At 40.4% G+C, this 72089-nt stretch overlaps 3 protein-coding genes across 3 annotated transcripts; all 3 read left to right on the forward strand.

Moving 5' to 3' along the window:
• The first annotated feature begins 26655 nt into the window (after positions 1 to 26655).
• On the forward strand, positions 26656 to 28383 carry LOC132553363 (uncharacterized). Its single transcript, XM_060217600.1, has one exon. It carries the CDS (start codon positions 26656 to 26658, stop codon positions 28381 to 28383), a length of 1728 nt encoding a protein of 575 aa, XP_060073583.1.
• Positions 28384 to 28950: 567 nt separating this feature from the next.
• LOC132553364 (uncharacterized) lies at positions 28951 to 29859 on the forward strand. Its single transcript, XM_060217601.1, has one exon. The coding sequence runs from the start codon at positions 28951 to 28953 to the stop codon at positions 29857 to 29859; it is 909 nt and encodes a 302-aa protein (XP_060073584.1).
• A 1468-nt stretch (positions 29860 to 31327) lies between these two features.
• On the forward strand, positions 31328 to 35755 carry LOC132553365 (uncharacterized). The gene has a single exon (XM_060217602.1). The coding sequence runs from the start codon at positions 31328 to 31330 to the stop codon at positions 35753 to 35755; it is 4428 nt and encodes a 1475-aa protein (XP_060073585.1).
• Positions 35756 to 72089: the final 36334 nt, after the last annotated feature.

Consider the following 72089-nt stretch of genomic DNA (forward strand, 5'->3'; position numbering starts at 1 on the left):
TCCGGATATGCTGAGCAGAGACCGCGTTACAAATATCAAGACTTTTGTTTGCGAAGTTGTCGATTCTAACTTTGTTACCTGGTTAAACTGTCCGTTTACCATTCAAGGAAATCAACACTGAGAAGACGTGTTTATTATATAGTAGTACATGTTATGTTAATTTGTAGAATTTCAAAATTTGTCCAGTTTGGAGGTTATCACAGTACGTAAAGCGACTGACGGGTTGGTTTTGACGACGTCATTGATGTATTTAGCTATAGCAAAGTACGTAATTCGACTGACGGGTTGGTTTTGACCACGTCATGATGCCTTTAGCTATAGTAAAGTACGTAATAAGACTGAAATTTTAGTTTGTAGAATTTCAAAATTTGTCCAGTTTGGAGGTTATCACAGTACGTAAAGCGACTGACAGGTTGGTTTTGACCACGTCATTGATGTATTTAGCTATAGCAAAGTACGTAATTCGACTGACGGTTTGGTTTTGACCACGTCATTGATGCCTTTAGCTATAGTAAAGTACGTAATAAGACTGAAAGTTTAGTTTGTAAAATTTCAAAATTTGTCCAGTTTGGAGGTTATCACAGTACGTAAAGCGACTGACGGGTTGGTTTTGACCACGTCATTGATGCCTTTAGCTATAGTAAAGTACGTAATAAGACTGAAAGGCTGGTTTGACGACGTCATTGATGTTTTTAGCTATAGTAAAGTATTATTTCGACTGACGGGTTGGTTTTGACTACGTCATTGATGTTTTAGCTATAGTAAAGTATGTAATTAGACTGGTGGGTAAGACTCGTGTGGCGTAATACTACTATTTTACTGTCAGAAACACAAAAAAATATTTCTTTCAATAATCACATTTGCTGTTGTTTTGCTGTTGTTTACTGCTACTATTTACATGCTAAAAATGAGTTTTTGATGTTTCTATTGACAAATTTTTAGCTTTTTACAAAATATTACTGTTTTGCATTTAATTATGACATACAAAAATATTGCCATCTTACATTTCTTGACTTAAAAAAAACATTTTTGGCCCCAAAATGTGCAATTCGAACTCTATCAGTGATATTGTGATGATGGCTACGAGTCCCCTGGATTGTTTACAAACGTCGGGAAACTGTAAAACTATTTAACATTGTATCATCAATGACCAATCGATTCATTGTTGCTGCTTTTTGAAGTATTTCCGTCAGACATCGTGTTTTCTCTCGCGTTTTTATTCTTTTTCCTGGTGGTCCGACACTTTGCAAGACTTTGCGTTTGAGTCGATGTTTTGCTTCGGAAACTCGTTTTCTTGTCGACGTTTTAATATCTTCACCACTCAACAAATTCCGCCAAATTCATGCCAGTTCTTAACGCCTGTTAACGCCTACAACCTTAACACCAGACTTTGATATACACGACACGGCTTTCATTCCAAATTTTACTGGAGGGACGGTCGATTTGAAGACAACTTTAAAGATATCCCCAATCCGTGTCCTTGCTGAACTCCTCTGAAAACGTCAGCTCCAACTCCGGCTTGATTTAAGTAATATCTATAGAATAGAATTCGTCGCTTTTGTGAGTTATTTTCATTTCGTCGATACCAGTTTTGTTTCGTGGCCACAAAAATATTTCTTTTGCAATTGTTTAAAAAACCATTATTTATAGATTTTTTGTCGTTCAGAGTATGCCTTACGACCGTCGTCGGAAATGTAACGTGACTACAACTGTCGTTCAGAGTATGCCTAACGACCGTCGTCGGAAATGTAACGTGACTAAAACTGTCGTTCAGAGTCTGCCTAACGACCGTCTTCGGAAGTGTAACGTGACTACAACTGTCGTTCAGGGTCTGCCTAACGACCGTCTTCGGAAGTGTAACGTGACTAAAACTGTCGTTCAGAGTCTGCCTAACGACCGTCATCGGAAGTGTAACGTGACTACAACTCTCGTTCAGGGTCTGCCTAACGACCGTCTTCGGAAATATAGCGTGACTACAAATGTCGTTCAGTCTGCCTAACGACCGTCTTCGGAAATGTAACGTGACTACAACTGTCGTTCAGAGTCTGCCTAACGACCATCATCGGAAATGTAACGTGACTACAACTGTCGTTCAGGGACTGCCTAACGACCATCATCGGAAATGTAACGTGACTACAACTGTCGTTCAGGGTCTGCCTAACGACCGTCTTCGGAAATGTAACATGACTACAACTGTCGTTCAGAGTCTGCCTAACGACCGTCTTCGGAAAAGTAACGTGACTACAACTGTCGTTCAGAGTCTGCCTAACGACCGTCTTCGGAAATGTAACGTGACTACAAGTGTAACGTGACTACAACTTCCCCCCTCTCGAATGGGCTTACCCGTGTCGTCTCTCATCATTTTGTTTATTTCTTGAAAACGTCTTCGATTGAGAGCTGCGTCATGAAAGGATTGACATTCTTTACTCACGACGCGTCCTTGTTTGTCTTCTATGGAGACTATTCTTACAAGCGGGACTCTCGTGTCACCTACTATTTGCGGTTCTACTAACGGACAATATACGTAGATAGAATAGAATCCCTGTCGGTCTGGTGACTGCTATATATGTCCCTCTATGTTTTCTTTTTGAAAATTTTCTATTCTCGAAACCTAACAATTTCGCTAATATTTCGCTCATAACGATGCGTAAGCCAGCCGATATCGTTAACGTAACTCTACTGTCGATGTCGTCGACGTTAATTCTGAACATGTCGCGGTGTGTTACCATTCATTTTGCTCCCCACAAATATTCCAGTAGGCTGTTCACTGTCGGATAATAACTTGCTTCCACGTGCAGTTTCGTCGATACTCCGGGATCGAACTGCACAGAAGTGACGTTTTCACTACCGCCGACGATCATTTCTAACCACATTTCGCCTTCATTCACGTTAAACCAAGAATGAGGATATTAAATTTCGACTTAACCGATTTCCCAAGAACCGTTGAGGTCTAGAGGTTGCCATAATCGGGAAATGTAAGTGGTATCCACATAGGAATGGAACACATACGACCCCCACCCGAACTTGATTTGGTAAAATCGGACGGAAATTACCCGAACGTTGGCGTCACTGGCAGCAAACAATGAGGCTGTATATAAACATAGCGATGCATGTTCGCGAGGAAAAGGACCAGTGATTTTTTTTTCTGTATCTAATCGGTCAAGATGGACGTGAATTGTTTAACACTATGACAATATCCGTGGGTAATAAGAACAAAATCGAGGTGTTCAAAAAGTTTCAAGACTACTGCACCCCCCTCCCTCACCTCCCCCTTGAAAACACAATAGTATGGCGTCACAAATTTAATACACGAACTCAAAATCAATTCGAATCGATAGATCAATATGTGACAGAACTGACGGTAATGGCAAAACAGGGCAAATTTGGTGGAATGGAGGGTGAGATGGTGAAAGATGGAATTGTGTGTGGAGTGCACTCTGATAAAGTAAAGGAACGTTTATTAAGAGAAACTGACCTGACACTGGCCAAAACCCTCTCCACATGCAGAGCTAGCGAGGCATGTATAAAAATGATGAAAAAATGCACCCATAAAGTAAAGTAGCAGTCGTCACAAGAAAACCCACAAATAATTCAAATCGTAGCACACCTACCAAACCGTCCAATACACCGGTACGCAAAAGGCAACCACAGACACAAGGCAAATAACACAGTTTTAAGGACTTACACAAACTTTGTCAGATATGGAAACAGATGGTGTAATAAAAAATGACCATCCACCAGACTGGGTTAATTGTCAAGTTATTGTAGAGAAACAAAACAAACTTAGAGTGTGCTTGGATCCAAGAAACGTTGCAATAAAGAGAGAACATTTTCAACTGCCTACCATTGAAGATATCATTTCAAGAATGCAAAACGCAAAACTGTTTTCGAAGTTAGACGCAAATCATGGATATTGGCAAATTCCATTGCAGGAGGAAAGCTAGGAGTTGACACCATTTAATACGCCTTTTGGAAGGTACTGTTATACCAGAATGCCATTTGGCATCAAGTCAGCTCAACTTGGAGAGGGCTTAGAATTGGAGAGGGCTTAAATAGGCTATGCCTGCTGCCCAATCCATTTGTCAATTTAACAATAAAATTTGTTGAAATTGAAAGTCAGCTCAACAATTGTTTCAGAAACATATTAACCAACACTTTACTGGAGTAGAAACGGACACAGACGATAGACTCTGAACCGCGACAAATGTAAATTTCGTGCATCAGAGATCAGCTACACAGGACACAGACTAACTCAATCCGCAATAAAGCCAGACTTTGAAAAAGTACAGGCAATCACAGAAATGCCCCCGCCAGAGGATAAAAATGGTGTTAAGAGGCTTTGGGGACTGTGAACTATTTGGCCAAGTTTATTCAAAACATGGCGACAATAACTCATCCCATAAGAAATATAGTGAGAAGGGACACAGAATTTGAATGGAAAAACAGCAGGAAGGAACCGGTATTGAAATACTTTGATGTGAACAAATCCATCCTCGCCAGTTCAGTTGTGATTCATCGAAATCTGGACAAGGTGCTGTACTCATACAAACAATCTACCTGTTGCATTTGCGTCACGTGCACTAACAGATGCGGAAACTAGGTACGCGCAAATTGAGAAAGAGCTACTAACTGTGGTGTTTGCGCCTAAACGTTTCAATCAATATACTTATGGACGTGTCACTCATGTAGAATCGGACCATAAACCACTGGAAAAAATAATCATGAAACCTTTGAACCAAGCACCCCAAAGTTGCAAGAGATGTTGCTTCGACTGCAACGATACGACATCAATCTGAGGTATAGGCCTGGCAAAGACCTTGTCGTGACAGTCAGTGAGCCAAATGAATGAAATTCACACAGCCGCTCAACATGAACTGTATGACCTCAAAACAGTCATTGAATCAGGCTGGCCTACACACAGAATGAAAACTCCTTCCAGTGTACAAGAATACTGGAACTAAGGATGAACTAACGGTGGTAAATGGAATCATATTCAAAGGGACCAGGATAGTAATACCAAATCCCATGCAAAATGAAATGCTCGACAACATACACGTTAGTCCAAAGGGAATCGAAAAGTCCAAAAGAAGAGCACTAGTACTACTGTTTTGGCCTGGAATGAATGGACAAATCTCTGACATGGTCACAAAATGCAGTACAAGTTTGGATTATCAACACGCAAATCGAAAGGAACAACTGATATCTACTGAGATACCAGAAAGACCGTGGCAAATGGTTGGAACAGATTTTTTCATGTGGGACAACTCTGACTTCGTTATAGTCACAGACTACTATTCAAGGTTGTTCGAGATTGTGAAACTTTAAAAAATATGCTCAGCACAACAGTGATAATTCACATAAAATCAATCTTTGCAAGACATAGCATTCCAGAAGTTGTCAGGAGTGACAATGCACCTCAGTACGTCTCACGAGAATTTCAGCCCAGAATTATGGTTTTACTCATGTCACTTCAAGCCCGCAATACCCACAAGGAAATGGACTTGCTGAAAAATCTGTGCAAACACTTAAGCGTATCCTAAAAAAATCCAAGAAAGACGAAGGAGATCCTTATCTAAGCTTACTGGAGTACCGAAACACACCTACGGACACCGAAGCACCCACAAAACTCCTCATGAGTTGTGAATTAGGATCCTTCCTTCTTGTAACAAAAGAACAACTCACACCAAAAGAAGTTAAACAGGAAACAGTAAAGAAACAAAGGGAGATAACTCAGACTGATCAACAAAAACACTGTGACAAGTCAGCAAAGCCCCCTCTGACACCACAAAAGGAGGACAAAGTACGTTTCGCTCACAACCACCAATGGAAACCAGGAATCATTGAGAGAGAATATTCCTCAAGATCTTACATCATTAGCACCCAAAGTGGCAGAACGTTTCGTCGCAATCGCAAACAAATAATAAAGGCAGACAAACCAGTACAGCACAACAACGAGGAACCAGATCTTGATGACGTCATGTGCACTGTATTAAATATGCATGATGGTGAAACACATGTAACAAAGTGCAAATAATGATGTTTTATAATTTGTCTTGATTTTAAATTAAATTTAATGTTGCGCCGCGTTTATTGTGCTGTTTGCGTGTGTATGTGCGCTGCGTATGGTCGCTAGGCTGTGTACCTGTATAAGTGTATACCTGTCACTTGTCTAACCTGATTAATTATTCTATGGTTCTATATATATGTGTTACCTCGTTTTGGTATAGTGGTCAGTGTCTTTGTTAGCTTTTGGCGCGGTTTTAGAGAGACATTTGTAGAGGAACTGCGCGGACGTGTTACACACAGTCCGGTTCTTCCTAATTTTTACTATTCTGTGAAGTCTTCCTGAAGATCATATATATGGTATGTACAACATTTAGTTGTCATATAATCTAATGATATATTTGGTTATTTTGAATTATTATTTATTATTGTGAATTTTGGAAAAAGTATGTCTTAATTGGAATTAGCGATAAGGATTGAAATTATTGGTAAAGATTATAAAGTTATTAGAATCATATTAGTATTGGCGAAAACGTTCATATTGTCTGCAAATGTTGTTCATACATGATCTGTATGTGTTGGTATGTATCTTTTACAGATAATCCATATACGTAAATTAAGAAGTTTTTATACAGAAGTTCTTCTGTGAAACCCCCGACCCATAGTTGGGGTAGGTACATGTGTATTTTACTGATTGTAGTCAATTATGAATATGATATATATATATTATAGTAACAATGTATAAGCATTTTCTATTCTAAGATAAATATTTATGATGATAAAAGTATTCATTATAAAGATAGATTATTATTCTTGTTTTTGTTGAATAGTTTTAGCGTGATAACATATGAAATATGTATTCACTGAGCACTTCATGTACATCATGTAAGGATTAGTAATATCTGTGATATCTGCTTAATTCTTTGTGTATTGTCTTTGTAGGTTTTTTTTTTATTAAATGGAATAAAAATATGAAGCGTCGATCTGCGTCCTTCTTCTTCTACACTCTATTTTACATTGGCGCCCATGTGATGTCTCCGCTAGAGCCAAGGGATGTAACTCCTCCTTGCAAATTCCCACATTCCGGATTTGCGTGACCGATCTCAGCGCAGAGATTAGAAGAACCCTATACATCGAAGGTGAAAGTCGCTCTACAGGGTAGACGACGCACATGTCTCGGTTTATGGATGTGTTTTATTCTATTTCCAAGGAAGGCTGTGATGTTTTACGGAAATGACCGTCTGGATACAGTGCAGGAACATTCCAAGGAACCAGGTATAATGATGTTATTGTTTGACTTTTGCCGATAGCCTTGTATCGCTATGTTTGACTGTTGATTGTGGTTATCGTAATCGTGACAGTGAACATGCGGTTCAGCGAGCTGTGTCACAACGACACGTTTTTCGATGCTGTGATCTGGTGAACTTTCCACTTTATTCTTCTGTTCTGCAGTAGCTGTGATGATTTAATAGACTTACTTTTTTTTGTTCTTGTATTTATTTAATTTATTTGCTTCATACAAGTTGAATGATATTTGAATTTATTTTGCTAGTTTATATATTTGCTATGTGTTGTGATTGAAACATGATTTTGTAAGTGTCGTATTTTCTATACTTTTGTCTGACGTCACTTCCGGGTTATATTGTATACATCCGGTACACATGTGTTTGACATATGTAAACAAAGGTAACTTGCTGTGTATCATTTTGTTAGATTTATTTATTGCTGGTGTTTTTTTTCCCAAGGTATTGTAACATTTATTTGAGAATATCTTTGTGATTATTTGTGTCACTCAGGAGACTTCATTATTATTTTTATTTTTCTAATATTTGAAATTTAGATTTTTTTTCTTTTTCCCCCCTTTTTTTTTCTCTCTCTCTCTCTGTAATTTTCTTGTCTGTGTCATATGTTAGACTAACTTAATTTGTCTTGTGTATTTTTGTGGTAGCTTGTGGCATTTTGCGAAGTATTTGCTAGCGGCTTCATTAATTTACGCAATTATTTTCTGCGCGAAGCTTACTTTTCAGCTGCAGGTTCCTGATGTAAGTAAAACTTACCCTGGTGTTGTGTTGTTATTTTTTCTTCATTTCAGATTTCATTTTCTATATATGTTTTAATTAGTTATTCAACTTGTGTGTTTTTGTACAATTTCTCGTGCATTATTCACCATGGATGGAGATAAATTGGTCCAAGCATTCCAGGATCTAGGTGTTACTCCCAAGTGTGATAGTGCTGAGGACTTCAAGCAGTGGATGGCTGGATATGTGAAGCAGCTAGGTGAGGTTAAGGATGAGAAGAAGGATGTTGAGCGCCTAGTCGTTACCCAGAATGCCAGATTACCACCATTCAGCGGAGATCCTACAGTGAAGGGGGAGACAACCTACGATCTTTGGCGTTATGAAGTGGAATGTTTGAGGAAGGACAAGACTATCACACCTGAGGCATTAGGACAGCTAGTTAGAAGATCCCTTAGAGGTAATGCTGGTAAGGTGGCCATGCGACTCGGCACAGATGCTTCTATTGCTGATTTACTAAGACAGTTGGAGTGTAATTATGGTGTCGTTGAGGATCAGGAGGCTCTGATGGGCAAGTTTTACAATGCCAGACAAGAAGAGACTGAGGATGTTGCAACATGGGGATGTCGTCTCGAGGACTTGCTGACGAAGGCTACTAGGATGGAGCCACTTCCTACAGTTAGACGTAACCAGATGTTACACAGCAGGATCTGGAAAGGTCTTAGACCTACTTTGAAGGATCGTTCCGCAGCAAAGTATGACCTGTGTGCTGGCTACGAAGACTTCAAAGTGGAATTGAGGAAGATAGAGTCAGAGGTGAATGCAGATAAGAGGAAGATGGCTACTGTCAAGGTGGCTTGTGGTGATATGCCTTCTCCCGATGACCAACGATATGAGAAGTTGGAGGGAATGCTAAAACAACTTACCTCAGAAGTCCGGTCGTTGAAGTCCAGCAACAGTAAGCCACCGAAACCCAAGCCTCAACAGCATCAGCATCAACAGCAGCAACACAAGCAGCAACAGAGACATAATTTCCCGCAACAAGACTTCCAGGGAGATGCTGCAGAAGGATATACAGATGAACCTGAGTGCTACCGCTGTGGACAATTTGGTCACTTACAGTATGGCTGTAGAGTGCGACTGGATCATATCAGGAGACCTAACTTTAGGAGGTCAGGACCTCGTGGACATCAGCAGCAGCATTTAAATGGACAGGGACCAATGGGGAGGGGACACCATTAGGTCAAACAGTACAGAGTCCCAACAAAGATATTTGTCAGTGGTGGATTGATTGGATCAGCCAATGAAGTCCAGCTTTATGTTGATGGAAACGAGACTCGTGCACTGTTAGACACAGGCTCCACAGTATCGACGGTTGCCAAGTGTTACTATGACTCGAAGCTGTCCCATATTCCTATACAGCCGTTAACTTGTGTACTCAACATTGAGTGTGCGGATGGACAATCTCTTCCATATGTAGGATTTGTAGAGACAACTATAGCTGCTACAGGACTGGCAGGAAGGACATTACAGGACTGTGTTTTACTGGTTGTTCCGGATAGTCCGTACAATTCCAGAGTGCCTTTACTTATAGGAACCAACATCCTCTCAGTTCTTTTGGAGGTTTGTCATCAACAGCATGGTATTCGATTCCTACAGGAAGCTGATCTACATACGCCATGGTTCCTAGCGTTTAGATGTCTAAGTTCGATGGAAAAGGACCTAGCGAGGAACAATTTCAGACTTGGGATTGTGAGAAGTTCGGAAGAGAAGAACATCAGTGTACCACCCAACAGTTCTGTGATTGTCAAGTCGTATGTTGATAAGGAGATGCCATATCATCCTACCTGTGCCCTATTACAGCCAGCAAAGGACTGCATCACATCTCAGCCGGACTTGGACTTGAACCCTGCTATGATCAACTATCACTACAAAGGTAATAGGAGTCTACGGGTTCAGCTATTTAACATGTCCACTCACACCATGGTCATCGCACCTCGAGCTGTTCTCTGTGAGATTACTCCAGTCAACATGGAGGATAAAGAAGATGTCGAGAGAGAAGAACTACGTCAACAGTTTGATGATATCTTGGAGAAGTTGGAGATTGGCTCCGATACCCTGTCAGAAGATAAGGTGGCAGAAGTACGGAACATCTTGGCAGGATTTGAAGATGTGTTCTCCCATAATGATGAGGACATAGGATTTTCATCGGCTGTCAAACATCACATCGTTTTGAGTAATCCTACACCATTTAAGCAGAGGCATCGACATATCCCTCCATCTATGTATGAAGAAGTTAGAAATCATCTTCATCAGCTGTCTAACACTGGAATCATTCGACCATCCCACAGTCCTTGGGCTTCGCCTATCGTTTTAGTACGTAAGAAGGATGGACAACTGAGGGTGTGTATAGATTTCAGGGAATTAAACAATCGGACTATTAAAGATTCTTATGCACTTCCAAGAATCGAGGAGATACTTGATGCTCTCACTGGTTCCAAATTCTTTACCGTTTTGGACATGAAATCAGGTTATCACCAGGTGGAAATTGCTGAAGCTGACAAGGAACGGACAGCGTTTACTGTTGGCCCGTTAGGCTTCTTTGAGTACAATAGGATGCCGTTCGGACTTAGCAACGCCCCGACTACTTACCAAAGGCTGATGGAAGAGTGCCTAGGTGACCTGCATCTTCAGATTTGCCTGATCTATCTGGATGATTTGATCATCTTCTCTGACACCTATGAAGAACACCTAAGAAGAATAGAGAGGGTCTTGCAGAGATTGAGGGAATGTGGCCTCAAGCTTTCCCCGAAGAAGTGTAAGTTTCTACAGGACAAGGTAATATACTTAGGACACATGGTATCAGCAGAGGGAGTGTCACCAGACCCTGCTAAGCTAGAGAAGGTCATGAATTGGACTACACCCACCAGTCCAGAGGAAGTTCGTTCATTCTTGGGATTCGCTGGTTACTATCGCAAATTCATTAAGGATTTTGCCAAGATAGCCAAGCCGCTCACTGACTTACTTCCAGGTTGTGCCAAATCTAGGACAAAGACTGGGCGAAAGAAGAAACCGAAAACTACAGACCATCCATCATGGCATTGGGGTTTAGAGGAGGACACGGCATTCCAGGAGCTCAAGAAACGACTAACGTCGCCACCCATACTTGGATATGCCCAGTATAAGCTACCCTTTGAGCTTCACACAGACGCTTGCAGTAAAGGACTAGGTGCGGTATTATACCAGCGACAGGACGATCAACTCCGAGTCATCCGTTACGCCAGTCGTGCACTCAACAAATCGGAAAAGAACTATCCTGCGCATAAGCTGGAGTTTCTGGCTCTAAAATGGGCCATAACCGAGAAATTCCATGATTACCTGTACATGAGTAAATTCACAGTGCTGACGGATAACAACCCACTTACCTATGTCCTCACCTCAGCCAAATTAGATGCTACCAGTCATCGATGGTTGTCGGCATTAGCAGCGTTTGACTTTGATATCAGGTACAGACCAGGAAAATCCAACACCGACGCAGACGCATTATCTAGATTGCCAGACTCTGTTGAGGATTCCCAGGAAAAAATCTCAAGGGATAGTGTCAAAGCTGTATCTCAGTCATCAGTTACCTCAGCATATGTCAACTGTCTGTCGATGTCAGCTACAGCCGTGGATGTACTATTGGACGCCGAAGGTGGAATCATGGATGGAATGACTAACCGACAGTGGAGGCGAGCACAAACCCAGGATCCAGTATTGAAACCATGGATGGATGCTGTCATGAAGCATGTTCGTCTGAGACGTCAAAGTTTACCCATGACCCATGATCATACCACGATGTATCGGAACTTCGACAAATTGCGACTAAAGCGTGGAGTGTTATACCGTGAGATTAACACTGATGGAGACAGAGGCAGACAAGAACAGCTGGTGCTGCCATCATCATCATTCATTGACCCTGGAAAGGGAGCTCTCAAGGGACTTCATGATGACATCGGCCAACATAAGAGCCCCACTGGTAAGTATCCATACATCTCAACCCATGGAGATGTTATGCCTCGATTACCTTTCACTCGAACCATCAAAAGGAGGAATTGGAAACATTCTTGTCATAACGGACCACTTTACACGATACGCGCAAGCCATCCCAACAAGGAATCAAACAGCCAAAACAACTGCTGAAGCAATATTCAACAACTTTATTGTACATTATGGCATACCACAGAAGGTCCATACAGATCAGGGAACCAACTTTGAGAGCGATATGATGAAGGAGCTATGTTCCATTCTGGGAATGGAAAGATCACGGACAACACCCTATCATCCCATGGGAAATGGAACGACAGAAAGGTTCAACCGGACATGGTTAAACATGCTACGGACACTAGAGGAGAGCGAAAAGTGTGATTGGGCTCGTCACATTTCTTCCCTAGTACATGCGTATAACTGCACTCGCCACGATTCTACTGGACTTTCACCATTCCAACTCATGTTCGGTAGAGAACCCCGATTACCAGTAGACATTGCCTATGGCGTGGACAGAAATAACGATTCAACAACATCGCTTTCGGATTATGTGGACAACCTCAAGACAAGGTTAGAGGAGTCTTACAAGCTAGCCTCATCATTTGCATACAAGGCGAAAGACAGACAGAAAGCACAGTACGACAAGAAAAAAAGAGGAGCTACTATACAGGTGAACGACAGAGTCCTTGTGAAGATCCTAGCGTTTGACGGAAAACATAAACTTTCGGATATCTGGGAGGAGGAAGTGTACAAGGTCTTGGAACAATCGAATAAGGACATCCCTGTATATGTAGTTGAACCGGAGTCTGGAAATGGAAGGAAACGGACTCTGCACCGCAACAATCTCCTTCCGATAGGTTCATTACCTGAACAACCAGAGGTTCCAGGGGATCGGCCCATACCGGCGAAACGCAAAACGAAGACTGTTGCCAGATAGTGCTCCAGAGGAAGTTGAGACGCAAGACGAGAACAACGATGATGATGATGATGACTACTTTGCTTGCCACTATAAGGATATCAAGGATATTGATTCCCGGATCTCAGGAGGACCAGTACCTACTGATGAAACCCAGGAAGTGATCCCACCTCAGAACCCGGATGACGATCATGGTGTTGCTGAGGCGGTTGATGTTGTACGTCCATCTGGTGACGACCAGCTCTCCGGAGAGGATGGATCTTTAGGAGGGGGAGGACGAAAGGATGTGCAGGCTGATAGAGGTCTTCGACGAAGCACCAGACAACGAGCAACGCCTGCTTGGAAGAGATCTGGTGACTACGTATTTAGGCAACAGGCATCATCATCACAACAGGACACAACTTTGAGCTCTCGGATGGCATTGTTAGAGACGCTGGCACAGCAGAGTGTTTTAAGTAGAGTGTCACCGGATGTTGCTCAAGTTCTTGTCAACAGTATATTAGGACTTGTGTAATTTTTCACTTTTGACATTATTCCTGCAGATTTAATTATTGTATCTGTCACATTATTGTACCAGATGGAGATATTTTCATGTTTTTATATTTTGTACATTTTCTACTTTATATTTTGGAATTTTGATAATTCTGAAATTTATGTATGATACCCCCTTAAGTGAATTTGTGCAATATTATTGATGATAGTATTGTCATAGTCTAGGTTGATAGATATTGTTCATGACGAGGACGTCATATTTCAAGTAAGGGGAGGATGTAACAAAGTGCAAATAATGATGTTTTATAATTTGTCTTGATTTTAAATTAAATTTAATGTTGTGCCGCGTTTATTGTGCTGTTTGCGTGTGTATGTGCACTGCGTATGGTCGCTAGGCTGTGTACCTGTATACGTGTATGTTCGTACCTGTCACTTGTCTAACCTGTTTACTTATTCTATGGTTCTATATATAGGTGTTACCTCGTTTTGGTATAGTGGTCAGTGTCTTTGTTAGCTTTTGGCGCGGTTTTAGAGAGACATTTGTAGAGGAACTGCGCGGACGTGTTACACACAGTCCGGTTCTTCCTAATTTTTACTATTCTGTGAAGCCTTCCTGAAGATCATATATATGGTATGTACAACATTTAGTTGTCATATAATCTAATGATATATTTGGTTATTTTGAATTATTATTTATTATTGTGAATTTTGGAAAAAGTATGTCTTAATTGGAATTAGCGATAAGGATTGAAATTATTGGTAAAGATTATAAAGTTATTAGAATCATATTAGTATTGGCGAAAACGTTCATATTGTCTGCAAATGTTGTTCATACATGATCTGTATGTGTTGGTATGTATCTTTTACAGATAATCCATACACGTAGATTAAGAAGTTTTTATACAGAAGTTCTTCTGTGAAACCCCCGACCCATAGTTGGGGTAGGTACATGTGTATTTTACTGATTGTAGTCAATTATGAATATGATATATAGATATCATAGTAAGAATGTATAAGCATTTTCTATTCTAAGATAAATATTTATGATGATAAAAGTATTCATTATAAAGATAGATTATTATTCTTGTTTTTGTTGAATAGTTTTAGCGTGATAACATATGAAATATGTATTCACTGAGCACTTCATGTACGTCATGTAAGGATTAGTAATATCTGTGATATCTGCTTAATTCTTTGTGTATTGTCTTTGTAGGTTTTTTTTATTAAATGGAATAAAAATATGAAGCGTCGATCTGCGTCCTTCTTCTTCTACACTCTATTTTACATTGGCGCCCATGTGATGTCTCCGCTAGAGCCAAGGGATGTAACTCCTCCTTGCAAATTCCCACATTCCGGATTTGCGTGACCGATCTCAGCGCAGAGATTAGAAGAACCCTATACATCGAAGGTGAAAGTCGCTCTACAGGGTAGACGACGCACATGTCTCGGTTTATGGATGTGTTTTATTCTATTTCCAAGGAAGGCTGTGATGTTTTACGGAAATGACCGTCTGGATACAGTGCAGGTACATTCCAAGGAACCAGGTATAATGATGTTATTGTTTGACTTTTGCCGATAGCCTTGTATCGCTATGTTTGACTGTTGATTGTGGTTATCGTAATCGTGACAGTGAACCATGCGGTTCAGCGAGTTGTGTCACAACGACACGTTTGTCGATGCTGTGATCTGGTGAACTTTCCACTTTATTCTTCTGTTCTGCAGTAGCTGTGATGATTTAATAGACTAACGTTTTTTTTTTGTTCTTGTATTTATTTAATTTATTTGCTTCATACAACTTGAATGATATTTGAATTTATTTTGCTAGTTTATATATTTGCTATGTGTTGTGATTGAAACATGATTTTGTAAGTGTCGTATTTTCTATACTTTTGTCTGACGTCACTTCCGGGTTATATTGTATACATCCGGTACACATGTGTTTGACATATGTAAACAAAGGTAACTTGCTGTGTATCATTTTGTTAGATTTATTTATTGCTGGTGTTTTTTTCCCCAAGGTATTGTAACATTTATTTGAGAATATCTTTGTGATTATTTGTGTCACACAGGAGACTTCATTATTATTTTTATTTTTCTAATATTTGAAATTTAGATTTTTTTTTCTTTCCCCCCCTTTTTTTTCTCTCTCTCTCTGTAATTTTCTTGTCTGTGTCATATGTTAGACTAACTTAATTTGTCTTGTGTATTTTTGTGGTAGCTTGTGGCATTTTGCGAAGTATTTGCTAGAGGCTTCATTAATTTACGCAATTATTTTCTGCGCGAAGCTTACTTTTCAGCTGCAGGTTCCTGATGTAAGTAAAACTTACCCTGGTGTTGTGTTGTTATTTTTTCTTCATTTCAGATTTCATTTTCTATCTATGTTTTAATTAGTTATTCAACTTGTGTGTTTTTGTACAATTTCTCGTGCATTATTCACCATGGATGGAGATAAATTGGTCCAAGCATTCCAGGATCTAGGTGTTACTCCCAAGTGTGATAGTGCTGAGGACTTCAAGCAGTGGATGGCTGGATATGTGAAGCAGCTAGGTGAGGTTAAGGATGAGAAGAAGGATGTTGAGCGCCTAGTCGTTACCCAGAATGCCAGATTACCACCATTCAGCGGAGATCCTACAGTGAAGGGGGAGACAACCTACGATCTTTGGCGTTATGAAGTGGAATGTTTGAGGAAGGACAAGACTATCACACCTGAGGCATTAGGACAGCTAGTTAGAAGATCCCTTAGAGGTAATGCTGGTAAGGTGGCCATGCGACTCGGCACAGATGCTTCTATTGCTGATTTACTAAGACAGTTGGAGTGTAATTATGGTGTCGTTGAGGATCAGGAGGCTCTGATGGGCAAGTTTTACAATGCCAGACAAGAAGAGACTGAGGATGTTGCAACATGGGGATGTCGTCTCGAGGACTTGCTGATGAAGGCTACTAGGATGGAGCCACTTCCTACAGTTAGACGTAACCAGATGTTACACAGCAGGATCTGGAAAGGTCTTAGACCTACTTTGAAGGATCGTTCCGCAGCAAAGTATGACCTGTGTGCTGGCTACGAAGACTTCAAAGTGGAATTGAGGAAGATAGAGTCAGAGGTGAATGCAGATAAGAGGAAGATGGCTACTGTCAAGGTGGCTTGTGGTGATATGCCTTCTCCCGATGACCAACGATATGAGAAGTTGGAGGGAATGCTAAAACAACTTACCTCAGAAGTCCGGTCGTTGAAGTCCAGCAACAGTAAGCCACCGAAACCCAAGCCTCAACAGCATCAGCATCAACAGCAGCAACACAAGCAGCAACAGAGACATAATTTCCCGCAACAAGACTTCCAGGGAGATGCTGCAGAAGGATATACAGATGAACCTGAGTGCTACCGCTGTGGACAATTTGGTCACTTACAGTATGGCTGTAGAGTGCGACTGGATCATATCAGGAGACCTAACTTTAGGAGGTCAGGACCTCGTGGACATCAGCAGCAGCATTTAAATGGACAGGGACCAATGGGGAGGGGACACCATTAGGTCAAACAGTACAGAGTCCCAACAAAGATATTTGTCAGTGGTGGATTGATTGGATCAGCCAATGAAGTCCAGCTTTATGTTGATGGAAACGAGACTCGTGCACTGTTAGACACAGGCTCCACAGTATCGACGGTTGCCAAGTGTTACTATGACTCGAAGCTGTCCCATATTCCTATACAGCCGTTAACTTGTGTACTCAACATTGAGTGTGCGGATGGACAATCTCTTCCATATGTAGGATTTGTAGAGACAACTATAGCTGCTACAGGACTGGCAGGAAGGACATTACAGGACTGTGTTTTACTGGTTGTTCCGGATAGTCCGTACAATTCCAGAGTGCCTTTACTTATAGGAACCAACATCCTCTCAGTTCTTTTGGAGGTTTGTCATCAACAGCATGGTATTCGATTCCTACAGGAAGCTGATCTACATACGCCATGGTTCCTAGCGTTTAGATGTCTAAGTTCGATGGAAAAGGACCTAGCGAGGAACAATTTCAGACTTGGGATTGTGAGAAGTTCGGAAGAGAAGAACATCAGTGTACCACCCAACAGTTCTGTGATTGTCAAGTCGTATGTTGATAAGGAGATGCCATATCATCCTACCTGTGCCCTATTACAGCCAGCAAAGGACTGCATCACATCTCAGCCGGACTTGGACTTGAACCCTGCTATGATCAACTATCACTACAAAGGTAATAGGAGTCTACGGGTTCAGCTATTTAACATGTCCACTCACACCATGGTCATCGCACCTCGAGCTGTTCTCTGTGAGATTACTCCAGTCAACATGGAGGATAAAGAAGATGTCGAGAGAGAAGAACTACGTCAACAGTTTGATGATATCTTGGAGAAGTTGGAGATTGGCTCCGATACCCTGTCAGAAGATAAGGTGGCAGAAGTACGGAACATCTTGGCAGGATTTGAAGATGTGTTCTCCCATAATGATGAGGACATAGGATTTTCATCGGCTGTCAAACATCACATCGTTTTGAGTAATCCTACACCATTTAAGCAGAGGCATCGACATATCCCTCCATCTATGTATGAAGAAGTTAGAAATCATCTTCATCAGCTGTCTAACACTGGAATCATTCGACCATCCCACAGTCCTTGGGCTTCGCCTATCGTTTTAGTACGTAAGAAGGATGGACAACTGAGGGTGTGTATAGATTTCAGGGAATTAAACAATCGGACTATTAAAGATTCTTATGCACTTCCAAGAATCGAGGAGATACTTGATGCTCTCACTGGTTCCAAATTCTTTACCGTTTTGGACATGAAATCAGGTTATCACCAGGTGGAAATTGCTGAAGCTGACAAGGAACGGACAGCGTTTACTGTTGGCCCGTTAGGCTTCTTTGAGTACAATAGGATGCCGTTCGGACTTAGCAACGCCCCGACTACTTACCAAAGGCTGATGGAAGAGTGCCTAGGTGACCTGCATCTTCAGATTTGCCTGATCTATCTGGATGATTTGATCATCTTCTCTGACACCTATGAAGAACACCTAAGAAGAATAGAGAGGGTCTTGCAGAGATTGAGGGAATGTGGCCTCAAGCTTTCCCCGAAGAAGTGTAAGTTTCTACAGGACAAGGTAATATACTTAGGACACATGGTATCAGCAGAGGGAGTGTCACCAGACCCTGCTAAGCTAGAGAAGGTCATGAATTGGACTACACCCACCAGTCCAGAGGAAGTTCGTTCATTCTTGGGATTCGCTGGTTACTATCGCAAATTCATTAAGGATTTTGCCAAGATAGCCAAGCCGCTCACTGACTTACTTCCAGGTTGTGCCAAATCTAGGACAAAGACTGGGCGAAAGAAGAAACCGAAAACTACAGACCATCCATCATGGCATTGGGGTTTAGAGGAGGACACGGCATTCCAGGAGCTCAAGAAACGACTAACGTCGCCACCCATACTTGGATATGCCCAGTATAAGCTACCCTTTGAGCTTCACACAGACGCTTGCAGTAAAGGACTAGGTGCGGTATTATACCAGCGACAGGACGATCAACTCCGAGTCATCCGTTACGCCAGTCGTGCACTCAACAAATCGGAAAAGAACTATCCTGCGCATAAGCTGGAGTTTCTGGCTCTAAAATGGGCCATAACCGAGAAATTCCATGATTACCTGTACATGAGTAAATTCACAGTGCTGACGGATAACAACCCACTTACCTATGTCCTCACCTCAGCCAAATTAGATGCTACCAGTCATCGATGGTTGTCGGCATTAGCAGCGTTTGACTTTGATATCAGGTACAGACCAGGAAAATCCAACACCGACGCAGACGCATTATCTAGATTGCCAGACTCTGTTGAGGATTCCCAGGAAAAAATCTCAAGGGATAGTGTCAAAGCTGTATCTCAGTCATCAGTTACCTCAGCATATGTCAACTGTCTGTCGATGTCAGCTACAGCCGTGGATGTACTATTGGACGCCGAAGGTGGAATCATGGATGGAATGACTAACCGACAGTGGAGGCGAGCACAAACCCAGGATCCAGTATTGAAACCATGGATGGATGCTGTCATGAAGCATGTTCGTCTGAGACGTCAAAGTTTACCCATGACCCGTGATCATACCACGATGTATCGGAACTTCGACAAATTGCGACTAAAGCGTGGAGTGTTATACCGTGAGATTAACACTGATGGAGACAGAGGCAGACAAGAACAGCTGGTGCTGCCATCATCATTCATTGAGGGAGCTCTCAAGGGACTTCATGATGACATCGGCCACCCTGGAAAGGACAGAGTGTTATCCCTCCTCAAGGACAGATTTTACTGGCCTAGAATGACTCGAGATGCGGAGGAGTGGATAAGGAAGTGCCCTAGATGTCTGCGAGCAAAGTCACCAGCCAACATAAGAGCCCCACTGGTCAGTATCCATACATCTCAACCCATGGAGATGTTATGCCTCGATTACCTTTCACTCGAACCATCAAAAGGAGGAATTGGAAACATTCTTGTCATAACGGACCACTTTACACGATACGCGCAAGCCATCCCAACAAGGAATCAAACAGCCAAAACAACTGCTGAAGCAATATTCAACAACTTTATTGTACATTATGGCATACCACAGAAGGTCCATACAGATCAGGGAACCAACTTTGAGAGCGATATGATGAAGGAGCTATGTTCCATTCTGGGAATGGAAAGATCACGGACAACACCCTATCATCCCATGGGAAATGGAACGACAGAAAGGTTCAACCGGACATGGTTAAACATGCTACGGACACTAGAGGAGAGCGAAAAGTGTGATTGGGCTCGTCACATTTCTTCCCTAGTACATGCGTATAACTGCACTCGCCACGATTCTACTGGACTTTCACCATTCCAACTCATGTTCGGTAGAGAACCCCGATTACCAGTAGACATTGCCTATGGCGTGGACAGAAATAACGATTCAACAACATCGCTTTCGGATTATGTGGACAACCTCAAGACAAGGTTAGAGGAGTCTTACAAGCTAGCCTCATCATTTGCATACAAGGCGAAAGACAGACAGAAAGCACAGTACGACAAGAAAAAAAGAGGAGCTACTATACAGGTGAACGACAGAGTCCTTGTGAAGATCCTAGCGTTTGACGGAAAACATAAACTTTCGGATATCTGGGAGGAGGAAGTGTACAAGGTCTTGGAACAATCGAATAAGGACATCCCTGTATATGTAGTTGAACCGGAGTCTGGAAATGGAAGGAAACGGACTCTGCACCGCAACAATCTCCTTCCGATAGGTTCATTACCTGAACAACCAGAGGTTCCAGGGGATCGGCCCATACCGGCGAAACGCAAAACGAAGACTGTTGCCAGATAGTGCTCCAGAGGAAGTTGAGACGCAAGACGAGAACAACGATGATGATGATGATGATGATGATGATGACTACTTTGCTTGCCACTATAAGGATATCAAGGATATTGATTCCCGGATCTCAGGAGGACCAGTACCTACTGATGAAACCCAGGAAGTGATCCCACCTCAGAACCCGGATGACGATCATGGTGTTGCTGAGGCGGTTGATGTTGTACGTCCATCTGGTGACGACCAGCTCTCCGGAGAGGATGGATCTTTAGGAGGGGGAGGACGAAAGGATGTGCAGGCTGATAGAGGTCTTCGACGAAGCACCAGACAACGAGCAACGCCTGCTTGGAAGAGATCTGGTGACTACGTATTTAGGCAACAGGCATCATCATCACAACAGGACACAACTTTGAGCTCTCGGATGGCATTGTTAGAGACGCTGGCACAGCAGAGTGTTTTAAGTAGAGTGTCACCGGATGTTGCTCAAGTTCTTGTCAACAGTATATTAGGACTTGTGTAATTTTTCACTTTTGACATTATTCCTGCAGATTTAATTATTGTATCTGTCACATTATTGTACCAGATGGAGATATTTTCATGTTTTTATATTTTGTACATTTTCTACTTTATATTTTGGAATTTTGATAATTCTGAAATTTATGTATGATACCCCCTTAAGTGAATTTGTGCAATATTATTGATGATAGTATTGTCATAGTCTAGGTTGATAGATATTGTTCATGACGAGGACGTCATATTTCAAGTAAGGGGAGGATGTAACAAAGTGCAAATAATGATGTTTTATAATTTGTCTTGATTTTAAATTAAATTTAATGTTGCGCCGCGTTTATTGTGCTGTTTGCGTGTGTATGTGCACTGCGTATGGTCGCTAGGCTGTGTACCTGTATACGTGTATGTTCGTACCTGTCACTTGTCTAACCTGTTTACTTATTCTATGGTTCTATATATAGGTGTTACCTCGTTTTGGTATAGTGGTCAGTGTCTTTGTTAGCTTTTGGCGCGGTTTTAGAGAGACATTTGTAGAGGAACTGCGCGGACGTGTTACACACAGTCCGGTTCTTCCTAATTTTTACTATTCTGTGAAGTCTTCCTGAAGATCATATATATGGTATGTACAACATTTAGTTGTCATATAATCTAATGATATATTTGGTTATTTTGAATTATTATTTATTATTGTGAATTTTGGAAAAAGTATGTCTTAATTGGAATTAGCGATAAGGATTGAAATTATTGGTAAAGATTATAAAGTTATTAGAATCATATTAGTATTGGCGAAAACGTTCATATTGTCTGCAAATGTTGTTCATACATGATCTGTATGTGTTGGTATGTATCTTTTACAGATAATCCATATACGTAAATTAAGAAGTTTTTATACAGAAGTTCTTCTGTGAAACCCCCGACCCATAGTTGGGGTAGGTACATGTGTATTTTACTGATTGTAGTCAATTATGAATATGATATATAGATATTATAGTAACAATGTATAAGCATTTTCTATTCTAAGATAAATATTTATGATGATAAAAGTATTCATTATAAAGATAGATTATTATTCTTGTTTTTGTTGAATAGTTTTAGCGTGATAACATATGAAATATGTATTCACTGAGCACTTCATGTACGTCATGTAAGGATTAGTAATATCTGTGATATCTGCTTAATTCTTTGTGTATTGTCTTTGTAGGTTTTTTTTATTAAATGGAATAAAAATATGAAGCGTCGATCTGCGTCCTTCTTCTTCTACACTCTATTTTACACACATACTAACGCGAAAAACACTGGTGTATCCAACTCGAAGGAATCACAAGGACCTCCGAAAATCATTCCAAGTTCTCCATTCAAGTCAAGAAGTGGTCGTGTTATCTCCAAGCCGAAACGCTACGACGTTTATGTGCTTTATGTGAAAAGAATATTCCCCTCTAATGTGTAAATGTGTAGGGATGGCAGTCTACATACCCTAGTCATCATTCATGTGCTTAATTCTGTGTTGAAATCACAATTTCGGTCTTTTATATAATCCAAAATCATTCGCATGGAATTCAGTCATGTGGGAAGATGAAGCTTTACATTTTATTTCCCGAAGGATCAAAGCATTCCAGATTGACATTTTTTAAAGTTAAAATACTTATTTGTGTAGTAAAATATCAGAGCTACAAATTCAATGTTTTACAGCGCAAAATACTTCTAAGACAATGGACACATAAGAACTGGTAATAATAATAGCGAGCGCTTTATGGTATTGTGTGTGTGTGTGATAATTCAACGCCACCAACCTGCCCATACGATCAACTTTAAACGAAAGTGTGGCTGGAACTTCATTACCGAAAATACACTTGCGGCAGAACGCATCGAAAATTGCCGACACGTTGAATGGATTAAAATTATTTGACAAATTATCTTTTTAAGCCTCCGTGAAAAAGAAATAGTCTTACATAATTCAAATGAATTTAACAAACTGTACTTTAAAGCCCCAATATACGTAAAAATCACTATAAACAAACAAACTTTATCTTATTTTCCCCGTAATATATGTAACAAAACAAACACTTTCCTTTAATTAAAGAAAATAAAACTGACTGTTTTCAATTTAAATAAAAATTGAAAAAATCGGAAAATAATGTGGGACCCACAATAATTCATACATTACCGCTCGTAGCGATGACATTGCGCATGCGCATATACCGCGTGTGTAAACATGGCAGACACAGTACAGACATTCACCAGTCGCTTCCTTTTTTTCCAATCGTACATCAGGCCAGTTCTGAATTCTAACGTTATAATTGTGCGTCGTATCGTTTCTAAACTAATTATTCCTTCTAATAATTTCCCAACAACTGAATATTTATCACAGGAATACCTCAAGTCTACGACAAGACTTCGCAAACAATGTTTGTAAACAAAAACTTACCGTAGACATATCTGCATGTGCTTCCTCTATAAGTAGAAACCTCAACTCTCGCGAGATCAGGTCATGAACTTTCCGACGTGGTTCGGCAACAATCGTAATTTCGATGGCGGCGTGTTTAAAATGGAGATGTGTTTACAAATAGCGAGTTACAGCTTTGTAAAGGAAAGATGATAGATAGTCCTCTCTGCAATATCTGTAACTCTAAAAGGGAAAGTCTTGTGCATTTATTTTGAAGATCTTTTTTATCAATTCTTATAGTCTACATATGTAGTCAAAGATGATGATATATTGGTACATTTGTGTGTGCCGATGTTGTAGTGAAACGCTAGTTTTATATTGTCCGTCTGCTCTGGTAGTCAGGTCAGGGTTCAGAGTTCATTCTTTGTACATCGTGGAAAAATGCATCATGGGATATGTTTACGTGAAAGTCCAAAGGAAACAGACTTACGGATTTAGCAAGGCTTAGGTGACCCATGAGGTAACTTTAATACGGTTTAAACGTTTGAAGTTTGATTAATTTTGTTGAAATATGTACTAAGGACAGGTTAATTTCTGTATTTTTCAGTTTTTTACCGCAGGTTGGGGCGCAAGCTAGGTGCAACCAAGAACCCCTACACTGTGTTTGTGATGATTGTGAACTATGGCTATAGGAACTGGGAACTTTGTATATGTAATAAAGGAACTCATTAAAGGCGTTTAGTTTGTATTTCTTTGGACTCACTCGACATCACAGTAAAAAACTCATGGCTGAAAACCCGGGAAAAAGAACCATCAAAATGACGGAAAAGGCACGTCAGGCATTTGAGGACACAGTCGGCAAGTATAAACATAGACTGTTAAATTTATACAGAAATTTAGATTGTCTCATAACTGATATTGAGTATGAAAATATGAACTTGGATGAATTAAAATCCTTGGCATCAGACATTACCCAATCATATGAATCCTATGAACAAGTTTCAACCAAATTCAGTAAATATTTGGAAGAAAGTAGAACGGAACAAGGCCAGGAAGAATTATTATCTCATATGACAGCTGTGGAAACATTAAAATCACAGTGTGACACGGTTTTGGACCAAATTCAATCATTTATTAACAAAATAAAACCAGTTCAAACTGTATCTGTGGTCGATAACATTTCACAGGGGTTTGTAGTCGAGGAAAAACCTCGGCATAGTGTAAGTGAATATAAAAACGGCGTTTCGGATATTATGTCAATAAAGTCGAAAACAAGTAAAACCTCAGTGCGTTCTAGCATAACTAACATCTCCAGGGTCAGTTCAGTATATATGAAACAACGAGCGAAATTGGAAGCGGCCAAAGTGAGGCTAAAATTTGCTGAGAAAGAGGCCGAATTGCAAAAATCCCTTCAGCTGTTAAAATCACAAAGAGAACTGGACGAGGCAGCAGCCGAGCTCAAGGCTATGGATGACGTTATTGACACTGGTAGCCCTATCAGACATTGTTCACAAGCACCGTCGGATGATGAGGAGTTACACAGGAAGTCTAGGACAGTTGAATTTGTGCAAAGTCAAGCCGAAAATTTGAACACCGGTTATGAAACATCCGACCCCTATTCACATAAAGTGCCGTTAAACGTTGAGGCTCGAGAATTCACCCCAGGTCAGTGTGTAACTGGACTGAATGATTTGACCAAATTTATGCTAAAGAAAGACTTGCTTATGGGTAGACTCACTCAGTTTACTGATAAACCCGAGGAGTATCGTGTCTGGAAAATGTCATTCCTAAATGTTGTAAAGGAACTTGATGTAAGCCCTCAAGAACAATTAGACTTATTATCGAAATGGTTGGGGCCAGAATCTCGAAAAAGGCTGTAAGTCTACGTGCTGCAAACATACACGACCCACCCCAAGCCTTGTGTAAAATCTGGACTAGGCTCAGTGAGAAGTACGGCGCGCCATAGCAAATTGAGTTATCTTTGAGGGAAAGGCTAAACAAATTCCCGAACTTAACGAACCGAGATGGTCAGAAATTATTTGATCTTTCGAACATATTGGCGGAAATTCAGGCAGTAAAGGAAAACACGGCGTTCAGCTCGATAATGGCGTACTACGATTCGTCCAGCGGTATAAACCCAATTGTTTGCAAGTTACTCGTGTTCATACAGAACAAATGGACTGACTATGCGTGCAGATATCAAACCGAGCACAATGTTACATATCCGAAATTCAGTGTTTTCGAGAGGTTCATACAGGAAATGAGCTCGCGAATGAACAACCCGAGTTTCAATTACACCGATGGTACTGCGGTTCCTAGCGTCAGCAAAGAACAACGTCGTACTGCGTCTACTGGAAGTAGGAATGCATACGTCTTTTCAAAGAAAACGGAAGTTAATAATGTGCCTACAGCATTTTTGTGCCCACTTCATGACAGTGCGAGAGAAGTGAAGCATTTGTTATCAGGTTGCCACCTGTTTCTATCGAAATCCAAGGACGAAAAGAGGGAAATTCTCTTAAAACACGGCGTGTGCTTTAAGTGTTGTAAGGACAAACATTTGGCCAAGGACTGTACAGAAAAAGTAATCTGTACTGTGTGTAAAGGTTCATCGCATTGCACCATGTTTCATGATGACAAATATCAGCCCCGTCAGTCTCACGGCGAGGAAAGGACAAGTATCAGGGGAGACAATCGTAAGATAAATTCCAAGTGTACACAGTTGTGCGGTGAAACCGGTCCCTTCGTGGGGAAATCGTGTGCAAAAACGGTGTTAGTAAATATCTACAAGGACGGACAACTTAATAATGTGTTGCGTGCTTATGCCATTATAGATGAGCAGAGCAATCGGACATTGGCCAAAAGTGAGTTCTTCGATTATTTTGGAGATCATTCTACGGAAACCGGATACGTACATCATCATGTGCCGGTGAAATTCAGGTAACCGGGAGGCAAGGCAGCGGATACGTAATGGAATCATTGGACAAGGAATACTCATTAAAATTACCGTTGATTACAGAATGCAATCATATTCCGAATGTGAAACAAGAAATACCTACACCGGAAGTTGCACGACACTATAGTCACATGCAGGACATTGCTCATCTTATCCCAGAGTATGAAAACGATACGCCCATATTGCTTCTCGTTGGCAGAGATCTCATTTCGGCGCATCATGTGTTGGAACAGCGAACTGGACATGAACGTGAACCATATGCACAGAAATTAAAATTCGGTTGGGTAGTTGTAGGAGAATCGTGCCTAGGTCTCGTTCAAAAACCTACGGTCATAAATGTGAGCAAAACGGTCGTTTTACCGAATGGCAGACCTACTCTCATGGATCCGTGTCCGAATTACTTCAAGGCTCAGTTTGAAAAATCCGATAAGTTGCCAATTGGAATGGACATATTTCAAAGAACAAAATTCGATGATATACCTGGTTACTCGCAACAGGATAAGGAATTCATGCGTGTCATGGAAGGGGAGTTTATTAAGGACGAGTACGGTAATTGGAGTGCACCGTTACCGCTAAAAAAGGAACGACCCACTTTGTCAAACAATATGGATCAGGCAAGGCATCGCGCAGAAAATCTACGAAAGTCGTTACTGAAAAATCCTACTAAGCGCGAACAGTTTTGTGCGTTTATGCAAAACATTTTTGACAAGGAGCATGCAGAGGTAGCTCCCGAGTTACAAGACGGCGAGGAAGCATGGTATCTACCGATATTCGGGGTTTATCATCCCCAAAAACCCAACAAAATCCGAGTCGTGTTCGATTTGGCGGCAAAGTTTAATGGACATTCGCTTAATGACATTCTCATGACAGGTCCGGATCTCATAAACAATTTGGTTGGTGTGTTAATGAAATTCAGGAAGGAACGAATTGCGATTATGGCCGATGTTGAACAGATGTTTTTCAACTTCTATGTGCACAAGCGTGACAGAAACTTTCTACGTTTCTTATGGTTTCAAGATAATGATCCCACACAACCGCTAAGGGAATTTCGTATGTGCGTGCATGTGTTTGGCAACTCGTCTTCTCCGTGTATTGCCACACTTGGATTAAGGAAATCTGCTTGCGACCATATCGATTCTTCCGCGTGCGACGAGGTGTGTTGTTTCGTCAAAGAGAGCTTTTACGTTGACGATGGGTTGACCTCTGTATCTGACGAAGGTCACGCAGTGCAGTTGTTGAGAGACACTCAAGCTCGATTACGGCAAAACGGAAACATTCACTTGCACAAGTTCTCGTCGAACAGTGTTGATGTTTTAAAGCAGTTTCCAAAAGAGGATACCAGCGAAATTTGCGATATGGACTTCGATGATGTCGTTCATAGGAGTCTCGGACTACGTTGGAAAGTCGGTTGTGATACGTTCACGTTTAGTGTTTCTGATGAGGTGAAACCGTTCACCAAACGAGGCGTACTTTCTACAATACATAGTGTATTCGACCCCCTCGGCTTTGTGGCACCAGTTATTCTTGGAGGCAGACTATTAATGCGAAATGTGTTATCGTCAAAGGATCTTGACTGGGATGACCCTTTACCTCCGGACTTGAACTCTGATTGGAAAAAATGGAGGTCTTCGCTTAAAGATCTGGAACAGTTAGAAATTTCGAGATGTTACTCCAATTCGTCATTGGAAAAGGCAATTCGTCGTGAACTACACGTATTCTCAGACGCGTCAAGGATGCCATAGGCGCAGTAGCATACATGAAAATTTATGACGTACAGGAAAATGCTTCTGTTGGATACGTTCTTGGCAAATCGAAAGTAGCGCCTTCCCACGGACATACCATTCCAAGACTAGAACTATGCGCGGCTGTTCTTGCTACTGAACTCGGTTTATTTATATCCGAATACGTCGATGTTGTGTTTGACGCCACCTACTACTATACCGACAGTCCGGTAGTACTAGGGTATATATTTAACGACACGCGCCGTTTCTTCGTTTATGTTGCTAATCGGATTGACAAGATTCTGAAGTTATCTTCCAAACAGCAGTGGAGTTTCGTTTCTAGTGAATGTAACCCTGCCGATAGTGCGACTAGGCCAATGCGTGCGAAAGACGTTGGAAAGTCAGTGTGGTTGAACGGACCCGTTGACGTCATGAGTGATTTGCAAAGTTCGTATAGAGACCAAGTATTTCCGTTGATCGGTAACGACGCATCGTCATCACAACGGAACAGACAATCCAGACGTGTTGCGTTTTGCTAACGATTCAAAGAACCTCATACTGAAGGTTGTTCAACAAGAGTTTTATTCGATGGAAATCGACTGTTTGCAGAAAGGACTGCCGTTAAACAGGAACAATTCTTTGTTGAAATTGTCGCCGTTTCTAGACGACGAGGGGCTCCTGAGGATTAGTGGTAGGATTCAGAATAGTGACATTGACTTACCTGGAAAGGATCCGATCATTGTCCCAGCAAAACATCACGTGGCTACTCTAATCGTGAGACATTATCACGAGAAATCGGAACACCAAGGCCGACATATTACGGAGGGTAAAATACGTTCTTCTGGTTATTGGCTAGTGGGAGGAAAGCGATTAATTTCCTCTATCTTACATCACTGTGTCGTGTGCAGGAAACTCCGAGGAAAGTTTGTGGAACAAAAAATGTGTACTTTACCGCAGGATCGTTTGACACCATGTCCGCCTTTCACTTATATTGGATTGGATACGTTTGGACCATGGAATGTGCGCGCGAGAAAAACTAGGGGAGGACAAGCTAACGCAAAACGTTGGGCTATAATATTCTGTTGCATGGTATCGAGAGGGATACATATTGAGGTCGTAGAGGAGATGAGCACATCTTCCTTCATTAACGCACTGCGGAGATTCATCGCGATCAGAGGACCGGTAAAGCACATTAGGTCGGACAAAGGATCTAACTTCGTAGGAGCCGTTAAGGAACTTAACTTGAATGTTATTGATGTCGAGGACAAAGCCGTAAAAGACTTTCTTTCAGAGGAAAGCATCACATGGACTTTTAATCCTCCATATGCCTCCCATATGGGCGGATCTTGGGAACGGCTTATTGGTACCGTTAGAAGGATTCTGGACAACATGTTGCGTAATACTGACACTAAACACCTCACGCATGAAGTGCTTACGACTTTTCTAGTCGAAGCTTGTGCTATAAGTGAACCAGCGACCACTGGTGCCCGTATCTGACGACCCTGAAAACCCAGTGTTATTGTCGCCAAGTACTCTCAGTACGCAAAAGAAACATTTCTTGTGCCTTTATATTGCAATTATATGCCCGAAATCTGTTGTGTTTGATATTTGAGGCGAATATTTATCGATAAATGTATATGCTTATAACGCTATATGAGTACAGTTCAATATATCTCTATTATAGCTATAAGATATCAACTGTTATATGAATTTAGTTTGTATTTAATAAATATAAGCGAAACTTGTCAATATGTCAATGAATTACATGGAATTCAGGCTAGAATTAGTGAATAGATTCATATCAATTACTGTATGTAGGCAGATGAATGTATATACACAAATAATAGTTGAAATAGAAGAAATACTGTGTATAAATATTTATGAATCATTATAGACTATATAGTCAGCATAGTCAGACGTAGTCTTGTGTTATTGCAGTTCTACCCATGTTGATGGCGGGAACGAATGTGACACAGTCAGAATACATACATATATAGAATACAGAGTTATTGGGCCAGGACAGCCGCCAACTGTGTCAGATGCTATGTGTCCTGTGTGGACAGATGCTATGATGTCCTGTGTGGACAGATGCTATGATGTCCTGTGTGGACAGATGCTATGATGTCCTGTGTGAGCAGATGCTATGATGTCCTATATGGTCGTGCAGATGTTCTAATATCCTGTGTGGACAGATGCTATGATGTCCTGTGTGGACAGATGCTATGATGTCCTGTGTGAGCAGATGCTATGATGTCCTATATGGTCGTGCAGATGTTCTAATATCCTGTGTGGTCAGATGCTATGATGTCCTGTGTGGACAGATGTTCTGATATCCTGTGTGGGCAGGTGCTATGCTGTGTGGACAGTTGTGCTCTAATTATGAATTCCGTTGGACATTTGTCATCAGACGTTCCTATGGGCAACTGTTCGATGCTGTGAACATTGCTGGTTGTTAGTCGGTCCAGAGACGTTTCCAGACCTCTTTCCAGATTCGTTGAGGACAGACTATACTGTTTCATATGTAATTATTAAAGTGTGTGTGTTTTGAATGAGTGAGTGAGTTGTACATATTTACATTTGTGTGTACAATTTATAATGTGTATATAGTGTATTAAACTTGTATATATTGTATATTATGTGTTTGTGCCATTCTATGCGAGTCGCGCTCGTCCAGGTTACACTTTTTGGTGGCAGCGGTGGGATGAGGCGACTTTGCATGGTAAGTAGAATGGCTCATTTTGCACTATATTAGTAATTTGAATTTAACTAGGATTCGTTTAGAACACAACAGATTTCAGCCTCTCACTGTTGATTTGGCGTTATAGCAACCTGTATTTGTGCTGGTTCATCCGAGGTGAGTTCAGTAGTAATATTTGTAGCATTACTTTGCTGTACGACACAAATTGTTGCTGATGTTGCTTTGTTGTACATGTATCTTGTTGTTTCCATTGTACCCACTTGCATGATGTCGTCACTTCAAGAATTACTTAAAACTGGGAGTGCTCTTGGACTACAGGGGTCAGAGCTCCGTGATTTTATTCTTGATGAACAAAACAGAGAGAGAGAAGAGAGGAAGCTTGATAGAGAGGAAAAGCGAACCGAAGCTGAGAGACAGCACCAGCTAGTTCTATTGAAGGGGAAGAGGGATGAAATGGCGTTACAGTTGTCACTGGAGAAGGAGCGTGAGGAACGTGCTGTGAAGATAGAGTTATTGGAATATCAGAAAACCCAAGGTGCTAATCCTACAGGAAGTGCTGACCAGAAGATGTCCCATGGTTTAGTGAAGGGTCCTAAACTGCCTCCTTACGAAGAAGGGAAGGACAACATTGACAGTTATTTGCAGCGGTTTGAGCGGTATGCTATAGCTCAACACTGGGATCGAGATAGTCAGTGGGCGACTAACCTCAGTGCTCTTCTCAAGGGTAATGCCTTAGACGTCTTCAGTCGACTACCCGTGGAAAAGTCACTCAACTACGATACTCTGAAAGAGGCTTTACTTAAGCGGTTTGAGATGACCGAGGAAGGGTTTCGACAACGTTTCCGGACTGGTAGGCCTGACTCAGGTGAAACGCTTACTCAGTTTTCTGTAAGGTTGGACAACTACTTTGTCAGATGGTTGGAGTTGGCGAAAGCTGAGAAGACCTACGACGGGTTAAAGGACTTAATGCTTCGGGACCAATTTTTGCAGATTTGTGGAAGTGAGCTTAGGCTGTTTCTGAAGGAACGCATTCCAAAGTCCATGGCAGAAATGGCGAAGCTAGCAGATCAATTTGCTGACGCCAGAGGCAACCCTTCGAACCTTGTTAAGGCAAAACATACTGGACATAAGCAGTATCAGGGAAACCGTTCGCCAGGGGACTTCACAAAGTCAGTTGGTAAAAGGGATGAGCCTAAAGGTAAGGTCATTAGTGGTAGTAATTTAGGAGGAAAGACGTGTTATATCTGCAAGAAGACGGATCATCTTTCCTACAATTGTCCAGCCAGTACCAAGAAGAAGCAATCACGTGTCGGATTAGTGGCAGACTCTGATGCACAAGAGGCAGCACAAATAGAAGGGATCCGCAAGCATCGTTCATCCGGCAAGAAGACGGGTAACCCGCCTTCATGTGGAGCTCTTAGTTCAAGTGAAGATGACAACGATGAACGAGATCCAGATCAGCTCAGCATTTCATGTAGTGCGCCTGTGTTGGATTCTGGTATGCCTGTGGTGAGAGGTCTTATCGGCAAGCATGTTGTCACAGTGTTGCGTGACACAGGTTGTAGTGGAGTCGTTATCAGAAGGAGTCTTGTGGACGCAGAAGATTTCACTGGTGATACCAAGATGTGTACCTTGGCAGATGGTAGTAAGTTGAAAGTTGATACAGCGAATGTTGTCGTTGATACGCCATACTATCAAGGAACTGTTATGGCTTGGTGCATGGACACTCCAATTTATGACCTCATTTTGGGAAACATACATGGTATTAGATCTCCTGGAGATCCGAATCCGAAGTGGAACCTTGAGGAACAGGTTAGTGCAGTACAGACCAGGGCACAGAAGGCGGCGGAAGAGACGCCATACAGACCACTAAAGGTTCCCAAGGTGTTTCAAGAAATAAATCCCATAGATTTCAAGGATGCCCAGATATCAGATGGAACGTTGGCTAAGATTCGTGAGATGGCGGTATCGGGAGAAGTTAAGGAGAGACGTGATGGTGGGAAACCACATTTCTTCACACGGAATGGTCTGGTATACAGGGAGTATAAGAGTCCATCTACGCAGCAGGGACGGATTTTCAAGCAACTCGTCGTTCCCTCGACGTACCGGCAGAAGGTTATGGGACTTGCTCATGATTCTATGATGGCAGGCCATTTGGGAGCCAAACGAACTAGTGACAGGATCATGGCAGAATTCTATTGGCCGGGAGCACAGTCTGACGTGACGAGGTATTGTCGCTCTTGTGACGTGTGCCAGAGGACTTTCCCGAAAGGCAGAGTGACGAAGGTGCCACTTGGAATGATGCCACTTATTGATGCGCCGTTTCAGCGAGTCGCCATCGATATAGTCGGACCATTGCAACCTGCTACTGATCGGGGAAATAGGTTCATACTCACGATTGTCGACTACGCCACACGATATCCAGAGGCTGTAGCTTTGAAGGGAATTGAGACGGAACGGGTAGCAGAAGCGCTAGTGGACGTATACAGTCGGGTTGGAGTACCGAAGGAAGTACTAACAGACCAAGGGAGTCAGTTCACATCATCTGTCATGCGAGAAGTTAGCAGGCTACTGTCGATACGTCAGCTTACGACAACCCCTTATCATCCCATGTGTAATGGGCTGGTTGAGCGCTATAACGGAACTCTAAAACAGATGTTAAGAAGGATGTGCTCTGAGCGACCAAAGGATTGGGATAAATATTTGAATGCTTTATTGTTCTCGTACAGGGAGGTACCACAGGAAAGCTTGGGTTTTTCCCCGTTTGAGTTGCTATACGGACGGGTTGTACGTGGACCAATGATGATCTTACGTGAATTGTGCGAGAAGGAGGTTGCAGACCCCGAAGTAAAGAGTACTTACCAATATGTTCTTGATCTGCGAGAACGTCTTGAGGAGACCTGCAAGTTGGCACAAGAACAGCTCCGAAAGGCGAAAGTCACACAGGCAAAGTTTTACAACCGGAAAGCGAAGAACAGAGTTATGGAGCCAGGTGAGAAAGTGTTGGTGTTGCTACCTACGAAACGAAACAAGATCCAAATGCAGTGGCGTGGGCCTTATGGCATCGTTGAACGTAAAGGGCCTATGGATTATGTTGTGTCTGTCGACGGCAGGGAGAAAGTTTTACACGCAAATTTGTTGCGTCGATACGTTCAACGAGAAGGGACAGGATTGAGTGAAGCTGGCGTTCTTAACGCGGTTTGTTCATCAGTTATAGAGGGGGATTCTGGTGGTATTGAAGAGGAATTACCGAGTACTGATTGTTTCAACATACCAACACCTGTGAGGACAGAGACAGTAGAAGACGTGCAAGTATCAGAGCTACTGACATCCAAACAGAAGGTAGAGATGAAGACTTTGTTGGAAGAATTCTCAGATGTATTGTCAGATGTTCCTGGGAGAACTAATTTGGTAGTTCATGATATCCGAACAACTACCAACGAACCAGTTAGGGCAAAGAACTATCCGATTCCCTATAATTTGAAGGAAACCATCCGAGAAGAAGTAGAAAAGATGCTGAAGATGAGAGTCATTGAAAAGTCCGATGCACCATATGCAGCACCGGTGGTAATCGTCAGGAAAAAAGACGGCACAAACCGCTTTTGTATTGATTACAGGCAACTGAACCGGGTAACCATCTTCGACGCTGAACCGATGCCGAATGCGGACGATATTTTTTCTCGACTGTCAGGAAACAGATATTTCTCCCGCTTAGATCTCAGTAAAGGATACTGGCAGGTGCCAATGGAGGAGACATCGAAACAGAAAACAGCGTTCACAACACCCATCGGTTTGTTTCAGTTTTCTGTTATGTCATTTGGTTTGGTGAACGCACCGGCTACTTTTTGCCGCCTAATGAGGATTCTGCTAGAGAGCATGAAGAACATAGAAAGTTTCATTGATGACATCTTGATCTACACCAAGACTTGGGAGGAACATCTTGCAATACTACGTGAGTTGTTTGTACGTCTGAGGAAAGCCATGATAACAGCTAGACCTACGAAGTGTGCGTTAGGATTCGAAAGCCTGGAGTGTTTGGGACATATGATTGGACAACAGCTTTTGCAACCCAATCCAGATAAGGTCAAAGCTATTCTGGAAGCAAAGATACCAAAGACGAAGAAGCAAGTGCGATCCTTTATCGGCTTAGCGGGCTTCTACAGGAAATTCGTACCCAACTTTGCTACGATTGCAGCACCCTTGACGGACCTCACTAGGAAAGGTCAGCCGAATGCAGTTATCTGGAAGGAACCACAAGATCTAGCTTTCAAAACGCTGAAGAAAGTGTTGTCGACTAGTCCTGTTCTGAAACTACCTGATTTGAATTCCGAGTTCATCCTGAGGACTGATGCTTCAGATAATGGCATCGGAGCTATCCTGTTGCAAGAGGTGGATGGGGTTGTACATCCAGTTGCGTACATGAGCAGGAAACTTAAAGGTGGTGAAGTGTCATATTCTGTTGTTGAAAAAGAGTGTCTTGCGGTTGTGTGGGGAATTTCCAAATTTCAAAAATATCTCTATGGTCGTCAGTTCGTCTTGGAAACGGACCACCAACCGTTGTTATATCTCAACAAATCCAAAGGGACGAATGCACGCTTAATGAGGTGGGCGTTGCAGCTTCAGCCACATCGATTTCGGATACAGCCTATCAAAGGAACAGACAATGTGGGAGCAGACTTTCTCAGTAGAGTTTAGACTTTGGACTATTATGGTTGTGATGTAGTTAGAGAAATAAAAGAAGGGTTATTTCTTGAAGCGGGGGCGTATGTCACAGTCCCAACCATACTTTTGTATATTTTACATTTTTGTATATATCAAACAATGTCTGAACTATTTGTACATGTATTCGATGAAAGAAATCAGGTATTATCTGGTCTAAATATTGTACTTTTATTTTCTTAATTATTTGCTGTAAATTTTATAAATGCGGATTCTCCGGATCCGAGTTCGAATATTTGAAATTAGTCTCGCCGGAAGGAAAATATACATGTAAGCGAGAACAGCGGTGTAAATTTTGGCAGTCAGTTATTGCTTATATGGGGTTAGCCAACGCAAAATACAGTTTGCGGTAAGTTTGAAATCATTTCTTGTGCCTTTATATTGCAATTATATGCCCGAAATCTGTTGTGTTTGATATTTGAGGCGAATATTTATCGATAAATGTATATGCTTATAACGCTATATGAGTACAGTTCAATATATCTCTATTATAGCTATAAGATATCAACTGTTATATGAATTTAGTTTGTATTTAATAAATATAAGCGAAACTTGTCAATATGTCAATGAATTACATGGAATTCAGGCTAGAATTAGTGAATAGATTCATATCAATTACTGTATGTAGGCAGATGAATGTATATACACAAATAATAGTTGAAATAGAAGAAATACTGTGTATAAATATTTATGAATCATTATAGACTATATAGTCAGCATAGTCAGACGTAGTCTTGTGTGATTGCAGTTCTACCCATGTTGATGGCGGGAACGAATGTGACACAGTCAGAATACATACATATATAGAATACAGAGTCATATGTGGGCCAGGACAGCCGCCAGTTACAGTCCTGTGTGGACAGATGCTATGATGTCCTGTGTGGGCAGATGCTATGATGTCCTGTGTGGACAGATGCTGTGTATGATGTCCTGTGTGAGCAGATGCTATGATGTCCTATATGGTCGTGCAGATGTTCTAATATCCTGTGTGGACAGATGCTATGATGTCCTGTGTGGACAGATGCTATGATGTCCTGTGTGAGCAGATGCTATGATGTCCTATATGGTCGTGCAGATGTTCTAATATCCTGTGTGGTCAGATGCTATGATGTCCTGTGTGGACAGATGTTCTGATATCCTGTGTGGGCAGGTGCTATGCTGTGTGGACAGTTGTGCTCTAATTATGAATTCCGTTGGACATTTGTCATCAGACGTTCCTATGGGCAACTGTTCGATGCTGTGAACATTGCTGGTTGTTAGTCGGTCCAGAGACGTTTCCAGACCTCTTTCCAGATTCGTTGAGGACAGACTATACTGTTTCATATGTAATTATTAAAGTGTGTGTGTTTTGAATGAGTGAGTGAGTTGTACATATTTACATTTGTGTGTACAATTTATAATGTGTATATAGTGTATTAAACTTGTATATATTGTATATTATGTGTTTGTGCCATTCTATGCGAGTCGCGCTCGTCCAGGTTACACAGGGTTTAAATGTAGTAGTGATTTAGCAATCAGGCGAGGAATGTAGTGAAACGCTAGTTTTATATTGTCCGTCTGCTCTGGTAGTCAGGTCAGGGTTCAGAGTTCATTCTTTGTACATCGTGGAAAAATGCATCATGGGATATGTTTACGTGAAAGTCCAAAGGAAACAGACTTACGGATTTAGCAAGGCTTAGGTGACCCATGAGGTAACTTTAATACGGTTTAAACGTTTGAAGTTTGATTAATTTTGTTGAAATATGTACTAAGGACAGGTTAATTTCTGTATTTTTCAGTTTTTTACCGCAGGTTGGGGCGCAAGCTAGGTGCAACCAAGAACCCCTACACTGTGTTTGTGATGATTGTGAACTATGGCTATAGGAACTGGGAACTTTGTATATGTAATAAAGGAACTCATTAAAGGCGTTTAGTTTGTATTTCTTTGGACTCACTCGACATCACAGATGTTTTGTTAAAATCTTTAAAAATCGTTTTAAAAAACACGCTCCATTGCAGTCATGGATTAGGCTGTTCAAAATGTGCATCTTGTTGACCAACTTGCGCTCGCTTAAAGGCAGTGTCTATTTCATATTATTCAATCATTATGTTCTAATTCACCAGTTCAAACGAACATAAATCATTTATCAATTAAAACTCAACACTGCCATATAGAATACAGCTCACTGCAGCTTTCGCTTAAATGTCATTGAAGTACAAGAAATACGACAATCTTGGTCGCGACAGTTCCATGCTTCCAAATGAATATATTATCGGACACCTGATCGAGCTGCCTTTGTCCATAAGCCTTAACTCCTTCACCGTTTGCCAGCCGGCGGGGGACTTGTCGGCGAGTCTTATCAACTTGTTAAGTTTCTACAGTTTTGTTTTCAGGTCGGCCACCAACCCAACACAACCTTCAAAATCTCGTTTCTCAAGTTTTCTCTGCAAATTAGCAACTAACACTTCAAGTTCATCGTTAACTGGAATTTGATTCTATTCCCCTGGGACTTAAACTTCACAGACTTGTCTGATTTAGGCCTGTTGGCCTCCGTCTCTCCTCCTAAATCCGCCTTGATTGAATCTAACTTGTTGTCAAAACAAGGAAAAGGCCTCAACTGCGTCAAAACCCCCTGCATTGTGGCCCGCTGTAGACGCCGAGGGGCCCCAGTACCACCACTATTAAGTTTAGGGTTCGATTCTTGCTCATAGTCCACAGAGAAAAAGACTAACTAGAGTAGTATAAACCACGAGCGCACTGTATGGCTGCAAAAGCTCGAATGACGCTACAAACTATACACCCTGTATTGGTCCGCCCTGCCCCACGGAATTCACGTGCTACCCGTCACACGTCGTGTACGTCCCATTCCCCGCCCAAACCTACACACCTATGTATTCGAACACACAAATAACACCAGTGATACCATAACAATGATAAATATAATTATTAGCTAGTCAATGTTTGGCAAATTCTAGTCAAATCCTGTAATGCATGAATTGTATGGTCTCAGAACATAATCAACAGATTTGAATGAATGTGTAAAGCTACAATCTATCTTTAAACAAAGGGAAGTTGTAGTATTCTCTAGTCAATATTATCGTGTAGTTTCACCTGTGTTGGATTTATCTATTATTTTTGTCTTGTGTAACCTCGTTTTTATTATTAGATAAAGTACCTTTAACAAGAATGTTTGTGTCTTCAATATCGATCCTGAAAGATTCCAATAAATAGGACGAAGAATAATGTAGACGAGGTCAATCAATGTAGATTTATCACTGTCGTGTTCATCGACTACAGCTTCTTATCTCAGTTACCTGTTCACGTGACCGTTCATGGACTACAGCTCGTTATCTCAGTTACTAGTCCACGTGACCGTTCATGGACCACAGCTCGTTATCGCAGCTACCTGTCCACGTGACCGTTCATGGACCACAGCTCGTTATCGCAGCTACCTGCTCACGTGACCGTTCATGAACGATATTAGGCCGTATGATTTTGGAGAACTCAGTCTCTTTTTATTAATGTATGCGGATGATTTGGTGCTACTTGCAGAATCAGCCAATGAGCTACAGAATATGTTAATTAGTTTGTCTATATATGCGAATTCATGGAAATTGACCGTTAACACGGCAAAAACTAAGATTGTTGTCTTTAGAAATGGAGACCGCTTACGTAATAACGAGGAATGGTTCTTCGATGGAAACAAATTAGAAGTCGTTGAACAGTTTACTTATTTAGGTATCGTTTTTAAATGGAACAATAAATTTAATGTTGTACAAAAGCAATTATCCGGGCAAGGTCGAAAGTCAGTATTTGCCTTATATACAAAATGTAAAAATTTGAATTTAAACTGCCATACCTTGATTAAACTTTTTGATACATATGTTAACAGTATACTGTGTTATGCATCTGAGGTATGGGGCTCGTGCAAAGACATAGATATTGAGAAAGTTCACCTGGAATTTTGCAAAAGGATATTATGTGTTAAGAAGTCAACATGCAATGTAATGATCTATTTTGAATTGGGTAGATTTCCAATTGTACATACCAGACATTATAATTTAATCAAATACTGGTTCAAGCTTTTAAATACTAAGAACTGTGTTCTTAAAACTGCTTATGATGAACTCATGTATATGCCACAGCGAAATACTGTTTTTAATTTGGTAACTTTTGTGAAAGACAAACTTTTTTTACTCGGTCTTGGCGAAGTGTGGTTGAATCAACACAATGTGAACCCGTCTGTTGCCCTGCCAATTGTTAAACAGAGAATCTTTGATAATGCACGGCAAGAATTGTTTGAAATATTAGAGAATTCCTCGAAATGTTTTTTGTATAGACATTTAGTTGATAATTTAACATTGCAACAATATTTATGTAAATATATACCAAAGCGAAATAGAATTGCTCTAACTAGATTACGTTTATCAGCGCATATGCTGTATAGTGAAACCGGGAGATACCGAAACATTGTTAGAAATGAACGTATATGCATAATTTGTAATTCTGAAGATATTGAAGACGAATATCATTTTTTTGTTTATTTGTCCATTTTATCAAGCTTTAAGAGAGAGACGTATAAAATTGTATTACTGGAAAAAAAACATCAGTTTTCAAGCTGATACAATTATTGAGTACAACGAACTTTAAAGAATTAACTATGTTAAGTAAATATATATATGATGCCATCCAGTTGAGGAATAGCATGATATAATGTTGAAATATATGTAACTACATGCATTTTCTGTCCATTCTCCACTGCGGTATTGCATTGCCTGCCACTGTATTTATATGTATTGTGTACATACTGATGAGCTGTAAAGCACAAAGTCAATAAATGAATTTGAATTTGTATGAACTACAGCTCGTTATCTCAGTTACCTGTCCACGTGACCTTTCATGGACTACATCTCGTTATCTCAGTTACCTGTCCACGTGACAGTTCATAGACCACAGCTCGTTATCGCAGCTACCTTTCCATGTGACCGTTCATGGACTACAACTCGTTATCTCAGTTAACTGTTCACGTGACCGTTCATGGACCACAGCTCGTTATCTCAGTTACCTGTCCACGTGACCGTTCATGGGCTACATTTCGTTATCTCAGTTACCTGTCCACGTGACCTTTCATGGACTACAGCTCATAGTCACAGTTACCTGCTCACGTGACCGTTCATAGACTACAGCTCGTTATCTCAGTTACCTGTTCACGTGACCGTTCATGGACTACAGCTCGTTACCTCAGTTACCTGCCCACGTGACCGTTCATGGACTACAACTCGTTATCTCAGTTAACTGTTCACGTGACCGTTCATGGACTACAGCTCGTTATCTCAGTTACCTGTCCACGTGACCGTTCATGGACTACAGCTCGTTACCTCAGTTACCTGCTCACGTGACCCTTCATGGACTACAGCTCGTTATCTCAGTTACCTGTCCACGTGACCGATAATGGACTACAGCTCGTTATCTCAGTTATCTGTCCACGTGACCGTTCATGGACTACAGCTAATAGTCACAGTTACCTGCTCACGTGACCGTTCATGAACTACAGCTGGTTATCTCAGTTACCTGTTCACGTGACCGTTCATGGACTACAGCTCGTTATCTCAGTTACCTGTCCACGAGACCTTTCATGGACTACAGCTCATATTCACAGTTACCTGCTCACGTGACCGTTCATAGACTACAGCTTGTTATCTCAGTTACTTGTCCACGTGACCGTTCATGGACTACACCTCGTTATCTCAGTTACCTGTTCACGTGACCGTTCATGGACTACAGCTCGTTATCTCAGTTACCTGCTCACGTGACCGTTCATGGACTACAGCTCGTTATCTCAGTTACCTGTTCACGAGACCGTTCATGGACTACAGCTCGTTACCTCAGTTACCTGCTCACGTGACCCTTCATGGACTACAGCTCGTTATCTCAGTTACCTGTTCACGTGACCGTTCATGGACTACAGCTCGTTATCTCAGTTACCTGTCCACGTGACCGTTCATGGACTACAGCTCGTTATCTCAGTTACCTGTCCACGTGACCGTTCATGGACTACAGCTCGTTATCTCAGTTACCTGTCCACATGACCGTTCATGGACTACAACTCGTTATCTCAGTTACCTGTCCACGTGACCGTTCATGGACTACAGCTCGTTATCTCAGTTACCTGTCCACGTGACCGTTCATGGACTACAGCTCGTTATCTCAGTTACCTGTCCACGTGACCGTTCATGGACTACAGCTCGTTATCTCAGTTACCTGTCCACGTGACAGTTCATGGACTACAGCTCGTTATCTCAGTTACCTGTCCACGAGACCGTTCATGGACTACAGCTCTTTATCTCAGTTACCTGTCCACGTGACCGTTCATGGACTACAGCTCGTTACCTCAGTTACCGTTGTCCACGTGACCGTTATCTCAGTTTCATGGAGTTCATGGACTACAACTCGTTATCTCAGTTAACTGTTCACGTGACCGTTCATGGACCACAGCTCGTTATCTCAGTTACCTGTCCACGTGACCGTTCATGGACTACAGCTCGTTATCTCAGTTATCTGTCCACGTGACCGTTCATGGACTACAGCTAATAGTCACAGTTACCTGCTCACGTGACCGTTCATGAACTACAGCTCGTTATCTCAGTTACCTGTCCACGTGACCGTTCATGGACTACAGCTCGTTATCTCAGTTACCTGTCCACGTGACCGTTCATGGACTACAGCTCGTTATCTCAGTTACCTGTCCACGTGACCGATAATGGACTACAGCTCGTTATCTCAGTTACCTGTCCACGTGACCGTTCATGGACTACATCACGGACTACACGTTATCTCAGTTACCTGTCCACGTGACCTATACTGGTCGACAGCTCGTTATCTCAGTTACCTGTCCACGTGACCTATCATGGACTACAGCTCGTTATCTCAGTTACCTGTCCACGTGACCGTTCATGGACTACAGCTCGTTATCTCAGTTACCTGTCCACGTGACCGTTCATGGACTACAGCTCGTTATCTCAGTTACCTGTCCACGTGACCGATAATGGACTACAGCTCGTTATCTCAGTTACCTGTTCACGTGACCGTTCATGGACTACAGCTCTTTATCTCAGTTACCTGTCCACGTGACCGTTCATGGACTACAGCTCGTTATCTCAGTTACCTGTCGTGACCGTTCATGGACTACAGCTCGTTATCTCAGTTACCTGTCCACGTGACCGTTCATGGACTACAGCTCGTTATCTCAGTTACCTGTCCACGTGACCGTTCATGGACTACAGCTCGTTATCTCAGTTACCTGTCCACGTGACCGTTCATGGACTACAGCTCGTTATCTCAGTTACCTGTCCACGAGACCGTTCATGGACTACAGCTCGTTATCTCAGTTACCTGTCCACGTGACCGTTCATGGACTACAGCTCGTTATCTCAGTTACCTGTCCACGTGACCGTTCATACAGCTCGTTACTACAGCTCGTTACTACAGCTCGTTATCTCAGTTACCTGTCCACGTGACCGTTCATGGACTACAGCTCGTTATCTCAGTTACCTGTCCACGTGACCGATAATGGACTACAGCTCGTTATCTCAGTTACCTGTCCACGTGACCGTTCATGGACTACAGCTCGTTATCTCAGTTACCTGTCCACGTGACCGTTAATGGACTACAGCTCGTTATCTCAGTTACCTGTCCACGTGACAGTTCATGGACTACAGCTCGTTATCTCAGTTACCTGTCCACGTGTTTGTTCGTTATCAGTTGTCTGCATCCACGTAAATTCATAACAGCTCGTTATCTCAGTTACCTGTTCACGTGACCGTTCATGGACTACAGCTCATATTCACAGGTGACCGTTCATGGACTACAGCTCATATTCACAGTTACCTGCTCACGTGACCGTTCATAGACTACAGCTTGTTATCTCAGTTACCCTGTCCACACAGCTCGTTATCGTGTCCGTTATGTCCTCGTTATCTCAATTACAGTTACACGTGATTTGTGTCATTCACGTGACGTTCGTTAATATTCCGTCCACAGCTGTGACACACTTGATCTCAGTTACCTGTCCCCACGTGAAGTTCATGTGACTACAGACGTTATCTCTTATTAATGAAATGTTACGAGACCGTTCATGGACTAATCGTTCCCTCAGTGGTGTTGCATAGAGCAGCCGTTATCCAGTTACCTGAATAATTTCCCTGTGTGTGTTGTATTATAATTTCCCTGTGTGTGTTGTACATTATAAGTTACCTGTGTGTGTTGTATTAAACCCCATTAATTTCCATGTGTGTGCATCCATAAATTGTATAAAATAGCCATGTGTGTTTTTCATGCAAATAATTTTTCTCTTTTTCAATTATAATTTCCCTTTGTTGTGTGTTCTTATTATAAATTACGCGCTGTGTGTGTTGCTGTGTGTTTGTCATGTAACATACGGTCGTCCCCCTCAGTAAGATGTGATAAAGACTTACTCTCTTATAATGTGTGTTGTATTATAATTTTCCTGTGTGTGTTGTATTATACTTTCCTGTGTGTGTTGTATTATAATTTTCCTGTGTGTGTTGTATTATAATTTCCTGTGTGTGTTGTATTATAATTTCCCTGTGTGTGTTGTGTGTTGTATTATAATTTCCTGTGTGTGTTGTATTATAATTTCCCTGTGTGTGTTGTATTATAATTTCCCCGTGTGTGTTGTATTATAATTTCCCGTGTGTGTTGTATTATAATTTCCCTGTGTGTGTTGTATTATAATTTCCTGTGTGTGTTGTATTATAATTTCCCCGTGTGTGTTGTATTATAATTTCCCCGTGTGTGTTGTATTATAATTTCGCCGTGTGTGTTGTATTATAATTTCCCTGTGTGTGTTGTATTATAATTTCCCTGTGTGTGTTGTATTATAATTTCCCTGTGTTTGTTGCATTATATTCCCTGTGTGTGTTAATTTCCCTGTGTGTGTTGTATTATAATTTCCCTGTGTGTGTTGTATTATAATTTCCTGTGTGTGTTGTATTATAATTTCCCTGTGTGTGTTGTATCATAATTTCCCTGTGTGTGTTGTATTATAATTTTCCTGTGTGTGTTGTATTATAATTTCCCCGTGTGTGTTGTATTATAATTTCCCTGTGTGTGTTGTATTATAATTTCCCTGTGTTTGTTGCATTATAATTTCTGTGTGTGTTGTGTGTGTGTGTGTATTATAATTTCCCTGTGTGTGTTGTATTATAATTTCCCTGTGTGTGTTGTATTATAATTTCCCTGTGTGTGTTGTATTATAATTTCCCTGTGTGTGTTGTATTATAATTTCCCAGTGTGTGTTGTATTATAATTTACCTGTGTGTGTTGTATTATAATTTCCCTGTGTGTGTTGTATTATAATTTCCCTGTGTGTGTTGTATTATAATTTCCCCGTGTGTGTTGTATTATAATTTCCCTGTGTGTGTTGTATTATAATTTCCCTGTGTGTGTTGTATTATAATTTCCCTGTGTGTGTTGTATTATAATTTCCCTGTGTGTGTTGTATTATAATTTCCCTGTGTGTGTTGTATTATAATTTCCCGTGTGTGTTGTATTATAATTTCCTGTGTGTGTTGCGATTTCCCTGTGTGTGTTGTATTATAATTTCCCTGTGTGTGTGTGTTGTATTATAATTTCCCTGTGTGTGTATTATAATTTCCCTGTGTGTGTTGTATTATAATTTCCCTGTGTGTGTTGTATTATAATTTCCCCGTGTGTGTTGTATTATAATTTCCCGTGTGTGTTTAATTATAATTTCCCTGTGTGTGTTGTATTATAATTTCCCTGTGTGTGTTGTATTATAATTTCCTGTGTGTGTTGTATTATAATTTCCCCGTGTGTGTTGTATTATAATTTCCCCGTGTGTGTTGTATTATAATTTCCCTGTGTGTGTTGTATTATAATTTCCCTGTGTGTGTTGTATTATAATTTCCCCGTGTGTGTTGTATTATAATTTCCTGTGTGTGTGTGTTGTATTATAATTGTGTGTTGTATTATAATTTCCCGTGTGTGTTTTATTATAATTGCCCGTGTGTGTTGTATTATAATTTCCCTGTGTGTGTTGTATTATAATTTCCCTGTGTGTGTTGTATTATAATTTCCCTGTGTGTGTTGTATTATAATTTCCCGTGTGTGTTTAATTATAATTTCCCTGTGTGTGTTGTATTATAATTTCCCTGTGTGTGTTGTATTATAATTTCGCCGTGTGTGTTGTATTATAATTTCCCTGTGTGTGTTGTATTATAATTTCCCTGTGTGTGTTGTATTATAATTTCCCTGTGTGTGTTGTATTATAATTTCCCTGTGTGTGTTGTATTATAATTTCCCTGTGTGTGTTGTATTATAATTTCCCTGTGTGTGTGTTAATAATTTCCCTGTGTGTGTATAATTTCCCTGTGTGTGTTGTATTATAATTTCGCCGTGTGTGTTGTATTATAATTTCCCTGTGTGTGTTGTATTATAATTTCCCCTTGTGTGTTGTATTATAATTTCCCCGCGTGTGTTGTATTATAATTTCCCTGTGTGTTGTATTATAATTTTCCTGTGTGTGTTGTATTATAATTTCCCGTGTGTGTTTTATTATAATTGCCCTGTGTGTGTTGTATTATAAATTTCCTGTGTGTGTTGTATTATAATTTCCTGTGTGTGTGTGTGTTGTATTATAATTTCCCTGTGTGTGTTGTATTATAATTTTCCTGTGTGTGTTGTATTATAATTTCCCCGTGTGTGTTGTATTATAATTTCCCCGTGTGTGTTGTATTATAATTTCCCTGTGTGTGTTGTATTATAATTTCCCCGTGTGTGTTGTATTATAATTTCCCTGTGTGTGTTGTATTATAATTTCCCTGTGTGTGTTGTATTATAATTTCCCTGTGTGTGTTGTATTATAATTTCCCTGTGTGTGTTGTATTATAATTTCCCTGTGTGTGTTGTATTATAATTTCCCTGTGTGTGTTGTATTATAATTTCCCTGTGTGTGTTGTATTATAATTTCCCTGTGTGTGTTGTATTATAATTTCCCTGTGTGTGTTGTATTATAATTTCCCTGTGTGTGTTGTATTATAATTTCCCTGTGTGTGTTGTATTATAATTTCGCCGTGTGTGTTTAATTATAATTTCCCGTGTGTGTTGTATTATAATTTTCCTGTGTGTGTTGTATTATAATTTCCTGTGTGTGTTGTATTATAATTTCCCTGTGTTTGTTGCATTATAATTTCCCCTTGTGTTGTATTATAATTATCCCTTGTGTGTTTAATTATAATTTCCCTGTGTGTGTTGTATTATAATTTCCCTGTGTGTGTTGTATTATAATTTCCCTGTGTGTGTTGTATTATAATTTCCCTGTGTGTGTTGTATTATAATTTCCCTGTGTGTGTTGTATTATAATTTCCCTGTGTGTGTTGTATTATAATTTCCCTGTGTGTGTTGTATTATAATTTCCCTGTGTTTGTTGCATTATAATTTTCCCTTGTGTTGTATTATAATTATCCCTTGTGTGTTGTATTATAATTTCCCCGTGTGTGTTGTATTATAATTTCCCGTGTGTGTTTTATTATAATTGCCCGTGTGTGTTGTATTATAATTTCCTGTGTGTGCTGTTTTATAATTTTCATGTGTGTATTTTATTAAGCATTCCCAACTTGACTTTTAACATTCCGTCAGATGTTTACTATTAAAACGAGGATGTATGGAATACCATTACTTTTGTCTATCATCATCATCTGCTATTTCCCAAGTATACAAGATCACCCACACAACCACACAGCCACATATTGTCTATCATCATCTGCTATTACCCAAGTATACAAGATCACCCACACAACCAGACAGCTACATATTGTTTAGTACACTTGTAGTCAGTTTTTACCTGGTATAAACCTCATCTATATATCTTTACCACACAACCCTTTAGGACATAAACGACAACCCTTTAGCACATAGACGACAACCCTTTAGCACATAAACGCCAACCCTTTAGCACATAAACGACAACCCTTTAGGACATAAACGACAACCCTTTAGCACATAAACGACAATCATTTAGCACATAAACGACAACAACTCAAATGCTACATTTGCCAACTAGCGTGCAGCATACGATCGCCAGTTAGAGTTTATTTGAACTGAAAGAGTGTCAGTGTTTTACAAAGTGTAAAATCTTCACACCAACACACCGTTCTAACTACTTTCTCTGTAAATCATAGTTACACAAGCACGAAGCAGTCCTGGGCTAAAGACCAGAGATAAAAACATCAAATTACTTTGTATGATATATGAAAGAAAAAAAAAATCAGGAAAACCTCGGACTGCCTCAATTTTTTTAATCCGTTCAAAATGACCGCCACGGAATAGTTAGAAACTATTGTTAAATGATATCCATTGTCCAATAAAATGATTATGTTCAATTTTTAAGGTAAACTATTCGTTTAATATGAAGCACGTGCATTTTTTTTTATTCTGGCGTGTCGTATGGAAACGCTGTTCGATAGATAATGTCCCTACACCAATACCCGTACCACACCTGAGTCATGTGACCCGACATGTACACATGCCCGTACCTAAAGCGAGCAGTGCGAGCCGTTTATACAACATTTTCCCGGCAATTACTCGCGAAACGCGGGAAAACTAAAATGTAATTGTGATCATTATTGAAAGATAGTTTCTATGAACTTAAATAATTGATTGTAATTATTTCATTTATTTACAGAATCAATTTTCTATGTGATCAAATAGATCTAGTCATTAACTCACATATAATTTGTAATTTCTATAATGTTCTTTATGTTTATATACTTTACTCAGAAGGGAGATGCATCATTATTCTATAAGAGTTACCTCCCCTACACCATATGCTTGTAATACTTGCATGCATGTGTGTACGTCCGCGTTACGGATGTATTAGAAAAGATTAAACATGGCAATCTGAACACACATCGTTTGTTTTAGCTCCGGCATAGACTGCCCAAATAGTCATTAATACACTCTGTAAGACGATGTCTTGAATGGAGTCCTTTGGTTTTCCCGCTGTTTCCGCGTTGCCCTCCGATACACCCACCGAGTGGACGGCGTCCATCAATATAGGTATATCACTGTTATGGCTGTATTGCCGGTATCTCGACATGTACCTCTGTTAAGTCTGATTGTATAACGTCTAACGGAATATCGTCTCGGTTTGACATATCTCCGTCTATGCCGTGCTTGGAGTTTTTCACAAGTAGTGTCAGTGTCAAGTTATTTTAGTGGATAAATCACAGTTATTACAGTGTAAAAACTGTTGATTTCTACCATGGTATATTTTTTCCATAACGGAGTTTTTAGGTGTTTAACTACAGTAGGGTACACTGGTACAAGTGGGGTAGCGTTTAATAGTGTAAATATGGTAGTTATATGGGGTATTCAATTGGTGGGTTAGAACTAATTTTAGCCAATCAGAAACGAGCTTCTCCGTCACTGCAAGGAGGAACAAACAGGGTTGCAACTTTTACATTTTGCTTCTCAGATGTTGATCTTGGCCAGGTGAAATGGAAATTTGCAGATGAAACTTTGGGACTTAGTTATGAATTTTAATGTTACAATGAAACATATAGTGAAATTAATTGTGGTCTTAGTCCTTAATGACATGCCTAAAAATCCATGTTTTTATTTCTCATACCCACATTTTTTGACCGATTCTCATACAAATTGGCATGGTTGTTCTATGTTTCATGACTGATTAGGTAGTGAAATAATTTTTAATTCATCACTTCGATTATAATTAAAATTTTAATTGAATTAAAATTTTAGAAAATTTTTAAACTTTATTTTCTGGAGTGATCAGGACATCTATAAATAACATCAAATTAGCATATTTGTGTTCTTGTGTATTCCTACGCCAGATTTTTAAAAGTTAAGATGGAGGATTTTTTTCAAATTATACAAGTACAAGATCTTAGAAAATTCTGTGGTTAGCCCAGATAATGGCTTGTGTAGGATTTGGATTGGACCTGTAACAAGGACAGGGAAATATGGAATTCTGTCATTTAAGGACCCCAGTGATTTAAAATGGAAAAAGAAACATGCACACAGACTTGCTTTTATTTGTTTTTCTGAAAATTTAGAATTGTCAAGTGATCTGGACTGTTCCCATCTCTGTCATAATAGTTTATGTTTAAATGTAGAGCACATAAGTTCAGAACCTCATTTTGTAAATAATAACAGGCAGTACTGTTTAAATTCAAATGTGTGTTATGGTCATTTAGGGTTCAGTGACTGCATGTTGAATTTGAAAATGTAATTGAGTTTTTATTGATTTGAGGGTATTAGCTATTGTACACTGATGTATACAACATTGTCCGACTACCACCACGTGGAGGTTCCCTCATTAGGTAGTCATATATTTTGTTGTTGTTGTTGCTGTTGTTGTTACATTATTTTGTGTTTTTTTTTCTGATTGTTGACATGTCTCTAATAAATTTGTTGTCACCTCTTCTTCTCAATACAGGTGGTCCTGAGGTCGGTTGTCTCCCCTACATGGATGGATGTTGGGATCTAGCTGACCTCTCCTGTAGTCAGACTTCCGAGCGGACCTGGACCTTTTCGCATGCTGCTTGTGCTGTTCTGCTAACAACAACATACTTCTTTTCTTGACAGCAGGTTTGTATTGGTGGTGGCGTTGATATATTTCCTCTGAGCTGAGTTGATTAAGTTTGTTTGACCTCCCTACTTGATTGAAGAAGCAGTTGTATTCAAACCTAATGACACAGTGATCAGGTGACATCATATCCTTTCCCTCTCAGCCAAGCTCCTGTCCAGCAAAGTTTGTTGTGGAGGGCACGTCCAAGTATCCACTTCTTAGGGGTAGATGTCTTGATACCCAGACTTGACCCCTGTGAGGCATTCATCCCTGGCTTCTTAGCACTTCCAAATGATGTGCTGTTGTACCGCCCATCCACAGCTAGTCCGATGGTGCTCGGGGAATCATCTCCTCTCAGGGTGTTGGCCTCCACCACCAGTCTGGTCTTCTCGGACATGTCCTTTTTGTTGAGGGCAGTAATGTCCTTGGACACTTGATTTGCCTGTCGCTGCACTCCACTCTTGGCTCCTGCAGGTATATTCAGGTGTCCGAGAAGTAACGTGGCTCCTTTGGTGCTGACAGCCTGGCCACACAAAGCTGAAGGCAGGTACTTGTTGACAAGGGCTGGCTTTGGTCCGGGCTTATCCGTGTCTGCCTCTCTATGTAGTTTGTACAGTGGAGATCTGTTCTGGCATTTATTACATCGGACAGCACAACTCCATCCCAGAGCCCTTTTCCGCTCGGTGTCCAGTTCAAACTCCGGTACCATGCATGATGTAGTGTTTGGTTGTCCGGCGTGAAGTCTGATGATGGTGTTCCACATTTTCACCATCAACACTATGTCGATGATCCGGTTTCCTTCTATTACAGGCTCAGAGTTGGATTCTTCAGCTGTAACAGTTGCCGGCCGTAGTATCCATGTTGGACAAGGTCTGTCTCCAGTATCTGTTGTTACCAGGGAAAGGCCGTCACGACTGGGCTTGGTGATCAGCTGAAATTCCTGGGTGGTCAGTCTTCTGGTCAGAGCTGGTCTCTCTTCTCTGGTGACAGGTACCTCAGGATCTTCAACTTTAAATACCTGGCCCTTATTCTTTGGAACATTTCCAGGCTTGAAATAATTGTTCCTTCTCTTTCTGTCTCCCTTCATATTGGTAATGGTCAGTAATGGTCAGTAGTGGTCAGCAGTGTGGTCAGCAGTGGTCAGTCAGAAGTAGTCAGATGTATTAAGAATACAAAAATCAAACTGAAGCTGACCATTTGATTGGTCATTGTGATATACACATCATTGCCTGTTTGATAATACAACATCAAAGGTGTTTCAGAGACAGGGAGAGCCCCAAAAGTAAACATAAAGGCCCAAAGAGAACACCCCCCCCCCTCCCCTGCCTTTGGCATGGGTAGTCTTTGTATGTATACATGTGGCTGTTAGTTAGTCCAGTGGGTGTCATTCACTGTGATTGTTTACTGCAAGTCTTCACTGTTATCTATTGATTATTTCATGTCCAAATCAAAGCTGAAAAATGCTTTAAAGCAGATTAAATGTTCAGTTAATATTAAAATTTGGTAATTTAAAAAAAAAATTTAAATTCTACAAAAAAAAATGAAGTTGTAATTTGAAATTGAAAAACTTTTTTGTATAGGTATATGTAGGAATTATTCAAGTTTATATACCAATTTACAGAACTGAAATATCTTAATAATTGCAAAATCTGTTTCATTTTTCCTGACGCTTGGTGTCTGTGATATGTACAGCAAAGTGTATGTAAAGCTGAGTTAAAATCTCAGTCTGAGAGGGGTTTTTCAATTCTTCATAACTCCTGTTTTATTTGACCTACGCTGATTCTGTTTACGCCGAAATGTTTGAAATAGCTCACAGTTGATGAAAATATTTTTTTTTAAATTTAAAAAAAAAAAGTGTCCTTTAATGACATGCCTAAAAATCCATGTTTTTATTTCTCATACCCACATTTTTTGACCGATTCTCATACAAATTGGCATGGTTGTTCTATATTTCATGACTGATTAGGTAGTGAAATCATTTTTAATTCATCACTTCGATTATAATTAAAATTTTAATTAAATCAAATTTTTAGAAAATTTTTAAACTTTATTTTCTGGAGTGATCAGGACATCTATAAATAACATCAAATTAGCATATTTGTGTTCTTGTGTATTCCTACGCCAGATTTTTAAAAGTTAAGATGGAGGATTTTTTTCAAATTATACAAGTACAAGATCTTAGAAAATTCTGTGGTTAGCCCAGATAATGGCTTGTGTAGGATTTGGATTGGACCTGTAACAAGGACAGGGAAATATGGAATTCTGTCATTTAAGGACCCCAGTGATTTAAAATGGAAAAAGAAACATGCACACAGACTTGCTTTTATTTGTTTTTCTGAAAATTTAGAATTGTCAAGTGATCTGGACTGTTCCCATCTCTGTCATAATAGTTTATGTTTAAATGTAGAGCACATAAGTTCAGAACCTCATTTTGTAAATAATAACAGGCAGTACTGTTTAAATTCAAATGTGTGTTATGGTCATTTAGGGTTCAGTGACTGCATGTTGAATTTGAAAATGTAATTGAGTTTTTATTGATTTGAGGGTATTAGCTATTGTACACTGATGTATACAACATTGTCCGACTACCACCACGTGGAGGTTCCCTCATTAGGTAGTCATATATTTTGTTGTTGTTGTTGCTGTTGTTGTTTTCTTTATTTTGTGTTTTTTTTTCTGATTGTTGACATGTCTCTAATAAATTTGTTGTCACCTCTTCTTCTCAATACAGGTGGTCCTGAGGTCGGTTGTCTCCCCTACATGGATGGATGTTGGGATCTAGCTGACCTCTCCTGTAGTCAGACTTCCGAGCGGACCTGGACCTTTTCGCATGCTGCTTGTGCTGTTCTGCTAACAACAACATACTTCTTTTCTTGACAGCAGGTTTGTATTGGTGGTGGCGTTGATATATTTCCTCTGAGCTGAGTTGATTAAGTTTATGTTTGACCTCCCTACTTGATTGAAGAAGCAGTTGTATTCAAACCTAATGACACAGTGATCAGGTGACATCATATCCTTTCCCTCTCAGCCAAGCTCCTGTCCAGCAAAGTTTGTTGTGGAGGGCATGTCCAAGTATCCACTTCTTAGGGGTAGATGTCTCGATACCCAGACTTAACCCCTGTGAGGCATTCATCCCTGGCTTCTTAGCACTTCCAAATGATGTGCTGTTGTACCGCCCATCCACAGCTAGTCCGATGGTGCTCGGGGAATCATCTCCTCTCAGGGTGTTGGCCTCCACCACCAGTCTGGTCTTCTCGGACATGTCCTTTTTGTTGAGGGCAGTAATGTCCTTGGACACTTGATTTGCCTGTCGCTGCACTCCACTCTTGGCTCCTGCAGGTATATTCAGGTGTTCGAGAAGTAACGTGGCTCCTTTGGTGCTGACAGCCTGGCCACACAAAGCTGAAGGCAGGTACTTGTTGACAAGGGCTGGCTTTGGTCCGGGCTTATCCGTGTCTGCCTCTCTATGTAGTTTGTACAGTGGAGATCTGTTCTGGCATTTATTACATCGGACAGCACAACTCCATCCCAGAGCCCTTTTCCGCTCGGTGTCCAGTCCAAACTCCGGTACCATGCATGATGTAGTGTTTGGTTGTCCGGCGTGAAGTCTGATGATGGTGTTCCATATTTTCACCATCAACACTATGTCGATGATCCGGTTTCCTTCTATTACAGGCTCAGAGTTGGATTCTTCAGCTGTAAAAGTTGCCGGCCGTAGTATCCATGTTGGACAAGGTCTGTCTCCAGTATCTGTTGTTACCAGGGAAAGGCCGTCACGACTGGGCTTGGTGATCAGCTGAAATTCCTGGGTGGTCAGTCTTCTGGTCAGAGCTGGTCTCTCTTCTCTGGTGACAGGTACCTCAGGATCTTCAACTTTAAATACCTGGCCCTTATTCTTTGGAACATTTCCAGGCTTGAAATAATTGTTCCTTCTCTTTCTGTCTCCCTTCATATTGGTAATGGTCAGTAATGGTCAGTAGTGGTCAGCAGTGTGGTCAGCAGTGGTCAGTCAGAAGTAGTCAGATGTATTAAGAATACAAAAATCAAACTGAAGCTGACCATTTGATTGGTCATTGTGATATACACATCATTGCCTGTTTGATAATACAACATCAAAGGTGTTTCAGAGACAGGGAGAGCCCCAAAAGTAAACATAAAGGCCCAAAGAGAACACCCCCCCCCCCTCCCCTGCCTTTGGCATGGGTAGTCTTTGTATGTATACATGTGGCTGTTAGTTAGTCCAGTGGGTGTCATTCACTGTGATTGTTTACTGCAAGTCTTCACTGTTATCTATTGATTATTTCATGTCCAAATCAAAGCTGAAAAATGCTTTAAAGCAGATTAAATGTTCAGTTAATATTAAAATTTGGTAATTTAAAAAAAAAATTTAAATTCTACAAAAAAAAATGAAGTTGTAATTTGAAATTGAAAAACTTTTTTGTATAGGTATATGTAGTTACAGAACTGAAATATCTTAATAATTGCAAAATCTGTTTCATTTTTCACTTGGTCTCTGTGATATGTACAGCACAGTGTATGTAAAACCGAGTTAAAATCTCAGTCTGAGAGGGGTTTTTCAATTCTTCATAACTCCTGTTTTATTTGACCTACGCTGATTCTGTTTACACCGAAATGTTTGAAATAGCTCACAGTTGATGAAAATATTTTTTTTTAAATTTAAAAAAAAAAAGTGTCCTTTAATGACATGCCTAAAAATCCATGTTTTTATTTCTCATACCCACATTTTTTGACCGATTCTCATACAAATTGGCATGGTTGTTCTATATTTCATGACTGATTAGGTAGTGAAATAATTTTTAATTCATCACTTCGATTATAATTAAAATTTTAATTAAATCAAATTTTTAGAAAATTTTTAAACTTTATTTTCTGGAGTGATCAGGACATCTATAAATAACATCAAATTAGCATATTTGTGTTCTTGTGTATTCCTACGCCAGATTTTTAAAAGTTAAGATGGAGGATTTTTTTCAAATTATACAAGTACAAGATCTTAGAAAATTCTGTGGTTAGCCCAGATAATGGCTTGTGTAGGATTTGGATTGGACCTGTAACAAGGACAGGGAAATATGGAATTCTGTCATTTAAGGACCCCAGTGATTTAAAATGGAAAAAGAAACATGCACACAGACTTGCTTTTATTTGTTTTTCTGAAAATTTAGAATTGTCAAGTGATCTGGACTGTTCCCATCTCTGTCATAATAGTTTATGTTTAAATGTAGAGCACATAAGTTCAGAACCTCATTTTGTAAATAATAACAGGCAGTACTGTTTAAATTCAAATGTGTGTTATGGTCATTTAGGGTTCAGTGACTGCATGTTGAATTTGAAAATGTAATTGAGTTTTTATTGATTTGAGGGTATTAGCTATTGTACACTGATGTATACAACATTGTCCGACTACCACCACGTGGAGGTTCCCTCATTAGGTAGTCATATATTTTGTTGTTGTTGTTGCTGTTGTTGTTACATTATTTTGTGTTTTTTTTTCTGATTGTTGACATGTCTCTAATAAATTTGTTGTCACCTCTTCTTCTCAATACAGGTGGTCCTGAGGTCGGTTGTCTCCCCTACATGGATGGATGTTGGGATCTAGCTGACCTCTCCTGTAGTCAGACTTCCGAGCGGACCTGGACCTTTTCGCATGCTGCTTGTGCTGTTCTGCTAACAACAACATACTTCTTTTCTTGACAGCAGGTTTGTATTGGTGGTGGCGTTGATATATTTCCTCTGAGCTGAGTTGATTAAGTTTATGTTTGACCTCCCTACTTGATTGAAGAAGCAGTTGTATTCAAACCTAATGACACAGTGATCAGGTGACATCATATCCTTTCCCTCTCAGCCAAGCTCCTGTCCAGCAAAGTTTGTTGTGGAGGGCATGTCCAAGTATCCACTTCTTAGGGGTAGATGTCTCGATACCCAGACTTAACCCCTGTGAGGCATTCATCCCTGGCTTCTTAGCACTTCCAAATGATGTGCTGTTGTACCGCCCATCCACAGCTAGTCCGATGGTGCTCGGGGAATCATCTCCTCTCAGGGTGTTGGCCTCCACCACCAGTCTGGTCTTCTCGGACATGTCCTTTTTGTTGAGGGCAGTAATGTCCTTGGACACTTGATTTGCCTGTCGCTGCACTCCACTCTTGGCTCCTGCAGGTATATTCAGGTGTTCGAGAAGTAACGTGGCTCCTTTGGTGCTGACAGCCTGGCCACACAAAGCTGAAGGCAGGTACTTGTTGACAAGGGCTGGCTTTGGTCCGGGCTTATCCGTGTCTGCCTCTCTATGTAGTTTGTACAGTGGAGATCTGTTCTGGCATTTATTACATCGGACAGCACAACTCCATCCCAGAGCCCTTTTCCGCTCGGTGTCCAGTCCAAACTCCGGTACCATGCATGATGTAGTGTTTGGTTGTCCGGCGTGAAGTCTGATGATGGTGTTCCATATTTTCACCATCAACACTATGTCGATGATCCGGTTTCCTTCTATTACAGGCTCAGAGTTGGATTCTTCAGCTGTAAAAGTTGCCGGCCGTAGTATCCATGTTGGACAAGGTCTGTCTCCAGTATCTGTTGTTACCAGGGAAAGGCCGTCACGACTGGGCTTGGTGATCAGCTGAAATTCCTGGGTGGTCAGTCTTCTGGTCAGAGCTGGTCTCTCTTCTCTGGTGACAGGTACCTCAGGATCTTCAACTTTAAATACCTGGCCCTTATTCTTTGGAACATTTCCAGGCTTGAAATAATTGTTCCTTCTCTTTCTGTCTCCCTTCATATTGGTAATGGTCAGTAATGGTCAGTAGTGGTCAGCAGTGTGGTCAGCAGTGGTCAGTCAGAAGTAGTCAGATGTATTAAGAATACAAAAATCAAACTGAAGCTGACCATTTGATTGGTCATTGTGATATACACATCATTGCCTGTTTGATAATACAACATCAAAGGTGTTTCAGAGACAGGGAGAGCCCCAAAAGTAAACATAAAGGCCCAAAGAGAACACCCCCCCCCTCCCCTGCCTTTGGCATGGGTAGTCTTTGTATGTATACATGTGGCTGTTAGTTAGTCCAGTGGGTGTCATTCACTGTGATTGTTTACTGCAAGTCTTCACTGTTATCTATTGATTATTTCATGTCCAAATCAAAGCTGAAAAATGCTTTAAAGCAGATTAAATGTTCAGTTAATATTAAAATTTGGTAATTTAAAAAAAAAATTTAAATTCTACAAAAAAAAATGAAGTTGTAATTTGAAATTGAAAAACTTTTTTGTATAGGTATATGTAGGAATTATTCAAGTTTATATACCAATTTACAGAACTGAAATATCTTAATAATTGCAAAATCTGTTTCATTTTTCCTGACGCTTGGTGTCTGTGATATGTACAGCAAAGTGTATGTAAAGCTGAGTTAAAATCTCAGTCTGAGAGGGGTTTTTCAATTCTTCATAACTCCTGTTTTATTTGACCTACGCTGATTCTGTTTACGCCGAAATGTTTGAAATAGCTCACAGTTGATGAAAATATTTTTTTTTAAATTTTAAAAAAAAAAGTGTCCTTTAATGACATGCCTAAAAATCCATGTTTTTATTTCTCATACCCACATTTTTTGACCGATTCTCATACAAATTGGCATGGTTGTTCTATATTTCATGACTGATTAGGTAGTGAAATAATTTTTAATTCATCACTTCGATTATAATTAAAATTTTAATTAAATTAAATTTTTAGAAAATTTTTAAACTTTATTTTCTGGAGTGATCAGGACATCTATAAATAACATCAAATTAGCATATTTGTGTTCTTGTGTATTCCTACGCCAGATTTTTAAAAGTTAAGATGGAGGATTTTTTTCAAATTATACAAGTACAAGATCTTAGAAAATTCTGTGGTTAGCCCAGATAATGGCTTGTGTAGGATTTGGATTGGACCTGTAACAAGGACAGGGAAATATGGAATTCTGTCATTTAAGGACCCCAGTGATTTAAAATGGAAAAAGAAACATGCACACAGACTTGCTTTTATTTGTTTTTCTGAAAATTTAGAATTGTCAAGTGATCTGGACTGTTCCCATCTCTGTCATAATAGTTTATGTTTAAATGTAGAGCACATAAGTTCAGAACCTCATTTTGTAAATAATAACAGGCAGTACTGTTTAAATTCAAATGTGTGTTATGGTCATTTAGGGTTCAGTGACTGCATGTTGAATTTGAAAATGTAATTGAGTTTTTATTGATTTGAGGGTATTAGCTATTGTACACTGATGTATACAACATTGTCCGACTACCACCACGTGGAGGTTCCCTCATTAGGTAGTCATATATTTTGTTGTTGTTGTTGCTGTTGTTGTTACATTATTTTGTGTTTTTTTTTCTGATTGTTGACATGTCTCTAATAAATTTGTTGTCACCTCTTCTTCTCAATACAGGTGGTCCTGAGGTCGGTTGTCTCCCCTACATGGATGGATGTTGGGATCTAGCTGACCTCTCCTGTAGTCAGACTTCCGAGCGGACCTGGACCTTTTCGCATGCTGCTTGTGCTGTTCTGCTAACAACAACATACTTCTTTTCTTGACAGCAGGTTTGTATTGGTGGTGGCGTTGATATATTTCCTCTGAGCTGAGTTGATTAAGTTTATGTTTGACCTCCCTACTTGATTGAAGAAGCAGTTGTATTCAAACCTAATGACACAGTGATCAGGTGACATCATATCCTTTCCCTCTCAGCCAAGCTCCTGTCCAGCAAAGTTTGTTGTGGAGGGCATGTCCAAGTATCCACTTCTTAGGGGTAGATGTCTCGATACCCAGACTTAACCCCTGTGAGGCATTCATCCCTGGCTTCTTAGCACTTCCAAATGATGTGCTGTTGTACCGCCCATCCACAGCTAGTCCGATGGTGCTCGGGGAATCATCTCCTCTCAGGGTGTTGGCCTCCACCACCAGTCTGGTCTTCTCGGACATGTCCTTTTTGTTGAGGGCAGTAATGTCCTTGGACACTTGATTTGCCTGTCGCTGCACTCCACTCTTGGCTCCTGCAGGTATATTCAGGTGTTCGAGAAGTAACGTGGCTCCTTTGGTGCTGACAGCCTGGCCACACAAAGCTGAAGGCAGGTACTTGTTGACAAGGGCTGGCTTTGGTCCGGGCTTATCCGTGTCTGCCTCTCTATGTAGTTTGTACAGTGGAGATCTGTTCTGGCATTTATTACATCGGACAGCACAACTCCATCCCAGAGCCCTTTTCCGCTCGGTGTCCAGTCCAAACTCCGGTACCATGCATGATGTAGTGTTTGGTTGTCCGGCGTGAAGTCTGATGATGGTGTTCCACATTTTCACCATCAACACTATGTCGATGATCCGGTTTCCTTCTATTACAGGCTCAGAGTTGGATTCTTCAGCTGTAAAAGTTGCCGGCCGTAGTATCCATGTTGGACAAGGTCTGTCTCCAGTATCTGTTGTTACCAGGGAAAGGCCGTCACGACTGGGCTTGGTGATCAGCTGAAATTCCTGGGTGGTCAGTCTTCTGGTCAGAGCTGGTCTCTCTTCTCTGGTGACAGGTACCTCAGGATCTTCAACTTTAAATACCTGGCCCTTATTCTTTGGAACATTTCCAGGCTTGAAATAATTTGGTCAGTAATGGTCAGTAGTGGTCAGCAGTGTGGTCAGCAGTGGTCAGTCAGAAGTAGTCAGATGTATTAAGAATACAAAAATCAAACTGAAGCTGACCATTTGATTGGTCATTGTGATATACACATCATTGCCTGTTTGATAATACAACATCAAAGGTGTTTCAGAGACAGGGAGAGCCCCAAAAGTAAACATAAAGGCCCAAAGAGAACACCCCCCCCCCTCCCCTGCCTTTGGCATGGGTAGTCTTTGTATGTATACATGTGGCTGTTAGTTAGTCCAGTGGGTGTCATTCACTGTGATTGTTTACTGCAAGTCTTCACTGTTATCTATTGATTATTTCATGTCCAAATCAAAGCTGAAAAATGCTTTAAAGCAGATTAAATGTTCAGTTAATATTAAAATTTGGTAATTTAAAAAAAAAATTTAAATTCTACAAAAAAAAATGAAGTTGTAATTTGAAATTGAAAAACTTTTTTGTATAGGTATATGTAGGAATTATTCAAGTTTATATACCAATTTACAGAACTGAAATATCTTAATAATTGCAAAATCTGTTTCATTTTTCCTGACGCTTGGTGTCTGTGATATGTACAGCAAAGTGTATGTAAAGCTGAGTTAAAATCTCAGTCTGAGAGGGGTTTTTCAATTCTTCATAACTCCTGTTTTATTTGACCTACGCTGATTCTGTTTACGCCGAAATGTTTGAAATAGCTCACAGTTGATGAAAATATTTTTTTTTAAATTTTAAAAAAAAAAAGTGTCCTTTAATGACATGCCTAAAAATCCATGTTTTTATTTCTCATACCCACATTTTTTGACCGATTCTCATACAAATTGGCATGGTTGTTCTATATTTCATGACTGATTAGGTAGTGAAATAATTTTTAATTCATCACTTCGATTATAATTAAAATTTTAATTAAATTAAATTTTTAGAAAATTTTTAAACTTTATTTTCTGGAGTGATCAGGACATCTATAAATAACATCAAATTAGCATATTTGTGTTCTTGTGTATTCCTACGCCAGATTTTTAAAAGTTAAGATGGAGGATTTTTTTCAAATTATACAAGTACAAGATCTTAGAAAATTCTGTGGTTAGCCCAGATAATGGCTTGTGTAGGATTTGGATTGGACCTGTAACAAGGACAGGGAAATATGGAATTCTGTCATTTAAGGACCCCAGTGATTTAAAATGGAAAAAGAAACATGCACACAGACTTGCTTTTATTTGTTTTTCTGAAAATTTAGAATTGTCAAGTGATCTGGACTGTTCCCATCTCTGTCATAATAGTTTATGTTTAAATGTAGAGCACATAAGTTCAGAACCTCATTTTGTAAATAATAACAGGCAGTACTGTTTAAATTCAAATGTGTGTTATGGTCATTTAGGGTTCAGTGACTGCATGTTGAATTTGAAAATGTAATTGAGTTTTTATTGATTTGAGGGTATTAGCTATTGTACACTGATGTATACAACATTGTCCGACTACCACCACGTGGAGGTTCCCTCATTAGGTAGTCATATATTTTGTTGTTGTTGTTGCTGTTGTTGTTACATTATTTTGTGTTTTTTTTTCTGATTGTTGACATGTCTCTAATAAATTTGTTGTCACCTCTTCTTCTCAATACAGGTGGTCCTGAGGTCGGTTGTCTCCCCTACATGGATGGATGTTGGGATCTAGCTGACCTCTCCTGTAGTCAGACTTCCGAGCGGACCTGGACCTTTTCGCATGCTGCTTGTGCTGTTCTGCTAACAACAACATACTTCTTTTCTTGACAGCAGGTTTGTATTGGTGGTGGCGTTGATATATTTCCTCTGAGCTGAGTTGATTAAGTTTATGTTTGACCTCCCTACTTGATTGAAGAAGCAGTTGTATTCAAACCTAATGACACAGTGATCAGGTGACATCATATCCTTTCCCTCTCAGCCAAGCTCCTGTCCAGCAAAGTTTGTTGTGGAGGGCATGTCCAAGTATCCACTTCTTAGGGGTAGATGTCTCGATACCCAGACTTAACCCCTGTGAGGCATTCATCCCTGGCTTCTTAGCACTTCCAAATGATGTGCTGTTGTACCGCCCATCCACAGCTAGTCCGATGGTGCTCGGGGAATCATCTCCTCTCAGGGTGTTGGCCTCCACCACCAGTCTGGTCTTCTCGGACATGTCCTTTTTGTTGAGGGCAGTAATGTCCTTGGACACTTGATTTGCCTGTCGCTGCACTCCACTCTTGGCTCCTGCAGGTATATTCAGGTGTTCGAGAAGTAACGTGGCTCCTTTGGTGCTGACAGCCTGGCCACACAAAGCTGAAGGCAGGTACTTGTTGACAAGGGCTGGCTTTGGTCCGGGCTTATCCGTGTCTGCCTCTCTATGTAGTTTGTACAGTGGAGATCTGTTCTGGCATTTATTACATCGGACAGCACAACTCCATCCCAGAGCCCTTTTCCGCTCGGTGTCCAGTCCAAACTCCGGTACCATGCATGATGTAGTGTTTGGTTGTCCGGCGTGAAGTCTGATGATGGTGTTCCATATTTTCACCATCAACACTATGTCGATGATCCGGTTTCCTTCTATTACAGGCTCAGAGTTGGATTCTTCAGCTGTAAAAGTTGCCGGCCGTAGTATCCATGTTGGACAAGGTCTGTCTCCAGTATCTGTTGTTACCAGGGAAAGGCCGTCACGACTGGGCTTGGTGATCAGCTGAAATTCCTGGGTGGTCAGTCTTCTGGTCAGAGCTGGTCTCTCTTCTCTGGTGACAGGTACCTCAGGATCTTCAACTTTAAATACCTGGCCCTTATTCTTTGGAACATTTCCAGGCTTGAAATAATTGTTCCTTCTCTTTCTGTCTCCCTTCATATTGGTAATGGTCAGTAATGGTCAGTAGTGGTCAGCAGTGTGGTCAGCAGTGGTCAGTCAGAAGTAGTCAGATGTATTAAGAATACAAAAATCAAACTGAAGCTGACCATTTGATTGGTCATTGTGATATACACATCATTGCCTGTTTGATAATACAACATCAAAGGTGTTTCAGAGACAGGGAGAGCCCCAAAAGTAAACATAAAGGCCCAAAGAGAACACCCCCCCCCCTCCCCTGCCTTTGGCATGGGTAGTCTTTGTATGTATACATGTGGCTGTTAGTTAGTCCAGTGGGTGTCATTCACTGTGATTGTTTACTGCAAGTCTTCACTGTTATCTATTGATTATTTCATGTCCAAATCAAAGCTGAAAAATGCTTTAAAGCAGATTAAATGTTCAGTTAATATTAAAATTTGGTAATTTAAAAAAAAAATTTAAATTCTACAAAAAAAAATGAAGTTGTAATTTGAAATTGAAAAACTTTTTTGTATAGGTATATGTAGGAATTATTCAAGTTTATATACCAATTTACAGAACTGAAATATCTTAATAATTGCAAAATCTGTTTCATTTTTCCTGACGCTTGGTGTCTGTGATATGTACAGCAAAGTGTATGTAAAGCTGAGTTAAAATCTCAGTCTGAGAGGGGTTTTTCAATTCTTCATAACTCCTGTTTTATTTGACCTACGCTGATTCTGTTTACGCCGAAATGTTTGAAATAGCTCACAGTTGATGAAAATATTTTTTTTTAAATTTTAAAAAAAAAAGTGTCCTTTAATGACATGCCTAAAAATCCATGTTTTTATTTCTCATACCCACATTTTTTGACCGATTCTCATACAAATTGGCATGGTTGTTCTATATTTCATGACTGATTAGGTAGTGAAATAATTTTTAATTCATCACTTCGATTATAATTAAAATTTTAATTAAATTAAATTTTTAGAAAATTTTTAAACTTTATTTTCTGGAGTGATCAGGACATCTATAAATAACATCAAATTAGCATATTTGTGTTCTTGTGTATTCCTACGCCAGATTTTTAAAAGTTAAGATGGAGGATTTTTTTCAAATTATACAAGTACAAGATCTTAGAAAATTCTGTGGTTAGCCCAGATAATGGCTTGTGTAGGATTTGGATTGGACCTGTAACAAGGACAGGGAAATATGGAATTCTGTCATTTAAGGACCCCAGTGATTTAAAATGGAAAAAGAAACATGCACACAGACTTGCTTTTATTTGTTTTTCTGAAAATTTAGAATTGTCAAGTGATCTGGACTGTTCCCATCTCTGTCATAATAGTTTATGTTTAAATGTAGAGCACATAAGTTCAGAACCTCATTTTGTAAATAATAACAGGCAGTACTGTTTAAATTCAAATGTGTGTTATGGTCATTTAGGGTTCAGTGACTGCATGTTGAATTTGAAAATGTAATTGAGTTTTTATTGATTTGAGGGTATTAGCTATTGTACACTGATGTATACAACATTGTCCGACTACCACCACGTGGAGGTTCCCTCATTAGGTAGTCATATATTTTGTTGTTGTTGTTGCTGTTGTTGTTACATTATTTTGTGTTTTTTTTTCTGATTGTTGACATGTCTCTAATAAATTTGTTGTCACCTCTTCTTCTCAATACAGGTGGTCCTGAGGTCGGTTGTCTCCCCTACATGGATGGATGTTGGGATCTAGCTGACCTCTCCTGTAGTCAGACTTCCGAGCGGACCTGGACCTTTTCGCATGCTGCTTGTGCTGTTCTGCTAACAACAACATACTTCTTTTCTTGACAGCAGGTTTGTATTGGTGGTGGCGTTGATATATTTCCTCTGAGCTGAGTTGATTAAGTTTATGTTTGACCTCCCTACTTGATTGAAGAAGCAGTTGTATTCAAACCTAATGACACAGTGATCAGGTGACATCATATCCTTTCCCTCTCAGCCAAGCTCCTGTCCAGCAAAGTTTGTTGTGGAGGGCATGTCCAAGTATCCACTTCTTAGGGGTAGATGTCTCGATACCCAGACTTAACCCCTGTGAGGCATTCATCCCTGGCTTCTTAGCACTTCCAAATGATGTGCTGTTGTACCGCCCATCCACAGCTAGTCCGATGGTGCTCGGGGAATCATCTCCTCTCAGGGTGTTGGCCTCCACCACCAGTCTGGTCTTCTCGGACATGTCCTTTTTGTTGAGGGCAGTAATGTCCTTGGACACTTGATTTGCCTGTCGCTGCACTCCACTCTTGGCTCCTGCAGGTATATTCAGGTGTTCGAGAAGTAACGTGGCTCCTTTGGTGCTGACAGCCTGGCCACACAAAGCTGAAGGCAGGTACTTGTTGACAAGGGCTGGCTTTGGTCCGGGCTTATCCGTGTCTGCCTCTCTATGTAGTTTGTACAGTGGAGATCTGTTCTGGCATTTATTACATCGGACAGCACAACTCCATCCCAGAGCCCTTTTCCGCTCGGTGTCCAGTCCAAACTCCGGTACCATGCATGATGTAGTGTTTGGTTGTCCGGCGTGAAGTCTGATGATGGTGTTCCATATTTTCACCATCAACACTATGTCGATGATCCGGTTTCCTTCTATTACAGGCTCAGAGTTGGATTCTTCAGCTGTAAAAGTTGCCGGCCGTAGTATCCATGTTGGACAAGGTCTGTCTCCAGTATCTGTTGTTACCAGGGAAAGGCCGTCACGACTGGGCTTGGTGATCAGCTGAAATTCCTGGGTGGTCAGTCTTCTGGTCAGAGCTGGTCTCTCTTCTCTGGTGACAGGTACCTCAGGATCTTCAACTTTAAATACCTGGCCCTTATTCTTTGGAACATTTCCAGGCTTGAAATAATTGTTCCTTCTCTTTCTGTCTCCCTTCATATTGGTAATGGTCAGTAATGGTCAGTAGTGGTCAGCAGTGTGGTCAGCAGTGGTCAGTCAGAAGTAGTCAGATGTATTAAGAATACAAAAATCAAACTGAAGCTGACCATTTGATTGGTCATTGTGATATACACATCATTGCCTGTTTGATAATACAACATCAAAGGTGTTTCAGAGACAGGGAGAGCCCCAAAAGTAAACATAAAGGCCCAAAGAGAACACCCCCCCCCCTCCCCTGCCTTTGGCATGGGTAGTCTTTGTATGTATACATGTGGCTGTTAGTTAGTCCAGTGGGTGTCATTCACTGTGATTGTTTACTGCAAGTCTTCACTGTTATCTATTGATTATTTCATGTCCAAATCAAAGCTGAAAAATGCTTTAAAGCAGATTAAATGTTCAGTTAATATTAAAATTTGGTAATTTAAAAAAAAAATTTAAATTCTACAAAAAAAAATGAAGTTGTAATTTGAAATTGAAAAACTTTTTTGTATAGGTATATGTAGGAATTATTCAAGTTTATATACCAATTTACAGAACTGAAATATCTTAATAATTGCAAAATCTGTTTCATTTTTCCTGACGCTTGGTGTCTGTGATATGTACAGCAAAGTGTATGTAAAGCTGAGTTAAAATCTCAGTCTGAGAGGGGTTTTTCAATTCTTCATAACTCCTGTTTTATTTGACCTACGCTGATTCTGTTTACGCCGAAATGTTTGAAATAGCTCACAGTTGATGAAAATATTTTTTTTTAAATTTTAAAAAAAAAAGTGTCCTTTAATGACATGCCTAAAAATCCATGTTTTTATTTCTCATACCCACATTTTTTGACCGATTCTCATACAAATTGGCATGGTTGTTCTATATTTCATGACTGATTAGGTAGTGAAATAATTTTTAATTCATCACTTCGATTATAATTAAAATTTTAATTAAATTAAATTTTTAGAAAATTTTTAAACTTTATTTTCTGGAGTGATCAGGACATCTATAAATAACATCAAATTAGCATATTTGTGTTCTTGTGTATTCCTACGCCAGATTTTTAAAAGTTAAGATGGAGGATTTTTTTCAAATTATACAAGTACAAGATCTTAGAAAATTCTGTGGTTAGCCCAGATAATGGCTTGTGTAGGATTTGGATTGGACCTGTAACAAGGACAGGGAAATATGGAATTCTGTCATTTAAGGACCCCAGTGATTTAAAATGGAAAAAGAAACATGCACACAGACTTGCTTTTATTTGTTTCTGAAAATTTAGAATTGTCAAGTGATCTGGACTGTTCCCATCTCTGTCATAATAGTTTATGTTTAAATGTAGAGCACATAAGTTCAGAACCTCATTTTGTAAATAATAACAGGCAGTACTGTTTAAATTCAAATGTGTGTTATGGTCATTTAGGGTTCAGTGACTGCATGTTGAATTTGAAAATGTAATTGAGTTTTTATTGATTTGAGGGTATTAGCTATTGTACACTGATGTATACAACATTGTCCGACTACCACCACGTGGAGGTTCCCTCATTAGGTAGTCATATATTTTGTTGTTGTTGTTGCTGTTGTTGTTACATTATTTTGTGTTTTTTTTTCTGATTGTTGACATGTCTCTAATAAATTTGTTGTCACCTCTTCTTCTCAATACAGGTGGTCCTGAGGTCGGTTGTCTCCCCTACATGGATGGATGTTGGGATCTAGCTGACCTCTCCTGTAGTCAGACTTCCGAGCGGACCTGGACCTTTTCGCATGCTGCTTGTGTGCTGTTCTGCTAACAACAACATACTTCTTTTCTTGACAGCAGGTTTGTATTGGTGGTGGCGTTGATATATTTCCTCTGAGCTGAGTTGATTAAGTTTATGTTTGACCTCCCTACTTGATTGAAGAAGCAGTTGTATTCAAACCTAATGACACAGTGATCAGGTGACATCATATCCTTTCCCTCTCAGCCAAGCTCCTGTCCAGCAAAGTTTGTTGTGGAGGGCATGTCCAAGTATCCACTTCTTAGGGGTAGATGTCTCGATACCCAGACTTAACCCCTGTGAGGCATTCATCCCTGGCTTCTTAGCACTTCCAAATGATGTGCTGTTGTACCGCCCATCCACAGCTAGTCCGATGGTGCTCGGGGAATCATCTCCTCTCAGGGTGTTGGCCTCCACCACCAGTCTGGTCTTCTCGGACATGTCCTTTTTGTTGAGGGCAGTAATGTCCTTGGACACTTGATTTGCCTGTCGCTGCACTCCACTCTTGGCTCCTGCAGGTATATTCAGGTGTTCGAGAAGTAACGTGGCTCCTTTGGTGCTGACAGCCTGGCCACACAAAGCTGAAGGCAGGTACTTGTTGACAAGGGCTGGCTTTGGTCCGGGCTTATCCGTGTCTGCCTCTCTATGTAGTTTGTACAGTGGAGATCTGTTCTGGCATTTATTACATCGGACAGCACAACTCCATCCCAGAGCCCTTTTCCGCTCGGTGTCCAGTCCAAACTCCGGTACCATGCATGATGTAGTGTTTGGTTGTCCGGCGTGAAGTCTGATGATGGTGTTCCACATTTTCACCATCAACACTATGTCGATGATCCGGTTTCCTTCTATTACAGGCTCAGAGTTGGATTCTTCAGCTGTAAAAGTTGCCGGCCGTAGTATCCATGTTGGACAAGGTCTGTCTCCAGTATCTGTTGTTACCAGGGAAAGGCCGTCACGACTGGGCTTGGTGATCAGCTGAAATTCCTGGGTGGTCAGTCTTCTGGTCAGAGCTGGTCTCTCTTCTCTGGTGACAGGTACCTCAGGATCTTCAACTTTAAATACCTGGCCCTTATTCTTTGGAACATTTCCAGGCTTGAAATAATTGTTCCTTCTCTTTCTGTCTCCCTTCATATTGGTAATGGTCAGTAATGGTCAGTAGTGGTCAGCAGTGTGGTCAGCAGTGGTCAGTCAGAAGTAGTCAGATGTATTAAGAATACAAAAATCAAACTGAAGCTGACCATTTGATTGGTCATTGTGATATACACATCATTGCCTGTTTGATAATATAACATCAAAGGTGTTTCAGAGACAGGGAGAGCCCCAAAAGTAAACATAAAGGCCCAAAGAGAACACCCCCCCCCCTCCCCTGCCTTTGGCATGGGTAGTCTTTGTATGTATACATGTGGCTGTTAGTTAGTCCAGTGGGTGTCATTCACTGTGATTGTTTACTGCAAGTCTTCACTGTTATCTATTGATTATTTCATGTCCAAATCAAAGCTGAAAAATGCTTTAAAGCAGATTAAATGTTCAGTTAATATTAAAATTTGGTAATTTAAAAAAAAAATTTAAATTCTACAAAAAAAAATGAAGTTGTAATTTGAAATTGAAAAACTTTTTTGTATAGGTATATGTAGGAATTATTCAAGTTTATATACCAATTTACAGAACTGAAATATCTTAATAATTGCAAAATCTGTTTCATTTTTCCTGACGCTTGGTGTCTGTGATATGTACAGCAAAGTGTATGTAAAGCTGAGTTAAAATCTCAGTCTGAGAGGGGTTTTTCAATTCTTCATAACTCCTGTTTTATTTGACCTACGCTGATTCTGTTTACGCCGAAATGTTTGAAATAGCTCACAGTTGATGAAAATATTTTTTTTTAAATTTTAAAAAAAAAAGTGTCCTTTAATGACATGCCTAAAAATCCATGTTTTTATTTCTCATACCCACATTTTTTGACCGATTCTCATACAAATTGGCATGGTTGTTCTATATTTCATGACTGATTAGGTAGTGAAATAATTCTTAATTCATCACTTCGATTATAATTAAAATTTTAATTAAATTAAATTTTTAGAAAATTTTTAAACTTTATTTTCTGGAGTGATCAGGACATCTATAAATAACATCAAATTAGCATATTTGTGTTCTTGTGTATTCCTACGCCAGATTTTTAAAAGTTAAGATGGAGGATTTTTTTCAAATTATACAAGTACAAGATCTTAGAAAATTCTGTGGTTAGCCCAGATAATGGCTTGTGTAGGATTTGGATTGGACCTGTAACAAGGACAGGGAAATATGGAATTCTGTCATTTAAGGACCCCAGTGATTTAAAATGGAAAAAGAAACATGCACACAGACTTGCTTTTATTTGTTTTTCTGAAAATTTAGAATTGTCAAGTGATCTGGACTGTTCCCATCTCTGTCATAATAGTTTATGTTTAAATGTAGAGCACATAAGTTCAGAACCTCATTTTGTAAATAATAACAGGCAGTACTGTTTAAATTCAAATGTGTGTTATGGTCATTTAGGGTTCAGTGACTGCATGTTGAATTTGAAAATGTAATTGAGTTTTTATTGATTTGAGGGTATTAGCTATTGTACACTGATGTATACAACATTGTCCGACTACCACCACGTGGAGGTTCCCTCATTAGGTAGTCATATATTTTGTTGTTGTTGTTGCTGTTGTTGTTACATTATTTTGTGTTTTTTTTTCTGATTGTTGACATGTCTCTAATAAATTTGTTGTCACCTCTTCTTCTCAATACAGGTGGTCCTGAGGTCGGTTGTCTCCCCTACATGGATGGATGTTGGGATCTAGCTGACCTCTCCTGTAGTCAGACTTCCGAGCGGACCTGGACCTTTTCGCATGCTGCTTGTGCTGTTCTGCTAACAACAACATACTTCTTTTCTTGACAGCAGGTTTGTATTGGTGGTGGCGTTGATATATTTCCTCTGAGCTGAGTTGATTAAGTTTATGTTTGACCTCCCTACTTGATTGAAGAAGCAGTTGTATTCAAACCTAATGACACAGTGATCAGGTGACATCATATCCTTTCCCTCTCAGCCAAGCTCCTGTCCAGCAAAGTTTGTTGTGGAGGGCACGTCCAAGTATCCACTTCTTAGGGGTAGATGTCTCGATACCCAGACTTAACCCCTGTGAGGCATTCATCCCTGGCTTCTTAGCACTTCCAAATGATGTGCTGTTGTACCGCCCATCCACAGCTAGTCCGATGGTGCTCGGGGAATCATCTCCTCTCAGGGTGTTGGCCTCCACCACCAGTCTGGTCTTCTCGGACATGTCCTTTTTGTTGAGGGCAGTAATGTCCTTGGACACTTGATTTGCCTGTCGCTGCACTCCACTCTTGGCTCCTGCAGGTATATTCAGGTGTCCGAGAAGTAACGTGGCTCCTTTGGTGCTGACAGCCTGGCCACACAAAGCTGAAGGCAGGTACTTGTTGACAAGGGCTGGCTTTGGTCCGGGCTTATCCGTGTCTGCCTCTCTATGTAGTTTGTACAGTGGAGATCTGTTCTGGCATTTATTACATCGGACAGCACAACTCCATCCCAGAGCCCTTTTCCGCTCGGTGTCCAGTCCAAACTCCGGTACCATGCATGATGTAGTGTTTGGTTGTCCGGCGTGAAGTCTGATGATGGTGTTCCACATTTTCACCATCAACACTATGTCGATGATCCGGTTTCCTTCTATTACAGGCTCAGAGTTGGATTCTTCAGCTGTAACAGTTGCCGGCCGTAGTATCCATGTTGGACAAGGTCTGTCTCCAGTATCTGTTGTTACCAGGGAAAGGCCGTCAGGACTGGGCTTGGTGATCAGCTGAAATTCCTGGGTGGTCAGTCTTCTGGTCAGAGCTGGTCTCTCTTCTCTGGTGACAGGTACCTCAGGATCTTCAACTTTAAATACCTGGCCCTTATTCTTTGGAACATTTCCAGGCTTGAAATAATTGTTCCTTCTCTTTCTGTCTCCCTTCATATTGGTAATGGTCAGTAATGGTCAGTAGTGGTCAGCAGTGTGGTCAGCAGTGGTCAGTCAGAAGTAGTCAGATGTATTAAGAATACAAAAATCAAACTGAAGCTGACCATTTGATTGGTCATTGTGATATACACATCATTGCCTGTTTGATAATATAACATCAAAGGTGTTTCAGAGACAGGGAGAGCCCCAAAAGTAAACATAAAGGCCCAAAGAGAACACCCCCCCCCCTCCCCTGCCTTTGGCATGGGTAGTCTTTGTATGTATACATGTGGCTGTTAGTTAGTCCAGTGGGTGTCATTCACTGTGATTGTTTACTGCAAGTCTTCACTGTTATCTATTGATTATTTCATGTCCAAATCAAAGCTGAAAAATGCTTTAAAGCAGATTAAATGTTCAGTTAATATTAAAATTTGGTAATTTAAAAAAAAAATTTAAATTCTACAAAAAAAAATGAAGTTGTAATTTGAAATTGAAAAACTTTTTTGTATAGGTATATGTAGGAATTATTCAAGTTTATATACCAATTTACAGAACTGAAATATCTTAATAATTGCAAAATCTGTTTCATTTTTCCTGACGCTTGGTGTCTGTGATATGTACAGCAAAGTGTATGTAAAGCTGAGTTA

The sequence above is a fragment of the Ylistrum balloti genome, unplaced genomic scaffold (assembly GCF_031769215.1).
Source record: "Ylistrum balloti isolate Yb309-2 unplaced genomic scaffold, AGI_CSIRO_Ybal_v1 Utg370322, whole genome shotgun sequence".
Lineage (NCBI taxonomy): Eukaryota > Metazoa > Mollusca > Bivalvia > Pectinida > Pectinidae > Ylistrum > Ylistrum balloti.

Coding starts and splice junctions, on each gene's coding strand:
- LOC132553363 (XM_060217600.1), top strand. CDS start 26,656: ATGGAATCATTGGACAAGGAATACTCATTAAAATTACCGTTGATTACA.
- LOC132553364 (XM_060217601.1), top strand. CDS start 28,951: ATGGAAATCGACTGTTTGCAGAAAGGACTGCCGTTAAACAGGAACAAT.
- LOC132553365 (XM_060217602.1), top strand. CDS start 31,328: ATGTCGTCACTTCAAGAATTACTTAAAACTGGGAGTGCTCTTGGACTA.